At 41.0% G+C, this 72,089-nt stretch overlaps 1 protein-coding gene and 1 long non-coding RNA gene across 7 annotated transcripts; one reads left to right on the top strand and one right to left on the bottom strand.

Annotated features, from left to right (window-relative positions):
• Positions 1-15,661: 15,661 nt before the first annotated feature.
• Slc35b3 (solute carrier family 35 member B3) lies at positions 15,662-37,987 on the bottom strand. 5 transcript variants are annotated; one of them, XM_045136812.1, is made up of 10 exons: positions 37,564-37,987; positions 34,695-34,987; positions 32,392-32,513; positions 27,146-27,300; positions 25,479-25,586; positions 22,277-22,374; positions 19,395-19,487; positions 18,917-19,028; positions 17,414-17,483; positions 15,662-16,274 (listed from the first exon to the last, which is right to left on the bottom strand). In XM_045136812.1, the coding sequence occupies exons 2-10, from the start codon at positions 34,893-34,895 to the stop codon at positions 16,124-16,126; spliced, it is 1,110 nt and encodes a 369-aa protein (XP_044992747.1). In that variant the 5' UTR covers positions 34,896-34,987; positions 37,564-37,987; the 3' UTR covers positions 15,662-16,123. The 5 variants fall into 5 exon arrangements, with proteins under 5 accessions (XP_044992747.1, XP_044992749.1, XP_004666206.1 ...); XM_045136814.1 differs by having other exon boundaries at positions 37,569-37,987; XM_004666149.2 differs by having other exon boundaries at positions 37,735-37,987.
• A 361-nt stretch (positions 37,988-38,348) lies between these two features.
• On the top strand, positions 38,349-41,443 carry LOC123455564. 2 transcript variants are annotated; one of them, XR_006633986.1, is made up of 3 exons: positions 38,349-38,463; positions 39,459-39,542; positions 40,297-41,443. It is a non-coding gene; the product is annotated as an uncharacterized LOC123455564 (long non-coding RNA). The 2 variants fall into 2 exon arrangements; XR_006633985.1 differs by having other exon boundaries at positions 39,953-41,443.
• The last annotated feature ends 30,646 nt before the right edge of the window (positions 41,444-72,089 follow it).

Raw genomic sequence — 72,089 nt, 5'->3', positions numbered from 1 at the left:
ATCACTTTTTTTTTGCAGCACTTTAACAAGTTTTAGGTGTCCCCCACAGTCAGTCACCTGAAGAGAAACTTTTTGGGCTGGAAAGATGCCTTAGTCGCTAAGCACTTGCCTGCAAAGCCAAAGGACCCAGGTTCAATTCCCCAGAACCCACATAAGCCAGATGCACAAGGGGGCACATGCATCTGGAATTCATTTGCAGTGGCTGGTGGCAATGGTGCGTCCATTCTCTCTCTCTCTCTCTCTCTCTGCCTTTTTGTCTCTCTGTCGCTTTCAAATAACATAAATAAAAATAAACAAAAATTGTTCTTTTTAAAAAAAGAGAAACTTCTATAACCAAATGTGAGAGTCATGCTAACATATAGGCATAAACATAAGTATTGAGAGGGAAATTAGCTGGGCATAATATGCTATGTAGCCAACGACTTTTCCAGCCATGGGCTTTTGGCTAGATTTTCAGTATAAGGCATGAATTACCTCCATGGAGTGGGCCTCAAGTCCAATTAAAGGGCAGTTATGGTCACCTCCATAACAGACGTGTCGCTTCTGCATGGGTGGCTGCGTCATTCCTTGGTGGCCGGGTGCGTAGCTTGTCGGGTCCACTGTTGGTTAAGACCGTGGGCGACTCTCCCCACAGCAGGCACTTCCTAGCACTAGGAAAGAGGCTTTCAGCTCAGCTCCAGCTTGGTGCCTCAGGATCCTGCGACCAAAGCATGTGGTTTCTTCAGCAATAGGATCTTACTATCTAGTTCCTGTGGGCAACAAGAGCCTTGACAAAATGCTCTGTGTTGTTTTTGGGCCTCCCTAACCACTCCATGTGCCTAAAACTATCTCTTTTATATCTTAAATATTTTTTTAGATTAGCTAACAATCAACCCATTATTACTGACCACAGTTCACAATTTACATTTGGCCTCTCTAACCAAAAGTGAGAGTGACACTGACATATAGGCATAAAGCCAACGTTTGTGCTATGCAGTCTGTGGGTTTTGACAAATGCATGAGGACCGGCATCTACTGTCAGGGCCACACAGGACAGCCTCATCTCTGCTGCGTTTATGCAGCCTTCACTGCCTTTCTCCCCCAGCCCTTAGCAACCACTGATTTTTTAACCGATTTTATAGTTTTTCTCCAACATTCTATTTTGAACCAGTTTTCACCTTTTCAGGCAAACCTCTTTTTGTTATCTGAAGATGAAGAAAGTCTTCATGAACTTTGAGTTACTTTGCACAATCTGGAGATGTTCATAGGTGAAATTCATTTTCAGTTAGAAGTAGTTTTCTCCCAAGGTCTAGTTTGCATTCTCAGCTTGTATGAACTAAATGCCTTTTGATCAAGTAAAGCTTTAGGAGGAAAAACGAGATTGAGGCAGTGAGGGTTCTAATAGACCCAGAGATTCATGGGAAGGATTGACTTTTTCTTGTCTATTACCAATGGCAAACAGTACCAGTGTTGACATTATGATTAAGAGCTTACTTGTTAGTTTCCTACGTAAGACATTCTGATAGACAATCTAGGCAAATGATGTGGTCAGCACAACATTTTCTGCATTTTGCCACTGGGCCTGCTCTAATGTTTCACTGTAGATCCTAGAATAACTCATTTTCACATAGACAACCTAGTTGCTTTTTATATCACTCCATTTAAACTTGAGAGCACTGACACCAAGAAGTCAGTGGCTTATCAGTACTTATTTTGGAATCCAGATTTTTTAAAACATCTTCTGAGGCAAGCTCAACGGACTGTCCTTTTTATGACAGGGAGAGAGAGAGAGAGAGAGATAGAGACAGAAATAAAGATGTAGCTTGCCAGGGCCTACAGCCACTGCAAGTGGACTTGTGCATCACCTTGTGTTCATATGTGACCTTGTGCACTTGAATCATCATGTATGTCTGGCTGACATTGGACCTGGAGAGTTGAATATGAGTCCTTAGGCTTCGCGGGCAAGTGCCTTAACTGCTAAACCATCTCCAACCCACAATCTAGATTTAATAAGTGTTCAGTGGATGACTCAGGGTGTTACCATGTCTCAACTCAGAGGCAAGAAGCAGAGACAGATTGGAGTCTTTTAATGGAATAAAATTTTAAGAGGACATAAAAGGACTGAGGGTCCACTTGGAAATATGTTCTAAGTAAAAAGAGAAATTTCACTTAAACTGATGAAAGTAAGATATGTTGGTCATTTTACTTTGATAGGAAACGAAACAGGGAACTGTTGGTCTTAGAGGCAGAGTGGATGGTGCTATAGATGGTAGGTGGGGTGGGATCAGACCAAAGCTCTTCAGACATTAATGCTCTCATAGTGCTTGGTTTTCTAAGTGTTTGTCCCTTATTTTCATATACATTATCCTCATTAGACGTTATTAATGTGTGTTAAAGTTTCAGACATCTGCTGCTGAGTGCAACAGGTTACAGTGGTGACCAGAAACGGTCCTGTGGTGGAAGTTTGATGGTTTCCACTCACACTGCAGCTGTCCTCTAGCTTTGCTACAGTCACACGCTTGAGGGCTCTTCTTACTCGGAGCCGAAAGTAGGATTTGCAATTCTAAAACCATTTCAGTTTCAGTAGAGATGGGGCTTACACATGCATTTATCTATAACTAAGGCGGGTACACATTAGGCTAGGAAGTAAAGTACACGATTCATAATATAAGATTGCTGCCTTTTAAACCACTTCCTCCCATAATACTGGCCACTTCATTAGAGTGGTAATTAGAAAAGGAACAACAGAAATGGCCATTTGAGGGGAAATTAGTGCTTAATTTCCAGGGCTGTTTTCTTTCAATGAATGCAACTCTGTCAAGATTTTATACTTAAATTGCAAATCTAAGAATGATGAGCATTTTAGATCTGTCTTCTAAATGGACTTAATGCAGAATGTGATAAAAACTGATCTGATTACTGAATATATCCCTTAGCATTTGATACACTGTTTGAAAGAGGGATTTTACATGTTTCCACGTAGCCATATGAGGTGCGAATCTTATCCATGCCATCAGCCACTGCCATCGTTAATCAAAGAACTGTGGTTTTAGCACACACCTTGACTTGCTAAAGACACTTGCTAAGACTAAAAGAAAGCATGGTTAAAATAAAATGTCATATTTTATTAAAATATCTAATCCAAATGTAAGGAACAGGTGTTTTCTTAGGAGAGGAAAATGGACAAGATAAAGAAATACTATAGATTGATATAAGGCTCTCCACTTTAAAATTATTTATTTATTTGTGTGTGTGTGTGTGTGTGTGTGTGTGTGTGTGAGAGAGAGAGAGAGAGAGAGAGAGAGGGAGAGAGAGAGAGAAAGAGAGAGAGAGAGAGAGAGAGAGAGAGATACAGAGAGAGAGAGAGAGAATAAGCACACCAGAGCCTTCTTCCACTCTCTTTCTCGTGTCGTGCGCACACAGTAGAGCATAGTAGGAACCCTTGGTGGACATGTCTGCTTACTTCATGGTGGCCTGGAAGAAAGAGAACGGGGCTGGGAACAAGGGCATGCTTCCAACCTCTTAACTATCTTGTATGTGGTTCTAGCCTTTCCAAGTTCCACCACCTTCATTGCCAGAGGCTGGGAAGCAAGCCTTCCACACATTGGCTTTTGGGGACAAGTCATAGTCTGCCTGTATTGTGTATCCAAGGTAAATAAACAATGCAACCACTAATTTTAATGGGCATCCTGGTGTAAGCACATGCAGTGAGAGGCCTGTGTGCATGCTACATGGGCTCCCTGGAGACGCCACGCTGTTGCTTTTCCTTTTGCCTCCTCAAAATACAACTCTCTTTTATATTACTTCTTTGCTTTTCTTGATAGTTTTACCCTTAAACAGGGATCCCTACACATTAGAGTTTCGCTTTGCCCTCTCTCCTGTTTTCTTTTAAGATTTTATATTGTTTTGTTACTCTGCTTTTATTTTAATATATTTAAAATTTTTCATTTATTTATTTGAAAGAGCATGACAGAGAGTCAAACAGACAGAAAGAGAGAGAGAGAGAGAGCCACTGCAAACAAACTCCGGACCCATGCGCCACCTTGTGCATCGGGCTTATGTGGGTCCTGGAGAACTGAACTGAGGTCCTTTGGCTTTGCAGGCAAGCACCTTAACTGTTAAGCCATCCAGTCCTTATTTCAATATCTTAATTTTTTCATTTTTTTTTCTTGAGGCATGACTCACTGTAGCCCAGGCTAACCTGGAACTCACTCTGTAACCCCAGGCTGGCCTCCAACTCACAGAAACCCTCCTACCTGAGCCTCCCAAGCGCTGGAGCTAGAGAAGCGCACCGCCATGCCTGCTTGTGACTTTGCTCTTTCATGTAACAATGCACACGGAATCTATTATTGTTACGAATAATTCTGTAAACTTCCCCTTCCCTCTTTCTCTCTTTTCTCTCACATTCTTTCATTCTGCTGACTGTGACTACTATATTCAGGTGGCTTCCTTACATTTCTGTCAATAGCTGGTAGTTGAAGCTGCAGTATTCTTAGTTTTAGCCTTTCTGGTGAGGTGGTTGTGGTGGTTCGAATTTCAAATGTCACCCATGGCCTCACGTGTCTTGAACACTTGGTTCTCAGCTGGTGGCACAGCAGCAGGATTGTCCACAAACCCTTGGAAAAGGGTCTTCCCAGGAAAAGGGGGCCAGAGAAGGAAGCCATGTCAAGTCACTGGGAACAAAGCGTCTGAGGAAATGCCCTTTCTAACCTGGGGTGTTGCTCAGGGGAGGGGCTCCAGGATGGAGGCATCAGACAGGAATTAATGTCCAGGCTCAAAGAAATAGATTCAGGTCTCTCTGTCATTTACTGTATGTGAACATTCGATATATTGTTTGTCTTCTCTGAGGCCTGTTATGATGTCTGCAAAGTACAATGATTTCCCCATGGCCTGCCTCACTAGACTTTGTTCCCTTGGAGTTCACTAGACAACAATAAAACTGGACCTCTCATAAGGCATATGATTCATGTCATCTCAAATAATCAAAGCTTCATGGCAAAGGAAAGTTCTCTACCCTCTAACAATTATGCATATGTATTTACATAATAGGGACATTAGTTTCTGATTATTATTAGGAGTGAAAATTTTATATTTCCATCACTTTTTTTCTTACATCAAATTCATATTTAAATTGTAAAACATTACAAATTTTACTGCATAAATTTGAGTTCTACCACATTACATTGGTAAATGGACAATATTTCTAAAATAATTTTAATCAAAGATTCAACTGTGGCTGGACTGCTTGCCTGCAAAGTTTGAGAACCCAGGTTTAATTCCCCAGTAGCCATGAAAGCCAGATGCCCAAGGTACTAGGGAATTAAACCTGGGTTCTCAGACTTTGCAGGCAAGAAGTCCAGCCACTTACATGTTATTTTCTTTTTTGGTTATTGTTGTTTGTTTGTTTTTGTTAGTTTAAGTGGAAGTATCTGAAGAATCATTCTTTTCTTTCCTGTCCTACCCTAGAAACCAGAGTAAGAACTGCATAGGATATTGTGTTGTCCCTGTGATAAATGTTTGCAAACATGGATTTAAAATGTTCTAAAAAAATTGCATTCCCATAAAAAAACCCACAACAAACCAAACCTTGATAGGGTAGGAGACACGAGGAGAAAGTAAGAGGAGGAGGAGGAAGGGAGAGAAGAAACATGAAATAGGAGAGAGAAATAAGACAGAGGGGCAGGGAGGAAGGGAGTGGGGAAGAGAAGCCAACTGGGAGGGAAGGAGGAGGGAGGGACGGAAGAGGGAAGGAGGAGCAAAGTTCAGAGAGCTAGATGCGTGGATGTGGACAGGCCAAAACAATTCCAAAGTGAAGTGTTCTGGGGAAACCAGGACAGATTTCTGCATGCTGCAGAAGGCACTAAGAAAGGTTGGAGGGAAGCTGCAAATGGTTATAATAAGGTATATATAATTACATCTGCCTTCTGAAACAGAATGATTAGAAGAGAGTGTCCAGGAATTTCAAATAATCAGAAACACAGAAATATATGGAAACATAGTAGTAACGTAGAGCAAAACCACGAAATCTACACAAATTCCAGCTGGGAACACGATGTCTGAATATGCAATAACCTGATGCATCAGCAGCACCACCAGGATGGCGGGCGCACAGAGCAGCCTGGGCAGATGAACAGTAAAGAAGGCGCTGAACTGGCCAAGGAATCACAAAGGAGCGGCAGAGCTGGGGACAGAGATGGGGACTCGGAGGGAAATATCACGCACAGTGATGTGGATCCTGAGTGAGCAATCAGGAGCAGAGATGGAGATCCTGAGGGAGAGATCAGGGACAGAGATTGGTATCCTGAGGGAAAGATCACTAGCTGAGACTGGGAATCTGAGGGAGATCATGAGCAGATGACAACCCTGAGGAAGAGCCCAGGACCAAGAGAGCTTTTTCTCCTGAGTTACAGTGCAAGAACAGTTAAAGAGATAAATGCCATCGTGCATAGTGGTTGCAGAAATGGAGAGAGAGGAAAAAAAAAAAAGGCAGTACTTGAGCAGTGTGCTATTCCTTGAAATTTTGTGGACGGACAACTCTTCAGAGTTACAAACACACCAAAACTCATTTGCTAATGATAATGTTTTCCCTGGTTTGTAAGTTGCCTCGAAATGAAGTCTGAGTTTTAAAGCATGACTTTTAGCCCGAGACTCACCACCCAGACTAGTACTGGACCTTAGGCCTGGCCAGGACAGACGGGCAGCTATGGTGAGTGGAGCACACTTTTCTGAGTCCCCCATCGCTCCTACTTGATTAAATAGAGGCAAGTACAGGGCTCCACCTGGCTGTGGTTGGCGTGTATTTTACAGTACAGACTCTTTGCTCTCCCCTTTAGAGCCTTCTTCAGAGCAGGCATTTTTGCTGTCTCCTGTGGTTCTATGGTCAATGTCCAAATGTCCTTGTGGTCTTGAAATCTTATGGTTTTGCATTGCTTAGCATACACATTGCAGACCAAAATCTAAAGCATAATGAGAAGTCAATGATTACTAGCTCTGATTTCCTGACTATACACACGAAAGTAACATCCCCAGTTAAATTCAGATATATATATATTGATGAACTTTTTCAGAATGTATGAAAATATTCATTTTCAAGGAAATATACACTTAAATTCCCAAATGCTTATATACTGTGGAGTCAGAAATAAAACAATGTCTATCAAATTGATCTATTTCTTTCTTACATTGTAACTGGTATTATGTGAATAAGAGATGTAGAGTGAATGATCTAGAATAAACTCAAGTTTTTTTTTCACTTTATTTGCAGAGAGAGAGAGAGAGAGAGGGAGGGAGGGAGAAAAGAAAGAGAAAAGAAAGAGATAGGGAGAGAATGGGCATGCCAGGGCCTCCAGCTGCTACAAACCCCAGATGCATGTGCCACTTTGTGCATCAGGCTTTGTGTGGGTACTGAGGAATCGAACCTGGGTCACTAGGCTTTGCAGGCAAGCACATTAACCGCTGAGCCATCTCCCAGCTAGGACTAAATTTTATTGATATCACTATCTACTGTGATTATCTGTATTACTTATCTATTTAAATCTTGTCAACTGTTAAAATGATCTAATAAGTTGAGAAATTTGGGTATATCATAGGACAGAGAAGTTTAATGTAATAAAGTCAGAATTTTCTCTAGTGTCAAGACCGCTTTCCTTAACCCCTGTACACAGTTCACTCACACACAGAAATCTGCTTACGCGAACGTTTCACTACAAAGTACCATAAACTATTTCACTATGCCCATGAAATTAAAGCAACATCCCATGACTAGGAAGGAACTGGGCTTATCCTCCTTGTAAAGATTAGAAAAAGGGTATCATTTATGGGGAAAGTAATGAATATTAAATCTTTCAAACATCTACTATGATGAAAGAACTTTTTACTTATGCAGGCTACTCTAACATAAAATTTATCTTTAGTTTTAATAAAGTCTCTGAGAGAAGTTATATAGGGTCAGGCTATGCAAAGACAAAAAATCAGGTGAAAACTATGCAATTAAGATGTCATCATACTCGAAGACATCTGAAGGCTTGGTGCCCTGTAAAATACGGTCCATGGGCAAGCACCATCAATAATACCTGGGGGCTTGTTGACCTAGATGCTCAGGCCTAAACTCAGTTCTACTGACTTGAAATTATCCTTATTAACAAGATCCTCAGGAAGGGTCTGGTGTCAAGAGGATTATAAGTACAAGGCCTGCTTGGGTTACAAAGCAAATTCAAGGCCAGTCTGGACCTAGAAAACAAGCAGGGGTTGCTATCCTAATATCTGACAAGGTAGACTTCAGTCCAACATTAGTCAAGAAAGATAAGGAAGGTCACTTTATATTGATTAAGGGCACACTCCAACAGGAGGATGTTACAATCCTAAACATATATGCACCTAACATGGGGGCTCCCAAATTCATCAAACAAACACTATTAGAACAAAGGTCACAGATAACACCAAACACAGTGGTAGTAGGTGACTTCTACACCCACTCTCATCAATTGACAGGTCATCCCAGCAAAAAATAAAGAGAGAAGCATCTGGATTAAATGAGGTCATAGAACAAATGGACTTAACAGATATATACAGGACATTTCATCCAAATGCTGCAGAATGTACATTCTTTTCAGCAGCACATGGAACATTCTCTAAAATAGACCATATATTAGGGCACAAAGCAAATCTTAACAAGTCCAGGAAAATTGAAATATTTCCTTGCATTCTCTCTGACCACAGTGGAATCAAATTACAAATCAATAGCAAGAACAGCTACAGATGATTGGGCTTCTGCATGAGTAGGAAGAAAACTCAGTAGCAAAGGCCAGTAAGGTAGAAAAGAGATATAAAGGGAAGAGAAAGGAAGGGAGGGGGATACATAATAGGATGGTATTGTATATTTGTAAATAAAAGAACAGATTAGTGGGGGTGAAAATGACCAAGTGAGATCAGAGGAAGATTTTGAGTAAAGGTGGAGGGAGGGCTAATCAAAATCTAAGAGGATATAAATAAATCATATGGAAACCTACTTTTTTGGACAATGGAATGCTCAGAAGCCATAGACTGTTACTAGAAAATTTTCAGTGCCAGGAATGAGATACCTTCCAATGAGTTGTTGGCCAGGGAGGTCCCCAATGCCCCCAAAACTTTACAGGCCATTGTTGAGGCCCTTGGATTCCCACCAGGAATAGATGGTAAGAACCTATTGCTGAAGATTCCACATACTTGGGCTGCAAGACCACTGAAAAATCCTGCTGGAGCTGAGCTGATAACCTCCTCCATGTAGACCAGCTGACAGAAAGCTGGAAGAAGCCATTCTGCATGCAGCTCAATGGGAGAAAATCACCAGTGAAGATACTCAATAGTGGACATTGTAAGCCTTATATTTTGCCAGCCAGGCCAAATGAGCCAATGGGGGCCATAGTGGCATGTCTGACATGGTGGAAAAAAACTGCCCTCTAATTGGACTGGAGGCCTGATCCCTGGGAGGGAATACATCCCTGATACTGAATACCTAACTCAGGGGTAGTCTTGAGCCCTAAGGGTGTAAACATCAGGTTGTTGTCTGGCTAAATGTATATACCATGCTTATCAAACTGCCCAGTAAGCACTTCTCTTAATATTCATACCTATATATTAACGCTACTCTCACTTTTGATAGAGAACCTTCTCTTTTAAGATGGCAGTGACCTTGGGATGACTCAGAAGGCATATCATGGTGCTGGGAAGAAGTGACAGAGGAGTGCTCAGCACTGCAATCTCTCTATCACACCTTCCAAGGCTCAGGGTCCATTGTGGAAGAGGTGGCGGAAAGAAAGTAAGAGCCAAAGGAAGGGTAGGACTCCTTACAACGTGCTCCTCCAGATACAAAATGGCCTGGATATCCATGACCTCACAGCACCTGACACTACCTACACAAGACCATCATAACAGGAGGAAAAGGTCATGAGATCAACATAAAAGAGAGACTGACTGAGAGGGGGAGGGATATGATGGAGAATGGAGTTTCAAAGGGGAAAGTGGGTAGAGTGAGGGCATTACCATGGGATACTGTTTACAATCATGGAAGTTATTAATAAAAAAAAAAGAGTGGGAGGTAGAAAGAAAAAAAAAGAAAAAGAAAAGAAAAGAGGGCTGGGGGATAGCTTAGCAGTTAAGGCACTGGTCTGCAAAGCCAAAGGACTTCGGTTCCATTTCCCAGTACCTACATAAGCCAGATGCACAAAGTGGTGCATGCTTCTGGAGTTTGCAGTGGCTCAAAGCCCTGGCGTGCCCATTCTCTCTCTCACTCAAACTACCTCTTTCCCTCTCTCAAATAAATAAATAAAAATAAAATATTAAGAAAATAGATAAAATTAAACAGAATTCACCTGGAAAGAATAGAGCAGTATTTTCTGTCCTATAATAGAACTGCACTTGCTATATGAGTTGTTATCCAAGGCGAACACAGTAGGCTTGGTGGGTAAGTACAGACATTCAACAAGGACTCATAAAAAGCAGGGTTCTTTGTTCTCATATATAACAGGGAAAGCTTTTAATGGCTTACTTAAGAAGGAAGCACAGTGCTGTTAGGCAGAGAACAGAGAGAACAGTCTCCATGCAGATGGTGGTAGACACTGAGGAAACTTAGAATGAAACATAGCTGAAAATAAGAGGCTGTTGAGAGTTCAACAGTAGATTTCTACCTCACCATCCGAAGCTCAAAGAACACTCAGAAGTGGGGTGCAAAGAATGTAAGAAGTGTGTAGGCATTTGGCGGGGTGTTTCCCTACTGACATGAACCAACTGGAACATTCATGACCCCACAGGAGCAGGACAGCTGTGAGCCCATCAGCGTTCTGACATGGAGGACAGAGGAGAGCAAAAGGAGCAGAACAAAAACAAAAACAAAACAAACAAACAAACAAACAAAAAAGACAGAGGAAAGACTACTGAGAAAGAGGAAGGTCCTCAGAGGATGGGTGACAAGGAACAAAAAAATAAGGCTAAAAGGACAGCAACATGATGAAATTACTCATGTTTACATATTAAATTTCTTAATGAAATACTTCTAAATGTAAAATAAGGAGCAAATGGCAAAGGTTTTATTTTTAAAAATATTTTATATATTTGTTAGAGAGAGAGAGAGATAGAGAGATGGGTGCACCAGGGCCTTCAGCCACTGCAAATGAAGTCCAGATGCCTGCTCCACCTTGTGCATCTGGCTTACATGGGTCCTGGGGAATCAAACCTGGGTCCTTAGCTTTTGCAGGCAAGTGCATTAACCATTGGGCAACCTCTTCAACCCTTTTATTTTTGACATTCATAGCTGTATATGATATGGTCTCACATGCGTATCATGCATTCCCATATGCTTATTGTGTTTTCATACAGATAATGTACTTTGATCTTATTCACCACCTGTGTACTCTGTCTTTCCTACTGAAACCTTTCTTCTTCCCAGAGAACCCCATTCCTATTTTCATGTCTGCATGTGTAACTCACTGATGTGATGATTGTGGTCTGCTCCTGCCATGCTTTTCCAGTCAGAAACTGCCCCTCAAAACTCTCAGCCTTTTCCTTCTCTAAGTTGCCTCTGGTCAGGTGTTCTGTCCAGCAATGAGAAGGTTTAGTGCTACAGAAAACTGGTATTGAGAAGTGGGGCCACCGCTGTGATAAGCCTGACCACGTGTGTTTTTAAATCTTTTGGAACTGGTTGGTGGGAGAACTATGGAAGGATTTGGAACTTTGGGACTAGAGAAGGTAACTGCTACACTTGGACACTTCAATTTTCCTCGCTGCACTCAGCCACTTGTTGGGAACCTCCTCTGCATCTCATTTTACAACACTCCATTCCAAACCATGAAACAGGTTTCTTCTTCCCTTGACACCATTCTTTGTGACCAGCTTCTAGTCAAGGACGCTAGTACATATACCTAGGATCAGAACAGCTGGCATCCATTCAGTCTGGACTGGTTTTGAGTACATGAACAGTAAGGCAAACTATGCCCACTAAATGAACTTGCAGGGAGAATTCCCCTATTCTCTCATGCCTATGCAGGCAATATTATAAAAATTATATTATTAATTATATTATAATAAAAATATATTATGAAAATCAGATGTATCATGGGGAGAACATGCACAGTACAGAAAATTTATATAACCCAAATCTGTCAATCAAACCAGAGCATTATCCAAATGATGCCCCTAAGACCTGACCCCTCCTTCTTATGAACTCCTTAAACCCAGACCCGTGAGTACTCTTCCACCCAGAGGGCCCACTGGCCCCACTGGCAACGTTATTTCAATCCTTTACCATTGCTTTGATCTGCAGTTTCTTGCTACTTCACTACTTGTGTGCACCATTCTTCAATTCTGAGTAAGGTACCACGTACTGTATTAGCTGGAAAGATTATTCTGTTGTTATACTGTCATTTTTTTCTATATATAATAAGCCAAAAACATGGTCTAATGCTATTGTTCTTTGTAGGACACACACATATTTACTGACTACCCTACTGTAAGACACTGGTGAGCACAACTGGGTATCTCAAGTCGACACACTGCCTAAAACAAATACATCCACGTTTGAATGTCCAATCAAATGACCTATGACCATGCACGCGCTGCATGAACTTTTTACTTAACACTGTATCATGTGATGTCTTGGGCTGCTGTAACAAACCATCATTGACCCAATGTCTTCACATTTTCCTGACAGTTCTGGATGCTGAAGCCCATGCCCACAGAGCTGGCATAGCAGGGTTCTTGCTTGGCCTCTTCTGGGTTTCAGATTGCTGACTTCCTACTTCATTACTGTGTTGTGAAAGCAATACCTTTCTAGGCTCCTATATGGGTCCTAATCCCGTTCTAGAGAGTTCTGTCTTCAAAATTTTATCATCTTCCAAAGGCCCTGCTTCCTAAAATCCCTTTGGGAGGTCAGGATATTGACCCATGAACATCGTAGCAGATGCAACTTCACACCAGAGTACTCACGTGAACTGTGGAAACCAATGTGCTTAAATGTTAAGAGTGGGGCTCAAGGGACAGAAAATATGCCTTCAAGTGTGGACAGAACTGGATTGGAAACCCGTTCATGTCACAGTAGTAGTGTGACTGGAAACTCAACACTACATCTGGTCCTCAATCTTGTGGCTAACCTGAGGAAGAGCAAACACACCTAGTTGGGGGTCTGTGACCAGACTGCTTGACAGGCAGCTCAAACACCAGCTACATGGGCTGGGGACCACCAAGGCCTCTGGCATGGCTTCCTGTCAAGTACAGATGATGATGATTACTCTAAGAGATGTTGAGAGATCAAACAAGTTACCAGACAGTACAACAGTGCTTGGCCAAATATATGTAAATGTTCCCAATTGTAACTCATTTTTTTAGTATTACTTTTTATATTAATTTTATTTATTTTTATTTATTTATTTGAGAGAGAGAGAGAGAGAGAGAGAGAGAGAGAGAGAGAGAGAGAGAGAGAATGGGGGTGTCAGGGCCTCCAGCCACTGCAAACAAACTCCAGATGTATGCACCACCTTGTGCATTTGGCATGTGGTCTTGGGGAATCAAGCCTCAATCTGGGGTCCTTAGGCTTCACAGGCAAGCACTTAGCCACTAAGCCATCTCTCCAGCCCGTGTTGTATTTTTTTTAATGAAGGGGGAGGGGTTTTGGTATGCCAGGACTCCAGCCATTGCTACTGAACTCAAGATGCATCACCCTGTGCGCTTGCCTTACAGGGGACCTGAGAGTCGAACATAGGTCCTCAGGCTATAGCATGATGAGTTCAAAACCAACCTGGACTATAGTGAGCCAATGAAGTGTGAAGATTCCTCAGAAACCTGAAAATAGACGTACCATGTGACCGAGCTATGCCACTCCTGGGAAAGAATATATACCCTAAGCATCACCACAGGGACACTTGCGCAGCCATGTTTGCTGCTATTCACAACAGCTTGGGAACAGAAGTCAGCCAAAATACCCATCAGCTGATGGGCAGTGAAGATGTGGTACACGTACGTACAAGAGGAAGTTTTATTCAGCTGCAAAGAAAAATGAAATCATGAACGCGACAAACACTACATGATCTCTCATACGCAGATCCCAGAATTGAACTTTTTTTGCTGTTGTTTTTGAGGTAGGGTCTTAACTCTAGTTCAGGCTGACCTGGAATTCACTATGTAGTCTCAGGGTGTCCTCAAAATCATGGCGATCTTCCGATCTCTGCCTCCCCAGTGCTGGGATTAAAGGCGTGTGCCACCACACCCGGCTTGAGCTTTTAAATATGCATGTAAGACAGGGTACTTGAGGCCTTGGTTAGAAAGGGGCCATGAGGAGGAGAGCTTAAGGAGAGTGGAATAATGGGAGGGGGTACAAGGAACAGAATGGAAGAAAGATGGGGTGGGGAGTTTTAAGTAAAACTTAAAAACATATGAATAAGCCCTATGGATAGCTACTTGTTAGATAAGTAAAAATAAATTCTAAGCTGTAGATTATTACAGGACAATCCCAGCTCTTGGGTGGGACACCTCCCAGCCGACTGTTCATCAGGTAAACCCACGAGGCTCCTAAAACACAGGCTATAATAAAGGCTGTTGCTGACGCTCTTGGTTCCCCACCAGAACTAGAATGTAAGGCACTACTGATGAAGACTTCATACACACTGATTGTCAGATGCTAAGAAATCGAGCTTGTTCTGAGCTGGAAGCTTCCTCCCTTCTGGTTAGTTGCCACAGTGCTGGCCATTTCGGGAGAAAAGTCATAAGCACTGTTAACCAGCAGTGAACCCTACAAACGACACGATCAGCTAGCTAAGAAAGACGAACCCACAACGGTGGTGTGACTACTATGGAGCAACCAAACTAACTGGATTCAGGGCCTGCTCCACGGAGGGAACTCAGGCCTGGTACTGAAAACCTAGTCAAAAGCCTATGATTGGGAAGGTCATAGGCACTGGTGGGGAAGTGCGTATATACTGGTGCTGACCTCACTTCTGACCTGAGCCCCTTCTTTCTGCAGATGGCTGTGGCAACTGGGGACATTCAAGCTCATCAAAGTGCTAAGAAGCATTAAGAGTTAAGTGCTCAGCATTAAGTGAAGCATCTCTGTCACACCCACCGATATTCAGGAACATTGCAGGAGAGGTGGCAAAAAGAATGTACAAGCCAGGGATGGAGAAGCGTGCTCTGGAAGGCTGACTTCGCGACCTCACAGTGGGTGTCGCATTCCCCGCACAACACGGGGCCTATCACAGTGATAAAGAAAGGCCAAAGTAAAGCGGTATCAAAATAGTTGAGGGACTGGTTAGAGGGTGGAAGGGGTTCAGTGAAAGGGGCATGGAGAGTGGGGGGGGGTAAGAGTGATGAGAGGGGAATATGACCAAAATACATTTTTCCATATAAAGTAACTGTCAATAAATAAATAAATAAACAAACCCAACAAAACCAAACCCAACAAGAAAACAAAAACCAAGCCAACATGCAAATAACATCATCTCTGGCATCATCACTCTTCAGACACCTCTGGGGAGGAGCAAGCTCCCGTGTGAGGTGGGGGGGGTCTTCCTTCACGAGCCAGTCTGTGCTCTTCATAACCCTTCAGACATGGTTTCCATGCAGAAGGCTTCCGCACTGAGAGAGAAGACCATGTTGAAGGTGCACGGTCAGCCGGACTCCTCTCTCCACTGCTCTACGTAAAAATACCGCTAACATGCTCTTAAAAAAATTACAGCATGGCTTTATTTATAATGAATGTTATTCTCTCTAAACGTTAAATCATCAGTTTACTCTTATAACAGAGAATCAACTTAAATAACACCATTAAACAGAATGAAGACAGAACAAAGTGCTGCCTCCACACAGCGTCTGATATATCACAAGGATGTGCAATCAGTCTTGTCACAGGGCCCACTGCCAGTGAGATTCTGGACACTGCTAGCAAGCGCAGTCCTTACACTGACAATTCACTGCCAGGTGTCCAGGCTGAGGGTCTTGACTGTCTCAGAAGGAAGCGAGGCTCTGAAGAAAGACCGGCACCCGGGAACCACGTCCCACGGAACCACCACACCCAGCAGCACTTCTTCAGATCTGATGCTTTTATTACGTTCCTTTCAGAGAGGAATTTAATTCATTGATGACTGTTCCCTTAAAATTCCATTTTAAATAGGATAATCAGTGCCTATACAGTTTGTGCTAATGTCCTTGACCTTTTTCCTTCCACAGATTTGTTCAGAAGGTCATATAATGAAGGTAGTCTGACTTTATCCATGTTTTTACTGTAAACATTAAGAAATATTCCCAGAACCACTAACAAACCAGACCATACATACCTAAAGGAAAGAAATACAGGAAAAAAAATATATTAACAGTTACAAAATAACAATTTACTAGTAATACATTTTTATACTCAGTTCATAATTCTTCAATCAAATAAATATCTGCTATTAGAGGCCTAAAATAATAGCATTAAAGTTCCAAATCTTTTATGATGAGTACATACAGAGAAATATTACAGAAAATGAGAGTAATTTAAACTTCAGAGATAATAGGGGATTATAGGATATAAGAAATTGACTTCATAAATCTACCCCAAGCCATGTTTTGAATTCAACTCACACTCTAACTAGTTGCCTCTGCAGATACAACACAGAAGGATAAGAGATGGGATTATTAAATTATAGAATGCATACTTATCATACGCAGAAAGAAAAGTAATAGAGAAACAACAAATAACATGTAATGTACAATTATGAAAATTCATAGCTATCTTTATAATTATGCATTGGTAAGTTTTAGGTTTGCAATTCTACAGTAACAGACCAACATAAGTTGCACTAACACTAACTGTATTCTAATGATTTAGTTTGTGGCTTTTTGTGAAAGCATTCCCTGATCTTTATACTGTCTAGGATCCTAGACAGTATAAAGATCAGGGAATGCTTTCACAAAAAGCCACAAACGCGCCCACCTCCAGTCACACTGGGACGTCCACACTCACCTCCAGTCACACTGGGACACACACGCCCACCTCCAGTCACACTGGGACATCCACACTCACCTCCAGTCACACTGGGACACACACGCTCACCTCCAGTCACACTGGGACACACACGCCCACCTCCAGTCACACTGAAACAAACACTCCACTCACATTCAGATGGACTGTGGCATACACACCACTCACATCCAGTTGTAATGGAAACAAAACCACATTTTTTATTGGGCTGTGGTGAGAGGCAATTTAAATACATAAATTGATAAATTAAAAACAAGAAATTCTAAACATTTTTGCAATAGCACACAGCAGTAGGTTAAGAAGTCAAGAGGAAAGGGATTCTTTGCAGGGTTCACTAGGAAAAACACATCAAAATTAAAATGAACACACCACAAAAAGTGAATGAAAACTTGGAAATGAAGGTGTTTAGAAGTCAGACACTAGAGATCCTTTGTTGGGCTCACAGGTACTTACTGACATGTGAATGGCTTAGCAAAGAATATAAACGAGAGCACAATGGTCATGGCTTTTCTTCCTGTTGTCACTGTAGGTAGAAAAAAGGTTCAGAACGTGCCTTCAGCCTTGGTTCTCTTTGTTACAGTCCTGCAAAGGCAGAATCTGTGGAAGATGCAGGAACAATGCAACCACCCACAGAAACAAGCTATTTAGGGAGGATGCAGAGAACCACACTGACTACTAATACCAAGTGTTGAGTTCAAATGTGATAGTTACTTAGCAGAGGCCACAGTATGATGGAGGCCCATCAACCCTCAGGGTTGGCGTAATTGGCAGAATGAAAGCTTTTCGGATCCACGGATGTATGATTACACTGGGCAGGGCCCATGATTTTCATGCTCCTTTTATCCGCTGCCTAGCAGGACGGTGATGGCAAGCAGGCAAGCATCCTGGGTTACTGAGGACCAAGGAGGCACCCACCATGTAAACTGAGGAGGGAGTGAGGCAATTGGGGACTAGCCTTTGGCTGGGACCTTGACTCTGACTACTGCACAACTCACTTAGCCTTTCATGCTTTTATGTGTAAAATAGAAAAACAATGGCACCTAGTTTTAGCAAGCATCATATCTAGAATATGTCTGGTGCTGGCTGACCTCCGGCATGACAGTAAAACACCCTGTCTATGCAGTCACGCTCAGGGCAGTGGTTACGGTGATTAGCCACTGGCTCCCTCACTGTCCTGCACTCAGCTCGCGAGCAGAGTAAGCACAACGCTCCTGCCTAGAATGCCATTCCTGGCACACAGCAGTCAGTGGGCACTCACTAACAGTGGAGACAGGAGCTGACCTGGGCTTATAAAACACACACACAAAGGGCTTAAACACTTGGCTTAAAATGCACTTGCTATATTTTAAGTGTAAGAAAACTGGAAATTTTAGTAATAATTAAAAAATATAAAAAGATAATATATTTTTTAAATTGTTCATCAAACATATTATACAGCAAGTTCTTCTAATATATTTGAGGATTACTATTTGGGAAAACATATTACTTGACATTAAAATTAATGACAGGGATGGGGATGTGGCCCAGTGGTAGAGCAACTGCTTAGCATGCAGGAATCCCAGGGTGCCATCCCCACCGCTGCAAAAAAGAAAAACCCAAACAAAAACTTGAAACTGCAAAGTAAGAAATTAAGATCAAACATATTTTTTAAATTTTACCAACTACCATAAAGCAAGAACGAGCTAGAGGACTAAGGTACTCTGAGGACTACTCGCCTTTTTTTTTTTTTTTTGGTTTTTTGAGGTAGGGTCTCACTCTAGCCCAGGCTGATCTGTGACCTGGACCTCACTTTGTAGTCTCAGGGTGGCCTTGAACTCACAGAGATCCACCTACCTCTGCCTCCCAAGTGCTGGGATTAAAGGCGTGCACCACCACGTCCGGCTTCCCACTTGACCTTCTGAAAAGGAGAATCCGAAAATATGTGAATGTAATTTCACATCTAAGCCAGGCACCTACCTGTCACGGCAAGAAGGGCACCAAAAATTTTAATCAAAGCCAGGACAAAGGAGATCCCAAAGTATCCGGTGAGGGAGAACAGGAACGCGTAACCGTATGTCCGGACTGGATTCTGCAATGAGTAAAAACACCCTTCAGAAAAGTGCAAACCCAACTCTGGGGTTGTACAAGTGAAATAAAACCAAAGGTTTTAATTAACTTCTTGAGCAATGATAGCTCATCCAACAATGCAGTCAAGCAAGGAGCAGTTCTGATTTAATGTGAAAATAAGAGACGAAATTAAAAATTCTCAATTTTCTGAATGACAGGGCACAGCAAGGTTAAAACATTAAATACTGACCCTCTTGTGCCTGAGATAATTTCTTATCTGAAATACTGGAGGAGTTATCAAATATCCACAGTGAGCTGTTCTGAACCAGGAAACGAGGAATACTGAGGAAGCCACCGGGAGACGCTTATTTTCATGTGATCAACTTACCTCTGAGCAAAACGCCATGGCAGGGCCCAGTCCACTAGTGCACATCAGTCCCAACAAGATGTACACAAACCCAATTGAATAGGAATACAAGACCTAGAATGGGCAGAGGAGGGAAAGGCTCTATGTTATATCAAACATGGAGTAGTGAGGGGTTTAATATATTACACAATTAACCTACTTGTTTGTAAAGCAATACACACACACACACACACACACACACACACACACACACATTTTAAAACCAGGTGTGGTGGTGCATGCCTTTAATCCCAGCACTCAAAAGAGGCAGAGGCAGGAGGATCGCTGACAGTCTGAGCCTCTCTGAGACTACATAGTGAATTCTAGGTCAGCCTGAGCTATACTGAGACCCTACCTGGAAAAACAAACAAAATAATAGTGGTTTTTTTTTTTTTTTTTTTTTTTTTTTTTTCCGAGGTAGGGTCTTGCTCTAGCCCAGGCTGACCTGGAATTCACTCTGTACTCTCAGGGTGGCCTCGAACTAATGGCGATCCTCCTACCTCTGCCTCCTGAGTGCTGGGATTAAAGGCATGTGCCACCATGCCTGGCTTAATAGTGATTAAAAAAATATTTACTTATTGGAGAGAGACAGAAAGGCAGATAGAGAGGGAGGGAAAAAATGGGCGCCCCAGGACCTCCAGCCACTGCAAACAAACTCTAGACGCATGTGCCACCTAATATATCTGGTTTACATGGGTCCTAGTGAATCAAACCTGAGTCCTTAGGCTTTGCAGACAAATGCCATAAGTGCTAAGCCATGTCTCCAGTGCAAGCAAAATATTTTTAAAGTAACATTACTATTTCCCTCACTTTTTGCAAACTAGGTTGACTGCAGTGGCTGAGTGAGTCTGTTCTGTTCTTCCTACTTCCTACCCTTCCCAACATTCCCATGACAGAGATCTCCACAGGTGTTATACTATCACTTGTTTCTTGTCTGGTTTAATTACTGAACTCAAATCAGATTTTAATTTTATCATTCTAAAAGTATATATAGCATAGGAAAATTCTTAAAGTTACATACAAAACAAAAAAACTTTGAACATTAAGTTTTAAAAGATATTAAAATATAATAAAAATAAACTATGATTTATCTATTGCTGAATTTCCCCATTTTCCTACCAATTAAAAAAAATGTTTATGTATTTATTTGAGAGAGAGGGAGAGAGAAATGGGTGTCTGCGCCAGGGTCTCTAGCCACTGCAAAGGAACTCCAGATGCATGTGCCACCTTATGCAGCCAGCTTTATGTGGATGGATACTGCGGAATTGAATGTGGGTCCTTTAGCTTTGCTGGCAATCCCCTTAAAGCTAAGCCACTTCTCCAGCCTCTACCAACTTTTTCATCCAGTCTGTTCCTGTCCTCACGAACAGTACCAGAACTGGATCCTCACTCAAACCCCCACTGTTTGTCTGGGCTGGGCTCCTGCTACATGTGGGTCACCCCTGATGTCTCAACACCTAACCATGAGTCAGCTTCTGAATGAGGTGCTTATTACCTACTTTTCACATGAAGAAATTAAAGCTTGAAGTTCCAAGTAAATTTCCCCAAAGGAGAATGAGTGCAGCTGGTGTGTAAGCTGAGGCCATGTCTTACTTCAAAGCCACAACTGCAACTGCTTATACTAGAAGTTTCCATATGACCAAAAATTGCATAATTCCCTCGGAAGCTCATCCTTAGCGTACCCCCAAATAGCAGTGATAATGATAATGTAGTGGAACGTTAGTTAAGATGTCCCACTCTGCGCTATGAAAGTAACAGGAAAGAACATTTCTTTACATCCTCAATACAGTATATTTATGTGATCAGTGAAGTGGTTGGTTATAGAAATTTTCACATACATGTTTCAACATATAAATAAAACCAAATAGAAGATATGTGAAGAAAATTGTTTCTAGCAGCAACAACAAAAGGAAGAAACAATGACTTTAAATAGAAACATGATGGACTTATTAAGAAAACTTTTAGTTAGAGTGGACATTAAAATGAACATTTGAATAGAAGGAAAGTCATAACTTAATCTGGGACTGAAAGAACTAAGTATATAGGTGCCATTCTCCCTAAACTAATTTATAACCCAATGCCATACCAGTCAGAGTAGCAATGGGATTCTAGTTTATTTGGGTCTGTGAACACCCCAGAGTAGGACTGGTAGTGACACTGCGAAACGGAAGAGGAGGCAGGTGGCAATCCCAGCGGTGACGAGCACATGACTCAGAAATGAGTGTCCAAGTTCAACTCTGAGTCCATGTCAGGACGACGAAGGCACCAATACAAATGACTCAGAGCATATTCCCAGGACAAATGCGGAGCTATAGAAGGAATCTTTTGAGTTGGACGAGGACTGATACAATTCCAAAATAAAGAGCAAATACAGCAAAGGAAGAAAATGATGTATCAAACAATTTTTTTGTAACATTTTTGTAATTTTTTAAAAAAAATTTCATTTTTATTTATTTATTTGAGAGTGACAGACAAAGAGGCAGAGGCGGGAGGGGGGGGGGAATGGGCGCACCAGGGCTTCCAGCCTCTGCAAACAAACTCCAGACGCGTGCGCCCCCTTGTGCATCTGGCTAACGTGGGTCCTGGGGAATCGAGCCTTGAACCGGGGTCCTTACGCTTCACAGGCAAGTGCTTAACCACTAAGCCATCTCTCCAACCCAACATTTTTGTAATTTTTAAAAAACTATAGAAATCAATGAGAAATAAACTGAACAAGGACGGAAGGTTTGTGTCCAACCTTACTATAATATCCGAATGTGTTATTAAGAAGGAGACAGCACCGACTGGTACTATGACTAGTCCTAAAATTAGGTTCATCGTTTTCCAGCCTGTCAGGTGTCAAGAAAAAGGGCTGAGGCATTTACCATTTCAGAGTTAGAAGCATTATGCAATTTCATCGCTTTCTCTTGAACATTTCCGATGACAGCATCTGCACACAGGGCCAGGGAAATGAGCATCACACCTGCAGGGACAAAGAGACCACCCCTTCTTCACACGTGGGACCACAAGCCAGCTCTTCCGAAGCTGATGAAGGCTCCAAACAGACACAGATCTTCACTCCCACTCACTCCGTAATGCTGAATTGAGTATTTGTGTCCACAGCTTGTGGCAGTGAGCACACAGGTTGATGGTATTAACACAGAAAAAGTCACGAGCACTGATAAGCTGAGTAATGTCATCATCAATACTGTGTTTTAGCACCGCATAAAATGAAGTCCTACTTTTACTTTAGACTATGATTGAAGGAAAGATTGCATTAAACAAGTACAGAAGAAACTTGGAAGATCAAGTTTGTATGGTAGTTAGCCAGCTATTTGAAAAAGGAAGATGAAAAGGAAATCAAAAAGAAATCTCTATTACTGAAAGGCCTAGTTGAAACATGAACATGAAGGCATCCCCCAGAGTCATTTCTTTGGGTATTGCTCCTGACTGGAACTGTTCACTTTCTCCTTTAACCAGCTGTACTTATAGTTACTATACTTCCCAACTTGGGTTTGGGGTACAAATACTCCTAAAATTTAGCTTTGTGGAAACAACTGGAAGAGTTTTCCCAATTTTCAGTTGTTTCAACTGGAAATTTGGTGGACTTGTTAACCAAAGTGTTTCAGTTAACTTAGTTTTCACAGAAACAATTCTATCATTTTATACTCATTTTTTTAAAAAAATATTTTTTTTTTTATTTGAGAGAGAGAAAGAAATAGATATAGAAATAGGTAGGTAGAGAGAGAGAATGGGCATGCCAGGGCCCCCAGCCTTGTAACGAACTCCAGATACATGTGTCCCCTTGTGCATCTGGTTTACATGGGTTCTCGGGAATCAAACCAAGGTGCTTTGGCTTTGTAGGCAAGAGCCTTAACTGCTAAGCCATCTCTCCAGCCCTTATATTCATTTCTGACAACATATTACTACAAAATTTTCCAATAGGCACAACTGGCATTAACAATGCCAGGGACCCCCATGTTGCTTACTCCTGGGAACAGTGCGCACGTGTGCAGGACGTACAGGCCTATGGTCATAGTCTCAGCATCTCAGGAAGTGGAAAGGGCGGTGAGTCTGATGGTTAAGGTTACATGCTTTCTTTATTACTGCACACACATGTGCACCTCAGCTGATTATGAACTGTCTAGCTTTCATAGTTATTTTTTCAGCTTGCCTTTTTATCAATTACCTCAAGTGGGCGAAGCGTGCACGTGCTCACGGCTTCTCAGCCTCACGTGGGTGGAGCGTGCATGCACTGCCCACGTGAGGCTGAGAAGCGCTGACTGAAGGGGGAGAACTGACTGCGATGACAACCATTAGCTCAGGCTAGTTAAACTAGGTTTGTAAGAATGACAAGTGGTGAGAAGTGTGATACTCGGGAATAGACAATCCACTGTAAATAATTTTATTATATGAATCTTTTTCTCAGAAGTAATTACACTTTGTACTGGTGGATAGTTTGGCACGTTTGATCCCCCTCCCCCTCCACCTACCCCTTTGCTGTGATTCTTTCAGGACCTAGAATTTCTAAATGCTCCTGTCAGGGTAAGGTTGGGAGCTAGGATGACAGTACTTAATCTTCTCTGTAATTTTTTTTCAGCAACTTAAAGAAAATACTGGTTATAGTAAACACAAAAGTACCCCCAAACAATTCTCTGAACAGTTAGTAAAATAAAAAGAATTCTAATATTTATATCTTAGTTGTAGTTTTCAACATACTATATGACCTATTCTGCTTTTAAAAATATAAATCTAGCTGTAGCAATTTATTATTATTATTATTATTTTTAGTTTTTCAAGGTAGGGTCTCACTCTAGCCCAGGCTGACCTGAAATTCACTATAGAGTCTCAGGGTGGCCTTGAACTCATGGCAATCCTACTACCTCTGCTGAGATTAAAGGCATGCACCACTATGCCTGGTTATTTATTTATTTTTTACATGAAGTTAATTTTGGTTGACTGTCCTCCCCAGGTCCCTCCCCCCATCTTGTTTTCAAAACCTTCTTCCCCTAGCAGCATTCCCCCTTTTGATTTTCCACTCACTTAAGATCTGCTGTCCTTTCTACCCTTACCCTCTGAAGCCTCTTTGTTGTTTTTCCCTCTCATGAGCTCCTTTCTAGTGTCCTGTCATCTACTCATGCTCCCCACATGTGTGAGGATCCTCAGCTATGATCCACAATACGCCACGTTTACTTTTCTGCGTCTGTGTTACTTCACTCAATACAATCTTTCCAGTTCATTCAGTGAAAAACCCAACTGACTAAATTTAGCATAGCAAAATATGTAGGAAACTTATGGTAGAAACTTTAAGCATCACGTCAGAAAAAAACTCTATTAATATTATAGAGCTTAATGTTAAAGAGCAGCATGCTTTTCATTAGCTAAAACAATGGCAAGTTTGTCCATAAGAGTGTTTTCTTTCTGTGTATAGTATGTGGATGTATAGCTTGTCAATATGTGTGTCGATGTGCAAGCCCTGTACACCCACGTAGAGGCCAGAGAGGAATGTCGGTGTCCTCTTCTGTTGCTCTTCCTGCTCAAGACAGGTTCTCTCACTTAACCTGGAGCTGCTGTTAGTCAGGCTGGCTGAACAGTGAGTCCGAGCAGTTCTCCCGTCTCTGCTCCCCACAGGACTGGGATTACAGGTGTGTGGCCATGACCAGCTTTTCACATGGGTGGTAGGGATCAAACTCAGTGGTCACAAACTCTCTTACCCACTGAACTATATGCTAGTTTCAAAGAGTGTTTTGCTTTTTAATAAAAATAAAATTGGTTACTAATGCAATTCCCCTATAACTTATGTGTATACTTACAATTGAATTTACAAAATATTAACCTATCATGCGTTTGATAGCTGAAGGTTTGACTGAGCCACCTCCTGGGATATCAAAATGTAAATGTAATAAAAATGATTACTTTTAGAGCTGTGACATTTTCTTATAATTTATATGGACAGTTGGAAAGCCTTGTTTGAGAGGAGAACCACAGATGTCACAACATCACTTAAACCCCTTAACAAGAAATTTAAAACTTCTTAGCCAAACTAAAATGCCTGCACAGCCTAGGAAATACCAGTCAATTGTTTACCTGTCAGATTGAAGTTTGGTGCAACTGTGCTGTCAGCCAGTGTAAACCAGATCAGGCCAAGGCTCATACACACAGCAGCAGACACATCTGCAACATTGTATCGCTTTCCTACAGAAAACAAAGAGACCTCCTCATTATGCAAATATCTACTCAGGCTAGTGACATAGTTGTGTGTCCTACCAAGCAGAGAGAGATTTTTGTCTCAATCTAATGATAGAAATGTGTACCCCACTGGGCAGAGACACACAGAAAGAGACAGAAAGAGAGAGACCTGTGGCCTAAGCCTAATGATAGGGCTGCCCCACCAAGCAGGGAGAGACCTGTGGTCTAAGACTAATGACAGAGCTGGGTGCCCCACCAACCAGAGAGGTCTGTGGCCTAAGTCTGATGGCCAAAAGAAAAAGAACATTTACATCAAGCAGGAGAGAGAACCAGAAGGGCTTATGATGGGATTATCAGGCATCAGCAGGTCCTTGAAGATAGGAGTGAGACCCTATTTTATCTAAGAAAGTTCTTTAGGTGATTTCACTGCTGTGTGACATCTCTGAGGATAGTCAAGACTATGACCGTCCTCACGGCACAGGGAGTGCCACCTTACGAAGCCATCTCCATCTCCACGGTCCTCTACTGACTGGAACTTCACTATGTACAGTGTGACCATATTTTGGTAAAATAAAACCCACAAAAGTGAAGTATATCTGAAAAACCTTTAACAATTTACAGAAATTAGTATCTCTTTCATGTATAAAGAAAAGACTATCAATTTTTAAAAGATTTTTTAAGCTTCCCAAGGAATCAGATTAATGATTCTGGCTACACTGCATACTGTTTACATTTGTAAATACTATGACAAGCAAACTTCTAGGCAGAGGAGAATTAACTCATTTTACAAAGTCCCTATTTAAAGATGAAGTCTAGTGTATCTTTTTGTAAGGCTTATAAGAAAGACAAGTGCCCATCCTGGATTTTTAACAGGGAGTGAGAGGGGTATTTCTTCGAACATGCACTATTATCCTGAAATGGTAAGTGTGAGGCTATTGACACCTTTTCCCTTTACAACAATCTACTCCACAAAATGGTATCAGGCTGCATAAGAACTTATCAAAACATGAATATCCTCCAGACAGGTGGCAGGAAGGACAATATGTTCCACACACTGTCCTGTAACAGCCTTCCCCTTCCCTCATGTTTTTACATAGCTTATAAACTGGCTGGGCTCTAAGACATGAGTGAGTCAGTGGACTCAGGAACGAAGTTGTCCACTCAGACCACACTTCATTTCTGGTAGAGGTGCCCACTGCACAGCGCTGGAATGCAGGTTCCAAAGCCTGGAGGAATGACTGCACACAGAGAGGGAGGTTCTGGGTATTTCTGAATTAGGACTTCAAAATACAAATGCAGCATTGCTGGAATATAAAATAAAATACTGTACCATAAAATGTTATCTTTTCCCTTCCTTTCCAAGTCCAAATCATGGATCTCAGATATTGAGGTACATCTAAGAAATATCAGTATTTTTATAATACCCTATTTTCACAAGATATTGTATTGTTACAATATCTAGGATGCCCCTTAAAAACCCTAGGCCTTCAATGTTTTTCCTAATGCTAGATGTCATAATATACTTGTCTGCTTCAAAGAGTATGGAAAGTAGATCATTACTATACCTTGGATAAAAACTCCTCCTAGCATAACAGGAATCAGTTTGCAGCACTTGAAGATGACTTGGGTGGGATAATTCAGGTAGCCCAAGGAAGTGTTTGATAACCCCATAGTACCCACAGTTAGAAAAGCTATTATCATGTAGGTTTTTCCTGGTATTCTGTAAAAGACAATTTTTGAAATCTTCATTTGGGATCCAATTCATTGCACTTTAAGATGATGTGCTTACTATGAGCTTTTCTAACTTCTGGTCAATATTTCTCATAAAGAAAATCATTATTTAACTTGCAACACTGTTCATTTGTAATATTGATAAAAAGCACAACAGAATTCTACTTATCAATCATAGCTGAGGAATTGCAACTATGCATTCTAATAGAGGAACTGTGACTGTGTCTCCTAATAGAGGAGCTGCAACTGTGTATTCTAATAAAGGAATTGCAACTAAGGACTCTAAGAGAGGAACTACAACTGTTTATTCTAACAGAGGAATTACAATTATGCATTCTGTTAGAATATCTGCAACTATATATTCTAATAGAGGCACTGTGATTATTTTCTAACAGAGGAATTGCAACTGCTTATTCTAATAGAAGAATACAACTATGTATTCTAATGGAGTTACTGAGATTCTACATGAAGGTAGAAGTGTTGATTAAAGATTTTTTCTTAACTGCAGAAAAAACTATCTTGATTTAATTTAGACAAAAGAGCAATCATTTAAAAAACAGGCTTCTACAATGGTAAAACTTATCTATATCCCACATTTTAAAGAAGTTTTACCTTCTACACTATTGTTCTGTTTCTCAATGTTTTCATCTAGCATTAGGAAAAGATAACCTACTCACTGTGTTAGAATAACCTGAACAGAATTCTGTAGAAGTTTGTGATCTTTAAAACTTCACATGACTTTTTTTTTTTTTTTTTTTTGAGGTAGGGTCTCACTCTAGATCAGGCTGACCTGGAATTCAGTATGTTGTCTCAGGGTGGCTTTGAACTCATGGTGATCCTCCTATCTCTGCCTCCTAAGTGCTGGGATTAAAGGCATGCACCACCAGGCCTGGCCTGACTACAATTTTTAAACTATCTCTATTTTCTCTGAATATTATATTAATCAACCTTAATATGAAATAGTTGGTTCTCTCATCATAATCTCAAATATTTTGACTTGGGATTTAATAATTTGGCATCTTTAAATTTTTAAGTCCTTATTGTGGGCATATGCTTACTTCAACTAGAGATTTAACGGTTTAAAACAATAAACTCATCTAGTGTGATGATATGCCAACAATGTACTTAGATGAGATGCAAGGCACTTAGATCTAATTTGCATCTGGAGGCATGGCATTGGTGTTTCTGAAGGACTCATGAACCAGAGGGACGCCATGACAGGCTTCAGAGTCACCAGTAAGCCTAAGTTTCTGTTTCCTGGAAAGGTTTAAATAAGAATTTAACAGTTACTGAAAAAAGATCACAAACTGCTTATGCCATACATTTCTATAGTCATAAGACAAGTTGCTTAAGCTCCTCAAACACACATAGCCAATCACAATGAAGGTTACCTAACCTGCTTGGAATCCCCCTAGCCCCCTGTCCACCAGCTCTGCCCCCAGCATCCTAAGCCTATCAGAAAAATACAAGTGCAGTTACTACCTAAATCTACCAATCATGTAACCATTCCCCTACTTCTTTGTTCAAATCCCTATAAAAAACCTGCCCCCCTGCTGCTCAGCGCTCTTGTGCGGATCCACTGCCTTGGTGAAGACAAGAGTCCGAGCTTAAACCCAAAATAAAGCTCCTTGCCTTTGCATACGTGTTTGGTTCTCCTTGGTGGTCACTGGGGGCGCCGAGAACTGGGCATAACAGCAACAAAATTACTTGACATCTTTATGTGGGCAGATAAATGTGGCTGGTTGGAAAAGTTCAAATGCAGTTCATCTTTGCTTCTCAACTCTGAGTGAGACCTTTCCAACTAAAGTACTCATACGGCATCGACATTTATGACCACCTGGACAGAATCTGGAATGCCCATGTGCCGGGTATGCTTCGGGAGACTATAATCACATCTCTGCGCTGTCCCTGTGACTGACCCTTCACTGTTCTTCCACAACAGTGAAGGGGACAGCACCACACTCCCAACTAAGGATATAAATCACCATAGGCACATCTCATCCCAGATAAATCACAGACTTATCCAGAACGTCTATTCAAGTCAGCAATCTCACAGGAACAACAGACTAGAAAGCAGCAAGGAAGAGAGAGAAAACCATGCTGGAGTTCAGGGACACAGGTCAAAAGGTTCCGCCTCACAGCAGCAGTAGCTGCATGTGGCCATGAACACTTCAGCCCTCAAGATCTTTCCTCACTGGTCAATGAGAAAATTGGAGGCATTTTTTCAGCTTGTGTCCACAAGTCTTAGTGCTTCTATCTAACACGTCTGTTGCTACTTCATTAGCAATGGTGGAAAAGCTGCAGTAAAATAAGCCCTTCTCCTTTGAAAAATTAAGTCAGGCTGCAGAGATGGCTCACTGGTTAAGAGCACTTCCTGCCCAAGCATGAGGGCTCCAGGAGGCCTTAAAGCCCAAGTTCAATCTTCAGATGCCACATAAACAGCTGGGTGTGGCTACTGGCTCCTGCTATGCCAGTCACATGAAGAGGAACAGAGATAAGGGCATTGTCCAGGTGAGAAGCACCAAGCTCCAGTAACTCTGGCTCAAGTAAGAATGCGTGGAAGAGCTACAGGATAAACCGCCTCATGTTCCATTCACAACAGATTAGCATGCCCGGCTGCAGGCACGCACATGGGGTGCCATGAAAACACATACACATGTAACATACCACACACACACACACACACACACGAGCCGGCATAGTGGTAGTGGCACACTCCTTTAATGCCAGCACTTGGGAGGCAGAGGTAGGGGGATCACTGTGAGGGTTAAAGGCCAGCATGAGACTACATAGTGTATTCCAAGTCATCCTGGGGTAGACTGCAACCCTCACAAAACAACCTCACAAAAACAAAACAGTAATAAAAATATTAAGGTATGATTTGGCTGATGTACTTGAGCACACATGACTATACTGGGTTGTCATCAGCCATCCAGACAGTTAAGAAGCAGTGTCTGAACCCAAATCATGTTTCTGACCGCAAGCCCTGTTCTCCTCACAGGCCACAAAACTAGTCTTAATAAATCTAAGAGAATCAAAATAATTTCTTCTATCTTATCAGATCATAGTGGAAATAAAACTAGATACCAAAAAAAGATAAACTATAAAATATGCCAAGAGATAATATACTCGTGAATGAGCAGTGGGTAATTGTAGACATTGGAAGGAAATAAATACTACACTGAAATGAAAATGAAAGCACAATTTACCAGAGCCCCTGGGATAGAGCCACAGAAGTTCTAGGACAATAGCTTATAAGAGCCAAGCAAGACCGTGCATGCCTTTAATCCAGCTGGCAATGGCCACACATGCCTCTCACCCCAGAGCTTCCATCCAGAACTGAGGGGTAGGGGAAGGAGGGCTGCTGGGGCTTGTTGGTCGGCCAGTCTAAACCCAAAATGGTGCTGGCTCCACGTTCAGTGAGAACTGTCTCAAGGAAATAAGGCTGAAGAGCACAGGAAAGACCCTGCACACTGACAAGTGGGATCACATGAATTAAAAAGCTTCTGCACAGCAAAGAACACCATCACTGGAGTAAACACAAAGCCTGCAGAATGTGAAAACAAAGCTTGGTCAATCACACATCAGATGGAGCTTAATATCTGGAATATAGAGAGAACCCGAAATGTAAACACACACACACACACACACACACACACACACACACACACAAAATCCTGCAATCAATAAGTGGGCTTTTGAATGGAATCAACAGTTCTCAAGACGAAATAAAAATAGCAGTAAATACATGAGTGTCCAACATCTCCTTAGCCATTAGGGAAATGCAAATTAAGTATGCTTAGCTGAGATTCCATCTCAACCCAGTAAGAATGAATATCCTTAAGGGCTGGGCAGATGGCTTAGTGGTTAAGATGCTTGCCTGAGAAGGCTAAGGACTCAGGTTTGAGTCTCTAGGTCCCATGGAAACCAGATGCACAAGGTGGCACCATGCTCTGGAGTTGGTTTTGTTGGCAGTGGCCGGAGGCCTTGCATGCCCATTCTCTCTCTTTCTTTGTCTCAAATAAAAAAATAATAATAATTAAAAAATTCTTTTTAAGTTAAATGCACTGCTGGTAGACAGAAACTGGTGCTGCTGGTATGGAAGTCACTGTATAGTTCTCTCACAAAACTACAAACACAACACTCCTGGTTATCCACTCAAGGTACACACCTGAAGGACAACACAGCACCGGAATACTTGTTGTTTTACTGTTCCAACCAGCTAGCACATGGAACCAGCCCAGACGATAAAGAAATGTAGTGTATGAAAAAGAAATGTAGTAGATACACAATACAATTTTATCCAGCTGTAAAGATAAGTGAAATGACGGCATTTCCAAGAAAATGCATGCAGTGAAAATCAGTATTTTAAGCAAAGTACGGGAGAACTGGAAAGATGACGACGTATGTTCTCTCACATATGAAATGTTTAAATTTATATACATGTGAAAATATATACACATGCATACATATACACATCACATATGGGGTGTAGGTAATTAAATCAGAAAGAGGACAAGGAGAAGGGAGGAAGTGAACTGGGGAGGAAGGAAAAGAATAAGGAAAGGGGCCAGCAAGTGGGCTAGATAAGACAGGCTGGCATGGAGGAGAGACTGTCATGTACGGCGATGCCACAGTGAAACCCACTACTCTGAATGACTGCTAACTTCAACAAATGACGATGATCAAAAAGTGCAAATGTTAACTACTGGATATTTCATGAAAAAGTTTAGTAAATCCCATAAGACATTAGCTTCACATTTTAAAAACTCCTATAAAGCTAATGATTATTTCACCTCATCCTTCTGATTTTGTGTACATTTCAAATCTTAATAATCACGCCTATTTCAGTGAACTTTATAAAAGCATATACAGCTGAATACTTTTTCATATTTTAAGGAGTGTTTTTACCCTGAATTGAGCCTAAGCTTGCTAACTTAAGTTAAGTGCATAAAGGACACAGGCTTATCATCTTTGTAAGTTGTTAGTAAGATTCATGATTAGATGCCAACAAGAAATTCAAAGTTCATGCATGCGTAACATGGCAATCCTTGGCTTCAAGAACAAGCAAGGCACATACCTCCTCTTTTTGTCCTGAGTGAGCTGAAGCTCTATGAGGCCAAACATGGAGTAGAGTGCGAATTGCACCAAGGTGAGGTACCAGCCGTATGGCTTGAAACCCTCCACTGAGAAGATCAGTTCCTATTAGGAACACAGGCACACTGGTCAGTTCAAGGGGGCAGACTGGCTTTCTCTGCTAGTTGTTATAAGCACAGCTTAAAACAAACTAAGGTATATTCTGCTCCCTCCCCCAGCACCCCCCAAAAAAATCCAAAACCACAGGCTTTTTGAAGGTGTAAGTCCTTCTATAAAATGTACACTACCCACCCAAGCATGCAAATCAACAGAAAAGGGAGTAAAACACACCTCCACAAGCTTCTTCACTAAAGAAAAAGACCAAAATCAGGTTTCCCAGAACAACAAAGTAGCTGATTTAAGAAGAACTCACATAAAAATCTTAACAAAGTCTGACATCTAAGACCTGTTTTGCTCTAGGAATGTAGTTAATATATTACCTTCTACATCCTTGTGTGAGATTCTATAAAACATTTTATTTAGGGGATGTTTCATCTGTCTAAAAATAGCATTATGTTATGAAAAGCATGTGCACCAATTACTGTCATTTGAACAAGTTGGTAAATATTCCAAACATTATCAAGTTTAAGTGAAACTGAGTAAATCAACCTCCTACTTTATGTGCCTGATGGGAACTGTATATAATACATTAGCAAATCCCAGGTAGTGTCCTTGGATTACTCTGACATATATTCAAGTGAGATTTGGTAGCAATGTGAGTTCTCACAGGGCAAAGCTAAGAGCTTTGTAGTGGTCTGTGCAACTTACAGGCTTGCAAAGTACAGACTCTGATAATTATTCAAAGGGAAAGGGTAGCTAATGAAACTTAAGGTTTCATCTTTCCTAATTTACTTTCCTTTGCAATGGATACCTGTGGTCTGAAGCTATGTGTAATAGTGGTATTCTGAAGGAAAGAAATGTTTCTGAACAAGAAATTCCGACCCCTATTTCTAACTGTGATGCACTGTATCTCATGTTTTTTTTAAAAAAATCATTTTCTAGCAGGAAATCAGCAATATCTTTTTCCCCCCACATTCTTGTGAGCTAGCCAAAAAGTCACAATTCTGCATTATTTACACTTAGCTCTATAATTCACCTTTCTAAAAAATGAAATAGAGAAAGACATTTAAGGTTACCCCAACTTACTAGTATTTCCAATGACTATTAGAAATATTACCAGTACGAAGAGCATGCATCACTTCCCTTCTCCTAAATTACAAAAGCTCCCTTATGTGACTTAATTGCATTATAGTTTAAATTACAAATGTTCACTAATCAAGTTGGTGAATAATGTTATTCCTTTCAAACATGCCTACTGACATTAGCCTGAATTCTCACCCAACTAGCCATGTTTCTGAAGATTAGGAATTTGCTGTTGATGAAGTTACACAACTATTTTGAACTACAAAGAAAATATGAGAGAAACCATTGTACTGTGAAAAATGTGTATGAACAAAAAAAAAAATCACAGAAAATTAAGATCATGGCTAATACAGATTAGAGAAGGAAACCAACAAGATTCCGAAGACAGCAGGTTCCTCAAGGGAAGAATATGTCAGTTCTTGTCACTCTTCTTGTCATACTGGGTGTGTTATACAGACTGGGTGTGGCAGCGAATGCCCATAATCCCAGCACTGGGAGGCTGAAGCAGAATTGCATGAGGCTAGTGTGCACATCCTGAAAAAACAAAGCACCCTTTTAAAGATGGACCTGAACAGTCAAAGGGAGTTGGTGCTGTCATTTAATTTTACTGGAAAATTTTGCTTCCAGATGCCAACCAATACTTGAACCATTCTCTTTTAAAATTAACACATGGTCACAATTATCTACATTTTGTTAAGGATTTAAAATTTTACTTTCATAACTTTGTTTTCAAGATGGTCAGTCCTCCCAATGTAAAAAACCTAAATCTTAAAATCTTGACATTTACTTTCAGCTATATATATGTGTATTGGTTTTTCGAGGTAGGGTTTCACTATAGCTCAGGCTGACGTGGAGTTCACTATGTAGTCTCAGGGTGGCTTCAAACTCACAGCATTTCTCCTACCCCTGCCTCCCGAGTGCTGGGATTAAAGGTGTGTACCATTATGCCAGGCCAGTAGTGCATTTTAAAAGCCTTTTCCTACTGTCCTACAAACTTAAATTTATGAATTGTCAATCTGTAAGTAAAAATATCATGGGGAAAACAATTAATACTGATAATGACATCAACTGCAACAATTAACATTATAAACAGCTACATTTTACCTGCAAATATCCATAAATTAGATAAAATATAAAAACTCCAGCAACACAAATGAAAAATTGAGCAAGTTTGCTAAATTTGCTGAGATTTATGCCAAGAACAACAATGTCATCGATTGACTTGATGTGTGGAGACATTGTTTGGGTTTTGGATGGCACAGTAATGGAGACGAATTTCCTGGAGCTGTTGAACTTGAGATCCATTGTGCATATATTGCCACATTCAGGGATTGTAAAGTGATCTTGCCGGTTTCCTCTTTGGGGTTCAGTCTTTCTTTTGTCTGCTGTGTCAAGTCCTAGAGAAGGAAATAAGCAATTACACAAACCATATGACCACAACGAAGTGTGCCACAAGTTATCATGCAAGTGTGAGCGTGCTGTAAATGCCCAGGTGAGCGTGCGCGTGCTGTGAGCACACAGGCGAGTGTGAGTGCAGCGTGCTAAGTACACAGGCAAGCGTAACTGTGCTATAAGAACACGGGTGAGTGTAAGGGTGTTTTAGGAACACAGGCAAATGTGTGTGTGTGTTAAAAGAGAACAGGTGAGTGTAAGTGTACTGTAAGAACAGAGGCAAGTGTAGGTGTGCTCTTAAGCACACAGGCTGTTAGCACTCCCTCTCCCCCTTGCTTCTTTCTAGTTTAAAAATGAACTGAGGTGGTGTTTGCAAACTTTGCCAGCAAAACTGAAAACTTAAAGAGAAAACAAAGGCAGGGAGATTAGTATAAACAATGATGATGTATTTACAAACACCACAAATACTTTAAAAAAAAATCTCTTGCATGCTTTTACTGGTATGAAAAATACTTCTCCAGAAGACAAGAAATTCCCCACAACACCTTCTAGTGATATGTTTATGACTTAGCAAACTGCCAAGCCCACTGCATAGGCTGTACGGAACTGTAACCAACAGTACACGTAAGCTGTATGCACGATGTCCCCAGTATTCTGGAATTTCAGATCTGGATTCAGGAGCTCGCTTTGATGTTCATTACCTGTGGAATGATGGGGAAATGAGTCTCTGAGCTTCAAACTGTGCATACTTCAAACTGTGGATTCTTGTGGGGAACATAGGAAGTAAACTTTTACAAAATTTTGCAGGGGTGGTCTGTCTGGGGTGCTGAAGCTGATTCACCCCTGCACCCCCCTGACATGTGAATGGAAAGAATGGAACTGATCTCCAACCCAGACTTCCCTACAAATGTTTCTTCAATTATCTTTCCTATGTTACAGCTTGTGATGAAAAGAAAAAAAACAAACATACAAACATTAAATGAAAGACTGTCCTGTGCTTCAGTAAACACCATGTACTCAACACCCTGTTGCTTCCCAACACTTTACAACTCCTCACACACCACACCCTCAGCAACTTCACAAGCTGTGGATCTAGGCACATGTTCAAGGTTCAACTCCTCCAGCAGTACCATTTCTAAACATGTGTGCCACACGACTGCTCTCTCCTGCACTTCTCACAAGGCATTTACAATGAGCAGGACAACATATTCATTTCCACTGCTGCTTGATGCAGCAGCGCCACAAACCCACCCTATGAAGTTTTGCATGCAGAGCGTTCTATGTGGTCTCTGTAACAATGGTCACAAAGCACGACTGCTGAAGGCTCCCCACATTCCAAGACTCTGAACCCTGATTTCAAACATTTCCTGTTTCAAACATTAATGATATACTAACTGTCATTTTTACAGAAATTGAACCAAAGTATTTGTGGCGCAGTGAGGAGGTGGATAAGAGACAAGCATGGGCCCACGGTGGCAACCCACGCCTGGGACGGCAGCGCTTGAGGCAGGAGGATTGCTGTTTGAGGTCAGCATGCGCTACATGGACAGCTCCATGACACCCAAAGCTACAGAGTTAACACCATCTCTCAAAAACAAAACAAAAACACCTGAAACTAAAATTTGTCTTCAAGTTAACTGATCCAACATTTCTTTTTGCTTTTGAAGTTAACAATAACCCTTGAAACTGAAATAGAAATAAATCACAGGTGGTTCACTGCCTGGAGTCTTGATAAATAGCCTTAGCCCTTGAGGTATAAATAACAGTTATGCTGAAATTAAGACAGTATTTCCAGCACATACTGCACATTCCAAAATCTTAAGCAGTGATAATGCTGACTTAAGAGTGACCTACTGAAAGAAGCATTATTTCAACTTGTTCCTTAAATTGGCTTTTTCCAACATGAAAAACAAAATGGTTTCCACTAGAACCAGACTATGAGGAAAATATATTTATGAATAACCTGAAAAAAAAAAGATTTCATCCATAATTTTTCCACACTCATGTGACAAATAAAAGGGTCTTGTCATTGTGCCTTAACTGTACTCTGGACACAAATCTTGGCCTACAGAGTATGATTATGAAATAAAGTTCTGATTTCTTTCCAAACACTTTGTTACAGGGGGGGAAAAAAAAGTCATCTTTAAAACTTACTCTTCTCCCAACCCAAGGGGGGAAGGCTAGAGAATTAGGATTGAATCAATACATTAAGTATAAATATGCTATCTAAATTATATTTACATGTTGGCTTTATCTTTCTCTAAAGTCTCAAAGTATCTCAATTCACTTAACAAAGTTTAATTAAAATTCAGATGTCTGATAACCTGCAGATGTCCAATATTAAAATAAATAAACTCTGGGGCCGGAGGAATGGTTGTGTGGCTAAAGACACTTGCTTGCAAAGCCTGATGGCCCGGGGTTTGATTCCCTAGTACCCACTTAAAGCCAGATGCACAAAAGAGGTGCATGCGCTTGGGAGCTCCTTTTCAGGGAAAGAGACCCTGGGGCACCCACTCATTCTTTCTCTATCAAGATTAAAGAATGAAATACAACTCCCTTAGTACACTAAATCAATTCATACTCTACTTTCATGGATCCTTTGAAGAGGAAAAAAAAAAAGACGAGAGGTAGAGTTTTGTTGCAAAGCGTGGGGAACTTCCGGCCAGACAAGATCAAGTCTCACGGCAAAGCGCCAGGTGTGAGGGTGCCCAGCGGTGCCCGGATGAACGCAGACCCGGAAGTGGCTCTTAACTGCAAATGTAGTCCTGCGGAACCTGGAGACTTGAGTTCTCCAAGAGCCCGGAAAACGGCCTAAAAGAGCCCTGGTGGTGGTGTCATCCCAGAGGGGCCGCGGACGGGACGAGGCCGCTTCCTGGACACCGTGCCAGCAGGATCCTTGGCTGAGGGCGGAGGTCCCCGGCGCAGGCTCCGGGGACAAGCGCGCCGGGCTCGCGGGCACCGCCGAGCGGGCTCGTCACCTGTGATGGTGACCCACCAACCCGCACGGCGCCTCAAACGCTCGGAGCGGCTGCCCTGCCCGGCGCCATCACTTCCTCTTCCTCCTCCGCCGAGCGCGCGCGGCCCGACACCGCCTCCACCTCCCCGGAAGGGGTTCGCATCGCCGGCTCCCGCGCGCCGCTTCCGCCTACAGAGCTCCGCGCGCGTGCGCAGGCGCCAGGCCACGCCCCCCACCTGCCTGGGAGCGGGCCTGCGTGTACGTCCTGCCCTCGCGCATGCTCCGCGTGCCCACACTCGGGCTGGCCTCGCCCCTGCCCTCTGGCCCCGCCCCCGCCCTCTTGGCCCCGCCCCCTCCGCGATCGGCTCCGCCCCTGCCCGAGTGGCCCCGATTGCGCGTGCTCCGTGCGCTGAGCGTGAGCTGGCGGGGCGCGCCCGCCGGGGGCCGGTCCTTCGCTCCCGGTCACCGAGGAGCCGTCTGAGGTCCCGCCTTTCCGCGGCGTCCTGGCCCTCCGCGTTCTCTCAGGTCTGTGCCGCCTCTTCCCCGGTCCTGGGGACCTTGTGACGCTACCGTTCTGCTTCTGGGAGGGGGCCTTGCAGGGCGCCAGAGAGGGAGCCAGACGGCGTCACTGTGCGCTGGAGCAAACATTGCACAACTTGGTGGACACGCCATCGAGCGCACATTTGACCCACGTGGAGGGTCAAATTGCTAAATTTTCCCAAAACTTAACAAAATCAAGTCCCATGGCAAGTAATTTTTAGGTAATAATGTCTAAGGAAAAGATTACCACAGTGATGATGCGTGCTTTAGAGCCTGTGTTGATAAGTCAACAGATGCCTAGGATTAATTGTTGATGTACAATTTCTTAAATCTCAGTGGAATTATGCAGAAAGCGTGCCATTCATATAACGAATTCAGTGCCCCTCAACAAGATGATTTTATAGGTAATTCGTGTGTATCCAGAAGTTGTGGCTTGTGGCCCACAACAGCATCTTCAGCAATACTCTCTGGTGTATCTTTCCCCCAGTTTACTCCATTGCTTGTTAGTAGTAATATTTTACAAATGATTTGTATTCATGTAGATAGGTTATGCTTAGAGGGTAGAAATCTAAAAGGACTGATTTAAGAAGAAAGCTTGAGAGTGAAGACAATCAGAATTCTGCTACAGAACTTGAATTCTGTTGCTGGCCAATAGGGTGGTTGGAAGCCCTTGGTGTGTAGTGCACTCACGGTGACTAAGGCACTTCTTACCTATGGTCCATTGTGGATGAAAGTGAAGCATCAGCAGAGGCCTCCGGGGAAGCAGGGATGGCATTGATGCTGGGATTCCAGAACAGCAGCTGCTCAGCAGGCTTATAGCCAACAGAAGCAAAGTGGATACAGTTACCATGGCTCTCAGCAAAGCAGGAGTGGAAACCTGGTTGCTATGGCCTAAGGACTCTTATTTAAAATGTATCTTCTTAATGCTTCCTGCCTTTATCAAGGGTTGGGATAACTTTCCTGCTGATTTACCCCTACAGGAGTCTTGAGTATGATGAAGTTCTGTGGGTTACCTTGTTACCTTGTTCTATAGTCTTGACATGCTAGCTGGATATAGAAAGGAGGTAAGTACTTCCTTAGGAAGATTGTGTGTGTGTGTGTGTGTGTGTGTGTGTGTGTGTGTGTGTGTGTTAGGATGGGTGATAAAACCTGTCATGATTCAGAGTGCCACAGTTAGGAAACATGTTATTTTGGGAGGGCTTGTGAAACATTCTTCATTTGGGTTCTTCTTAACTAGGCATTTGAGATTAGAAGTTTTGTGTAGGAATCAGAATGTAGAAAATGTAGCAGGAGACAAAGAAGAAAAGCAATATTAAAACTCATGGAAGTTGTTGTCTTGTGAAATGGATGTAATTACATCGGGACGGAAAGGGTACTAGCTTGTTCTTAAAGAATTGACACCTCACTTGAAATGAGTTTGCTTTGCCCCCATGATTATCTAATAGACTTACAGAAATGATTTTCTGACATATAGCCACTGAATAAGGAAAATACTTCATGGCAAAGGAGGTGGCATAATGGGCATTTGACCAAGGGATCCTAGTGGTCCTACCAGCTATTGCAGCATCCGAAGCAGTTGGCCCCAACAGAGCATTGTCTAATGACCATCAGCAGCGTTCCTCCACAAAAGAACAAAACTCCAACCGGATTGACATACTATTGTTCAGGATACTTATGTGCAGAGGGACAAGAGCTTGTACACTCTCATAGCCAGAATACAGAAGTTTGGGACCCAAGAAATAAAAATAGTATTGATTCTTCTTGACAGTGCCTCCCAGTAACTCAATGGCACAAGTTTTGCTTCCTGTTTCTCTGCAGGATTAGAAGTTCTAGGCTCCCTGGAAGAACTTTTCTACCAAGAAGTGAAATAGGGAGGAGCCATACAAACTGAAACCATGATTACAGCCTGGTCATTCAGGTGCCCTGTGTTAGTGGGCAGGCTGGTAAAGAAGACACCCAAATTTTTCCTTTAAACATTGTGATTAGAGCAACTTCCAGCTGAGAAGCTGTGACTGAGCAAGTGATCATTTCTTCTTAGAGGAACAAAAGGAACAGGAGCATCGTCCTGCTTGGCCAGCTGCTCCTCCATCTCCATGGTCCACTTACCCTAGTGAACTTCTCCCACAAGTGGGCCTCTTCTCCCTCCCCTGCCTTCCCTCCATCACCATTGGCAGACCTTCCCCAACAGCCACTACAGGGAATTTCCCTCAGAGCAGTGGCCCATCAGCGAGTGCCATCCCTGGGACTGCCATTGGTGTCCCAACTGTGGACAAGGAAATAGTGCTCCCAGAGCAATACATAATCTCCTAAGAACGATCCAGCCACCATAAAGAAACAGCTGCCTATCCAAACAAATCACAGTTCCAACAGCTGGGTTGTTTGTTTCAGCCACCCCCAGCTTCCAGAATCAATTATCTCCATGAGTGAACTTCACACAGAAGTGGATCTGGAGACCTCAAAGGGAAGTCCTTGACTCGTGGAAACACAGCATCATCCAAAACAGGGCTCAGAGGGAAGAGGAGTACAGAAGAACTACGGCAACAAGTCAAATCCTAATTTCAGAGCACTTCTACCCCTCTTTGTCTTCTGTTCTTTCCGCCACTGTCCACCTCTTCCACCATGGCCTCTGATCCTCGGAGGCTGTGACAGACAGCTCTCAATACCGAACACTCCACTGTCACTTCTTCTAAGTATTTTAATAAATTTTGAGTCTCCCCAGTAGTGACTGCCATCTGAAAAGAGAGACTTCATAATCAAAAGTGAGAGGAGCATTTTCCTGCAGGCACAAAGTGGCCATTGCATTCATGACTTCACGGTGGCTGATGCTGTCTATCCAAGGCCTGTATAATGAGTGCAAAAAAAAAAAAAAAAAAAGGAGATAATTTCAAAATATAAAAGGGACTAATTGAAGGAGTTCAATGGAGGGGGACAAAAGAAGGTAGTGGGATGGGATTATGTTTAAGGATAATTGTGTATATATATGTATGATGATTGTCAATAAACAGTTTTAAGAAATCCAAATTCAGACCAACTGGTTTTAATATCCCATGTGTTTTAATGTCCCACTGCACTCGTCCTCCCTATAGCTATTGTTTCTTTGTAGAATAACCAGGGTCAATTTAGAAGGCCATTTTTATTCCCCACTTTTCTCTCTCTCACACAACCACATACATATGTGTATGTATATGCACATGTATATATATATTTTACCTTCCTCTCCTTTCTTCTCTCCCTTCTCTATCTCCTTCTCTTTTTCTTTTTGTTTTGCTTTGTGCTCTTTTATCTTTATTTTTTTTTATTTTTTGGCAAGAGAGAAAGAGAGACAGAGAGACTGGGCATGCCATGACCTTTAGCTGCTTCAAACAAACTCCAGGTGGATGCACCGCCTTGTGCATCAAGCTTTATGTGTATACTGGGAATAGAACAAAAACTGTTAGGTTTTGCAGGCCAGCACCTTTAACTGCTGAGCCGTCACTCCAGCTCTGCTCTATATTTATCCTCTCCCAAAGAACACAGGCTGGCTTAGCATGCAGACTCAAATTCTTGAGCGATAAGACTTCTACTGTTCTGTGTTATCTGATTACAACCTTTCCCTTCTTTTTCTCTTTATTTATTTGAGAGAGAGAACGGGAATGGTAGGGCTTCCAGCCACTGCTAAACAATTCCAAATGCATGTGTCACCTGCATCTGGCTTGTGTGGGTCCTGGAATAAAACACAGGTCCTTTGTCTTTGCAGGAAATTTCCTTAAATGCTAAGCCATCTCTCCAGCCCTCCACTTCTTTTCTTAGTTAAAATTTAATCAGAACTTCTATATCCTCACCCTATTTTTTCTCCCTTTTGTCTAGGCTCCCCTCCTCTACTTACCCATCAGTTTGATACTTGACGCTAGTTACTTCATCTCTTTTTTTTTGCCTTTTGTTTTCCACATTTACTCACAATTACTAACATTGGAGCCTAAGGAGTGGCATTTTGTAATCAAATGCTGCTCTCTTTTCATAGTGAGTTTATCTCTGGAGAATGTAATTGCAGACAGCACTCAACTCTTAGGAAGGGTAGGAAATAGACCCTTGTGTCCCAAACTATAAAAGGCCTGCCGTCAGTGACACACTGTTTTAAGGAGGCTTCATGTCATGAAGGCTTCTGCAGCTGGACACTAAGTAGGGCTCCATATCAAACACTTGAGGCTATGGGGAGATTTCACATTCAAACTACCACATTCTGCCCTGGCTCCCCATAGGCTAATGGCTAGCTCATGATGCAAAATACATTCAATCCAACTTTGAAAGTCCACATAATCTTTTCCTAGACTATTTCAAAAGTCGAAAGTCCAAAGTCCCATCTGAGATTCAAGACGGTCTTTTAACTGTGCCATGTAAAACCAAAACACAAGTTACAGACTTTCAACACACAATGGGACAGTACACACATTCTCATTCAAAAGAGAGGATGGGGAATAGCAAGGAAATATTGGGCCAATAGCAAGATTGAAAACTAGTAGGTGTACATCAAATCCTTTAGCTTTCTTAGGAGAACCTGGGACTCAGGATGTAATCTTCTGGACTCCATAGGTTTGGGAGAGCTCTGCCCCTCCATCTATGCTGCTTGCTTCCTGTATGGAATCCACCTGAGTGAGCCAGACGTTTTCCTTGGAGGGCCTCTCATAGTCTTGAAATCTGCAATATCCTGGGGTGTCCACTGCAACCAATGGTTTCACAGCTCCATGCCATGGTCCCCATGGCCTCTTTGTGGGGCCTATGATCCTGCATCACATTGCTGAACCTCATTGGCTACCTTGAGAAAAGCATGTTTCAATACAGTGACCTGGTATTTCTGCATTAAAAAGCAATATTTTTATTTATTTATAGTTTTGGTGGGGGAGAGAAAATAGGTGCACCAGAGCCTCTAACCACTGCATATGAACTCCAGATACATGTGCCACCTTATGCATCTGGCTTACATGGGGAATCTAACTTGGTGCTTAGGCTTTACAGGTAAGCTGCTTAACTGCTAAGCCATCTCTACAACCCTCCCTGCATTTTTCATACTTTCAAACCTAATACTGGGCAGGCAACACTGCCAAATGTTTAAATCCTGGGTGAGGGCGCAACTTTCAGGAACAGGAAATTCCTTCAGCATTTTTCCTTCAGGCTGCCTTCTTTTGAAACGATCAGCATTCTTCCTATTGCCCCAGTACAGAGCATCTGGCTCACCCTCAGAGGTGGCCATCAGTTAAACAATTGCAGCTGAAGCAGCATCTGCAGGCTCTGACTGGGGACTTGAACATGTTCACATTTTTGTGTGTCAATCTTTACACCTTTCACCTACTTGTTCTCTACACTTCCCTCCACCAAATGCAATAGCCCATTACTTCTAAATTCAACTTTGACCAAGTCCTCAGAGCATGGCTAGAATGCAGCCAGAATATTACACAAACTGCCTTAGCCCAGTTCCCAATAAAGTTCTTTCTTTCCTCGCTGAAACCAAATAAGCCATGCTTTCACAGTCAACATTTCTCTCTGCATTTAGGTCTTTCAAACTCACATGATAATGGTCCATTAAGCTCTGCATACAGCACTGCAAGCCTTCTCTAATCCAAAGTTCCACATATTTCCATACTTTCCCCTCAAATTAGTTCCAAAAGATCAAAAACCCACATGGTCTGGCTTGTTGCCATAACAGCCCTACTTCTTGGTACCAGTTTTCTGTAGCAATTACTTTCTTGTTGTTAGAAAAAACTTACCTGATCAGAAGTAGCTTATGGAAGGCCAAGGTTTACTTCAGCTTACAGTGTCAAGGAGAGGTCTCATCATGTGGGGAAACCATGGTAGAACAGAGAATTGGGCATCATGTCAGCTGAGAGGAGCAGCAAGTGTGTGCTACTTCATACTGGCAATTGTGCTAGACTGTAAGAACTGAAGGCTTGCCCCCAGTGATGTATCTCCTCTAGAGAGGTTCCAACTCTTAAAGGCCCCACCAGCTAGGTGTTAAGTTTGAGGCTTAACCACAAAACCTTGAGGCTCTGGGGCCCATTTCACATTCAAACTACTACAACCACTGAAAGAATAAATTTGACTTGAATTAAAAATAATCTGTCAGGCTGGAGAGATGACTTAGCAGTTAAGGCACTTGCCTGTGAAGCCAAAAGACCCAGGTTTAATTCCCTAGGACCCACATAGGCCAGATGCACAAGGTTGAGTATGCATCTGGAGTTTCTTTGTAGAGGCTGAAGGCCCTGGCATGCCCATTCTCTCTCTCTTTCTCTACATGCCCCACCCTCTCAAATAAAATAAATACAAATAAAAAAATAAACTAAAACATATTTAAAAAAATCTATTAATGATTTCCAGATGTACAAGTCAAACACAAACACCAAGTAAAATGAAAACATGTTTCCTCCCAAAGTGACCGATTCCATAGTAATCACCTCCAATGAGACTTAAACAAAATTCCACACAAATTACAAACATGTACAAAGAAGTCAAAGAAGACACAATCTTCTTTGATGAATTCAATGAATATAAAAACTGCTGAATCAATTCTAAAAAATACAATCACATCTAAATGAAACAAAGGAAATTAATTGAAGATATTAAAATAGATTCATTAAAGAGATGAGGATACTGAAGCAAAACCAAGCTTGGTGAAGTTGGACATGAAACATTTAAGTCAAATAACACTCACTGGAAAGACTCACAAATACAATGAGTCATGTGAAGGATGGAATATCAGGGCTTGAAAAAAGGTACCATAACTGGGTCATTAACTGAAGATAATGACAACTGTGTAAAGCAATGGAGCAAAACATCTGAAATCTTTCAGATACTACCCAAAGAACAAACCTATGAATTATGGACATAGATCAAGGAGAATTATATACCAAAGGAATAGAAAACATTTTCAGCAAATAATAAGAATATTTACAAAATCTAAGGAAAACAATGTCCATACAGTTACAAGAAGCATGCAGAACACCAAATATATAGTACCAAAAAAAAGTCCTTGCATCCTATTATAGTTAGAACACTAGGTATACCAAACAAAGAAAGTATATTGAAAACGGAAAGAGAGAAAAAGTCATATTGGAAGGAGAAGCCATCAGAATAACAGCTGAGTTTTTCAATGGAAACTTTAAAAACCAGAAGGACTTGGAGTGATGTTTTCCATACTGGTAACTAGCTAATATACCTGTTACAGCTATCTGTCTTAATTGAAAGAGAAAGAAAAACTTTCATGATAAAATTAGGCTAAAGGAATCTGTGAGCACTAAGCCAACTATGGAGATTACTGAATGGAAGACTTTGGCCTGATCAAAAGGATGAACACATTCAATAGGCTATAGGGGGAAAAAAGAAGTGATGCTGAGTCAGGCGTTAAGGAAGTGATTACTAAGAAAACACAAAGTACTACAAAATCAACAAAATGATGGGAATTGATACATACTTTTCAGTAGTAACTCTGAATATTAGTGGTCTCAATTCCTATTCAAAAGACATTCTTGGGCTGGAGAGACGGCTTAGTGGTTAAGTGGTTGCCTGTGAAGCCTAAGGACCCTGGTTCAAAGCTTGATTCTCCAGGACCCACGTTAGCCAGATGCACAAGGGGGCGCATGCGTCTGGAGTTTGAAGTGGCTGGAGGCCATGGTGCACCCATTCTCTCTCTCTCTATCTGCCTCTTTGTTTCTGTCTGTCACTCTCAAATAAATAAATAAAAATAAAAATTAAAAGAAAGACATTCTTATGCCAGTATCACTTTTGTAAAATTACTTTCATTTACTTTAAAAAGCCTAACTCTGAAATACTGCCTGTAAGTAAACTCTTGAATAAAATCACAATGTAAGTGTAAAAAAAAAAAAAAAAAAAAGGCAAGACTCACAGATTGGGTTATAAAATATCATTCATCATTTTGCTGTCTCTAAGAAACATTTCACCTTCAAAGACAGACAGTTCCTTTGGATAAAAGGATAAGAAAAGATATTTCAAGAAAATGGAACATGGCTATATTGAATGAAAAAAGCATATATTGCTACTCTAACATCTGATAACATACACTTCACACTAAAAATAATTAGAAGAAATAAAGACAATCATACTGAGTAAAGGAAAAATCTATCAGAAAGATTACATGTGTAAACAAACATGCCCCAAATTCAGGTGAACCCAATTCCATAAAACAAATACCAGTAGATACAAAGTCACATATTAATCACAACATAAAATTAGAAGGTGACTTCAGTATACTACTTTTACCAACAGATTACTGGGACAAAAAGTAAAAACACCAAGAAACATGGAAGTTAAATGATGTCATAGGTCAAATACATTTGATAGACATTTATAAAACATTATGCCCAAACATTACAGAATCCCCATTCTTCACAGTAGTTCATTAGGATAAAAAACAATATAGAAAAATATACAATATACAATAGAAGAACAATATTGAAAAATACAAAAAAAATAAAAAAAATAGAAAAACTTTTATTCTATAAGATCACAATGGAATTAAGCTGGAAATCAATAGCAAAAGAAATTGCAAAACATACACAAATTCATGGAAATTACACAACAAAACTTTAATAAAGAATGGACTTCCAGTTAAGATGGAGATGTAGGTACCACACCAAAGCCGCCTGGGGGGGGGGGGGGGGGGGGGAAGACAAAAAAAAAAACCTCAGCAAAATACACACTTTTACTAAAAAGTGAGGTGTATAGGACATTGAAGCAGCAGCGGAGAAGTAGAAGAGATCCAGAGCATCCAGAGCCTGCACAGGCTGGCAAAAACAGTCCCAGCATCTCTGCCAACCGCGGCAGCACTTCAGAAATCTGCCAGACTTGGCTCCAGCCACAGGAAAAGCCAGATGTGGGGATTTTCCACTCACACTGATGCTCTCTGCAGCTCAAGAAACGTGAAGGGAGAGTGGCAATGAGCAAAGGAAGAGCAGACCACGATGTAGAAGAACATGTGGAACAGGCGTGAGAATTAGAGCAGCTGCGGCTCCCTCCCCTCCCCCACCACCTGAGCCCAGCTCCAGCGAACAGAGCAGCAGAACCTGGACCCAGCCACGCCAACTTGAGCTGACAGTGGGACCCAAGCAGGAGCAGAGTACGGCAGCAACATCAGTGGCTCTGGCACCAGTAACAGTGGCCCCAGCAGCAGCAGATCCAGTAGCGGCAGCAGTGGAAGACCCAGCAGTAGCAGCTTCAGAGGCAGCAGCAGCAGATCCAGCAGCAGCAGCTTCAGAGGCAGCAGCAGCAGATCCAGCAGAAGCAGCCTCAGTGGCAGCAGTGGCAGTGGACCCAGCAGCAGCAGCTTCAGCAGCAGCAGTGGCTCCAGCAGTGGCAGCTACAGCAGCAGCAGAGGCAGCAGCAGTGGTGGGCCTAGCAGCAGCTTCAGCAGCAGTGGCGACAGACCCAGCAGAGGCAGCTTTAGCAGCAGCAGTTCCAGCAGGGGGGTGCTGATCTGCAGGGTCACAGTTGCCAGGCTCAGTTTGCCCCGCAGGAAAATCCAGTGCCCAGCTCCAGAAATCAGAACAGCAGCCCGATGACCAGGCAGCAACTTTGCTGAGACCAAAATCATCCAAGGTAACTGGGATTGCACCAGGGAAGGGTCTCACTTGGTCACAAGCTGACTTGGGTCCCTCAACAGACCAGAAATCTTAACCTCTATGTTGATAGAGGATTTGGTTGTTATAATAACTACTCTGGCATACATACTTGGGGCTGTTTTTGATTGAATGGGTACAGTGTTTAGTTAACTTTTAGAATCTACCTGTATTTTATTCCACTCAGCCTACTTTAATACTCCCATAGCAGGGAAACTCAACCCCTAGGAGAACTTTTGTAGATACTCCGAGAGTCTTTAGAGCCACACCTAACACCTTAAGCTCCTACCCTGAAAATATATAACATCAAATCAATTGATACAGCTAAGAATACCCAGCTAGCTAGAAAATCAAGCATTAACTTAATCCAAGATGCAAAAATATATACATTATAACACAAGAAACACTAAAAAGCAAGACGATATAAATCCACCTAAAAGTATTAATGCATCAGAAATGACCTCCAGTGAGAACGAGTTAGATTTCAAAAGAATGATTGTAAATATGTTCAAAGAAGTCAGAGAACAAATCAAAGGAGTCAAAGAGGAAATAAAAGGAATCAAAGAAGACGCAGGACACCAATTTCATGAAATAAAGAAGGCAATACAAGGCATAATTAAGGAAATAGAAATAATAAAGAAAACCCAGTCAGAATTACTAGCAATGAAGAACACAGTTAATGAAATAAAAAACTCTGTAGAAAATCTCACCAGTAGAATGGATGAAGGAGAGGACAGAATATCTAAGCTAGAAGACCAGGTGGCAGATCTAATACAGTCCAACAAAGAGAAAGACAAACTTAGAGAAAAGTATGAGTGGGAATTTCAAGATATTCGGGATACTATAAAAAGATCCAATATAAGAATTCAGGGCATAGTAGAAGGAGAAGAATTCCACTCAAAAGGCATAGTAGGCATCTTCAACAAAATCATAGAAGAAAACTTCCCCCAAATTGGGAAAGAGGTGCCAATGCAGATACAGGATGCCTTTAGAACCCCAGCCAGACAAAACCTGGAAAGAACCTCTCCTCACCATATTATAATCAAACTTCCAAACACAGAAATCAAAGAAAAAATATTGAAAGCAGTTAGAGAGAAAAATCAAGTTACCTAGAAAAGCAAACCCATCAAGATTACAGCAGAGTATTTAACACAAATTTTTAAACCCAGAAGGGGTTGGAGTGATATATTCCAAGTTCTGAAAGATAACAACTGTCAATCAAGGTTACTTTATCCTGCAAAGCTATGCATTCAAATACACGGAGAAATAAGGACATTCCATGACAAAAGCAGGTTAAAGGAGTATAATACCTGATAGGATCCTCCATGCTGAAGGAAAGGAAAAACACAAATATGAGGAACCTAGAAAAAACAAGCAATACTCAAAAGTAGTTAACACAAGAGAACACAGGTAGAACCGGAATCGCACACACAAAAAAATGGCAAACATAAATACACACCTTTCAATAATATCTCTTAATATCAACGGCCTCAATGCCCCAACAAAAAGACATAGTTTTGCAGACTGGGTTAAAAAGCAGGATCCTACAATTTGTTGTCTCCAAGAAACTCACCTTTCTACAATGGATAGACATTATCTTAGGGTGAAAGGTTGGAAGATGGTGTCTCCAGCAAATGGGCCTAGAAAACAAGCAGGGGTTGCTATCCTAATATCTGACAAGGTAGACTTTAGTCCAACGTTAGTCAAGAAAGATAAGGCAGGTCACTTTATATTGATTAAGGGCACACTCCAACAGGAGGACATTATAATCCTAAACATATATGCACCTAACATGGGGGCTCCCATATTCATCAAACAAACACTATTAGAACTAAGGTCACAGATAACACAAACACAATGGTGGTGGGTGACTTTAACACCCCACTCTCATCAATTGACAGGTCATCCCGGGAAAAATAAACAGACAGGCATCTGGACTAAATGAGGTCATGGAAGGAATGGACCTAACAGATATATACAGGACATTTCATCCAAAGGCTGCAGAATATACATTCTTTTCAGCAGCACATGGAACATTCTCTAAAATAGACCATATATTAGGACACAAAGCCAATCTTAACAAATTCAGGAAAATTGAAATAATTCCTTGCATTCTATCTGACCACAATGGCATTAAACTACAAATCAGTAGCAAGAAAGGCTATAGAGCATACACAAAACCATGGAAACTCAACAATACACTACTAAATAATGAATAGGTTAATGAAGAAATCAAGAAGGAAATAAAAAAATTTATAGAGTCAAATGATAATGAGAACACAATATATCAAAATCTCTGGGACACAATGAAGGAAGGTCTAAGAGGTAAATTTATAGCCTTAAGTGCCTATATTAAGAAATTAGAAAGGTCACAAGTAAACGACCTAATGCTTCACCCTAAAGCCTTGGAAAAAGAAGAACAAGACAAACCAAAAATCAGTAGGCGGGAAGAAATAATAAAGATTAGTGCAGAAATTAATGAAATAGAAACAACAACAACAAAAAACAATCCAAAGAATTAATGAAACAAAGAGCTGGTTCTTTGAAAGGATAAACAAGATTGATAAACCCTTAGCAAATCTGACCAAAAGAAAGAGAGAAGAGACACAAATTAATAAATTAGAGATGAACAAGGTAACATCACAATAGATCCCAGAGAAATTCAAAAAATCATAGGGACATACTATAAAAGCATATACTCTACAAAATATGAAAATCTGAAAGAAATGGATGATTTCCTTGATTTATATGACCTACCTAAATTAAATCAAAATGAGATTAATCACTTAAATAGACCTATAACAAACATGGAGATCCGAACAGTTATCAATAATCTCCCAACTAAAAAGAGCCCAGGCCCAGATGGATTCACTGCTGAATTTTACCAGACCTTTAAGCAAGAGCTAACACCATTGCTTCTTAAGCTATTCCAGGAAATAGAAAAAGAAGGAATTCTGCCAAACTCTTCCTATGAATCCAGCATCACCCTGATACCAAAACCAGGCAAAGATAGAACAAAAAAAGAAAATTACAGACCAATCTCCCTCATGAACATAGATGCAAAAATTCTCAACAAAATATTGGCAAACAGAATACAAGAGTATATCAAAAAGATCATTCACCATGACCAAGTAGGCTTTATCCCAGAGATGCAGGGATGGTTCAATATATGCAAATCTATAAATGTAATACAATATATAAACAGGTTGAAGGGCAAAAATCACATGATCATCTCATTGGACGCAGAGAAAGCATTTGACAAAATCCAACATCCCTCCATGATAAAAGTCCTACAGAGACTGGGAATAGAAGGAACATATCTCAATATAATAAAAGCTATTTATGACAAGCCTACAGCCAACATATTACTAAATGGGGAAAAACTGGAAGCTTTTCCACTAAAATCAGGAACAAGACAAGGGTTTCCACTGTCCCCACTTTTATTTAATATAGTTCTGGAAGTCTTAGCCATAGCAATAAGGCAAGAGACACACATAAAAGGGATACAAATGGGAAAGGAAGAGATCAAGTTATCATTATTTGCAGATGACATGATTCTATACATAAAGGAGCCTAAAAACTCTACTAGCAAGCTGTTAGAGCTGATAAAAACCTACAGCCATGTAGCAGGATACAAAATAAATACACGGAAATCAGTAGCCTTCATATATGCTAACAACAAACACACAGAGGATGAAATCAGAGAATCACTCCCATTCACAATTGCATCAAATAAATAAAGTACCTTGGAATAAACCTAACCAAGGAAGTAAATAATCTCTAGGGCTGGAGAGATGGCTTAGCGGTTAAGCGCTTGCCTGTGAAGCCTAAGGACCCCAGTTCGAGGCTCGGTTCCCCAGGTCCCACGCGTCTGCAGTTCGTTTGCAGAAGCTGGAAGCCCTGGCGTGCCAATTCTCTCTCTCTCCCTCTATCTGTCTTTCTCTCTGTGTCTGTCTCTCTCAAATAAATAAATAAATAAATATTAAAAAAAAAGTTAAAAAATATTTTAAAAAAAGAATCTCTACAATGAGAACTTTAAAACATTGCAAGACATTGCAGAAGACACCAGAAAGTGGAGAAACACCCCCTGTTCCTGGCTTGGAAGAATCAATATTGTGAAAATGGCAATCTTACCAAAAGCAATCTATACATTTAATGCAATCCCTATCAAACTTCCAAAAGCATTCTTCATGGAAATAGAAAAAACAATCCAAAAATTCATTTGGAATCACAAAAACCCTTGAATATGTAAAATAATACTGAGCAACAAAAATAAGGGTGGTGTTATCACCATACCTGATTTTAACCTATACTACAGAGCCATAGTAACAAAAACAGCATGGTACTGGCACAAAAACAGATATGTAGATCAGTGGAACAGAATAGAGGACCCAGATGTAAGCCCAAGTAGCTATAGCCACCTGATATTCAATAAAAAATGCCAAAAATACTCATTGGAGAAGAGACAGCCTCTTCAGCAAATGGTGTTTTGAAAACTGGATATATATCTGCAGAAGGATGAAAATAGATTCTTCTCTCTTGCCATGCACAAGAATTAAGTCCAAATGGATTAAAGACCTTAACATCAGACTTGAAACACTGAAACTGCTAGAGGAAAAAGTAGGGGAAACTCTTCAACATATTGTTCTTGGCAAAGACTTTCTGAATACAACCCCAATTGCTCAGGCAATAAAATCACAGGTTAATCACTGGGACCTCATGAAATTACAATGATTTTGCACTGCAAAGGACACAGTGAAAAAAGCAAAGAGGCAACCTACAGAATGGGAAAAAATCTTCTCCAGCTATATATCTGATAGAGGATTAATATCTAGGATATACAAAGAACTCAAAAAGTTAAATAATAAGGAATCCAACAAGCCAATCAAAAAATGGGCTATGGAGCTAAATAGAGCATTCTCAAAGGAAGAAATACGAATGGCATATAAGCATCTAAAAAAATGTTCCACGTCACTAGCCATCAGGGAAATGCAGATTAAAACTACATTGAGATACCATCTCACTCCTGTCAGATTGGCCACTATCATGAAAACAAATGATCATAAATGTTGGCAGGGATGTGGAAAAACAGGAACCCTTCTGCACTGCTGGTGGGAATGCAATCTGGTCCAGCCATTGTGGAAATCAGTGTGGAGGTTCCTAAAACAGCTAAAGATTGATCTACCATATGACCCAGCTATAGCACTCCTAGGCATATATCTGAAGGACTCATCTCATTTCCTTAGAAGTACGTGCTTAATCATGTTTATTGCTGCTCAATTTATAATAGCTGCGAAATGGAACCAGCCTAGATGTCCCTCAACTGATGAGTGGATAATGAAGATGTGGCACATTTATACAATGGAGTTCTACTCAGCGGTAAAGAAAAATGAAGTTAAGAAATTTGCAGAAAAATGGATGGACCTGGAAAGGATTATACTAAGTGAGGTAACCCAGGCCCAGAAAGCCAAGTGCCACATGTTCTCTCTCATATGTGGATCCTAGCTACAGATGATTGGGCTTCTGCGTGAGAATGAAAATACTTAGTAGCATAGGCCAGTAAGGTAAAAAGGAGACATAAAGGGTAGAGAATGGAAGGGAGGAGGATACTTAATAGGTTGGTATTGTGTATATGTAATTACAATGATTGTAATGGGGAGGTAATATGATGGAGAATGGAATTTCAAATGGGAAAGTGTGGGGGTGGGGAGGTAGGGAATTACCATGGGATATTTTTTTATAATCATGGAAAATACTAATAAAAATTAAAAATAAATAAATAAATAAACTAAAAAAAAGAATGGATCAATGACGAAATCAAAGTGAAAATTTAAAAATTCCTCGAATTGAATGGAAGTGAAAATACAATTTACCAAAAACAGTGGGACATAATTGTATGAGGAAAGCTTATATCTCTAATTGCCTAACAAATTAAAGAAAACTCAAATTATTGACCTTAAAGTCTCTTAAAAGCAAGAGTAAGCGAAATCCCAATATACTACATGAGAAGATATACTTAAGATTGGTGCATAAATTAATGATATAGAAACAAAAATACAAAAAACTTAAACAAAGATATGTTCTTTTAAAAGACAAACCTGGTTGACAACTTTAGCCAAATTAACCAAAAGACAGAAAAGACATGAATTAATAACTTGAAAGATGAAAATGGAGACATCATAACCAATATTAGATCATAAGAACATATCTTAAAGACCTATATTCCACTAAATTAAAAAAGATCAAAGAAATGAATTTCTAGGTTCATTTGACCAACTAAACTTTTCAAAAGGAGATAATTTAAACAGAATAATAATAAGCTGTACAATTGAAGTAGTAATAAAAGTCACCCAACTAAAATAAAGCTCAGATCCAGGTGGATATATATGTGCACAACTCTAACAGGTTTTTAAAGAAGAGTTAAAACAACAGCTTCTCAAAGTATTTTGTAAGATAAAAAAGAATTTTTCCAAATTCATTTTATGGAACCAATATTTCTTTAATACCAAAACCAAGTAAAGATACAATGGCATCCCAAAAGATATATATAAACCAAGGTTTCTGATCATATATGTAATAAACACAATGAAATATCTCCCACCGAATTTGAGATGACCTTAAAAATATCAGTCACCCTCCTCATGTTGGCTTCATTCTAGAGATGCGGGGCTAGTCCACATAAGTACAACAGCCAATATAACATATCACATAGATTAAAGGGCAGAAATTACATATATCATCTCAATAAGTGCCGAGAAGACCTGTGACCAAGTCCAACATCCATCAAGTATAAAAGCCCCGGAGAGGCTAGGGTTGGAGGGAACATATCTCAACATAATAATTGTTGTGTATAGCATATCTATAGCCAGCATCAATTATCGATTGAAAATGGATAAAACAATCAATGTGTTTCCACTAAGATCAACAACAACACAAAAATGTCTACTCTCTCCATCCCTATTCAATATGGTGCTTGAATTATTACCTAGGGCATGAAGACAAGAGAGGCAATAAAAGGGACATAAATATGAAAGCAAGAGATTAAAATATCATTTGCAGATGATATGAGTCTATACACAAAACCTGTGAAATTCCTAGAATTGATTAAACACTCAGCAAAGTGGCAGTACACAAAGTTAATACACAAGAATCACTGGTTTTCTTATATACCAGTAAGAAACACTGAGAAAGACATCAGGAAATTAATCCCATTTGCAATACTCTTTTTTTTTTTTTTTTTTTTTGGTTTTTCGAGGTAGGGTCTCACTCTAGCCCAGGCTGACCTGGAATTCACTATGGTGTCTCAGGGTGGCCTCGAACTCATGGCGGTCCTCCTACCTCTGCCTCCCGAGTGCTGGGATTAAAGGCGTGCGCCACCGCGCCCGGCTCCATTTGCAGTACTCTTAAACAATACTCTGGAATATACTTAACCAAGGAAGGAAAAGACCCCTACAATGAAAATTTTAAAATACTGAGGAAAGAAATCTAGAATGACTTCCTGTGCACATAAGCTGGGTGAATTAATATTGTGAATTGATCACACTATGAAAAGCAATCTACAGATCCAATGCAATCCCAATCAATATTTTCAAACCCATTTTTTATGAAAACAGAAAAGACAATCTTTTATTTCATATGGGAGTACAAAGCACCTTGGATAGCCATAGCCTAACCCTGAGCAAACAGAATAATGCTGGAAGTATTACCAGCATTTCAACATTTGCTACAGAAATATAGTAATAAAAACAGCATGGTACTGGCATAAAAACTGACAAGTAGATCAATGGAACAGAATAGAAAACCCTGATATAAATACACATTAAAACATCTTTTTCTTACACAACCTTTGTTCTCAGATGCTTGGTGTGAATTGTATTTTCTTTGATCATGAATCCTATCTCTGGTTGCTACTCTGACTTTTCCATATCATAAACATTTAAAAAATTAGTATGTTTGGCTGGAGAGATGGCTTAGCTGTTAAGCGCTTGCCTGTGAAGCCTAAGGACCCCGGTTCGAGGCTCGGTTCCCCAGGTCCCACGTTAGCCAGATGCACAAGGGGGCGCACGCGTCTGGATTTTGTTTGCAGAGGCTGGAAGCCCTGGCGCGCCCATTCTCTCTCTCTCCCTCTATCTGTCTTTCTCTCTGTGTCTGTCACTCTCAAATAAAAAAAAAAATTAAAAAAAATTAGTATGTTATCTCTGTTTTTTTGGTATGGTATTATTCGTTTTGAAGGCATAATCATGTTCCTAAATTGCTTACAGGTCTATTGAACTTAAAAACATTAGCTAAGCTCTCTTTTTAAGTAAATCTTTTAATAATACCTACCCCTCCTCTGGCATTCCTCAAATCAGTACCACAATGAAGCAAGATGTGGTGGTGGTTCAGCTGGCTTAGTCTGATCTCATCACAGGCTTTCAGAGTATGCTTTTTGTATGACTATGTATGTATGTGTTGTAATGTGGTATGGTTTGTGCATGCGTGCGTATGTGTATGTATGTATTTTGTTTTCCTCTTTACATCTAGCATTTTGTGTCTGGATCTTTCACCCCTTCCCTTCTTCCTTTCCTCTTTCTCCTCCCTTCCTTCTCTCTCTCCCTTCCCTTCTGCTCCCTTTTTCCTTTCCTTTCCTTTCCTTTCCTTTCCTTTCCTTTCCTTTCCTTTCCTTTCCTTTCCTTTCCTTTCCTTTCCTTTCCTTTCCTTTCCTTTCCTTTCCTTTCCTTTCCTTTCCTTTCCTTTCCTTTCCTTTCCTTTCCTTTCCTTTCCTTTTTCCTTTCCTTTCCTTTCCTTTCCTTTCCTTTCCTTTCCTTTCCTTTCCTTTCCTTTCCTTTCCTTTCCTTTCCTTTCCTTTCCTCTTTCCTTTCCTTTCCCCTTTCCTTTCCTTTCCTTTCCTTTCCTTTCCTTTCCTTTCCTTTCCTTTCCTTTCCTTTCCTTTCCTTTCCTTTCCTTTCCTCTTTTCCTTTCCTTTCCTTTCCTTTCCTTTCCTTTCCTTTCCTTTCCTTTCCTTTCCTTTCCTTTCCTTTCCTTTCCTTTCCTTTCCTTTCCTTTCCTTTCCTTTCCTTTCCTTTCCTTTCCTTTCCTTTCCTTTCCTTTCCTTTTTCCTTTCCTTTCCTTTCCTTTCCTTTCCTTTCCTTTCCTTTCCTTTCCTTTCCTTTCCTTTCCTTTCCTTTCCTTTCCTTTCCTTTCCTTTCCTTTCCTTTCCTTTTTCCTTTCCTTTCCTTTCCTTTCCTTTCCTTTCCTTTCCTTTCCTTTCCTTTCCTTTCCTTTCCTTTCCTTTCCTTTCCTTTCCTTTCCTTTCCTTTCCTTTCCTTTCCTTTCCTTTCCTTTCCTTTCCTCTTTCCTCTTTCTTTCCTCTTTCCTCTTTCCTCTTTCCTCTTTCCTCTTTCCTCTTTCCTCTTTCCTCTTTCCTCTTTCCTCTTTCTTTCCTCTTTCCTCTTTCCTCTTTCCTCTTTCCTCTTTCCTCTTTCCTCTTTCCTCTTTCCTCTTTCCTCTTTCCTCTTTCCTCTTTCCTCTTTCCTCTCCCCTCCCCTCCCCTCCCCTCCCCTCCCCTCCCCTCCCCTCCCCTCCCCTCCCCTCCCCTCCCCTCCCCTCCCCTCCCCTCCCCTCCCCTCCCCTCCCCTCCCCTCCCCTCTCCTCTCCTCTCCTCTCCTTTCCTTTCCTTCTCTTTTTACTTCCATTCGCTTCTCTTTTATTTCCCCTTCCTTTCCCTTCTTTTCCTTTCTTTTCCCTTCTTTTCCTTTCCTTTCCCTTCCCTTCTCTTTTATTTCCCCTTCTCTTTCTTTCCCTTCCCTCTCTACCTCTTTTCCTCCCTTACATGGTGCTAGAAATTGAACCTAAAGCTTTGTGCATGCTAGACAAGCACTCTGCTGCTGAGCTACTTTCTCAGCCCTCTATTTTTTGCTTTGAGGCAGGGTCTCACTGAATTGCAACAGGCTGGCCTTGAGCTTGTAATCTGTACTCCTGTCTCAGTCTCCAAAGTAGCTGGGGTGCTATAAGGGTAGACCTCTAGGACTGGTTTCATTTCTTCCTCATCTTTATCACTGTGTAATATTCCAGGGCATAGATGTCCCATCATTTTTTCCCACCTATCAAAGCATATTTCTGCTTTTTAAAATAATACTTAATCTCTCAGTCAATTTAAAAAGATTGATTAAGCAGGTAGAAATTAAAATTAACAGTCTATTTTCCCAGAAATGATAATACTAAAGCAATTGATTAAAGACTCATTGGCCTCAAGTTCAATGAGTACATTATTTCAACATATGAGAATATTTAGATTTTAAAATAAATATACTTACTTTTAAAGGCAGATGTTTTCTAAAGTTTTCATTTTCTGCAATACGAAGGTCTCAAAGTAGGAATATATTGAAAGAATTATTTTCTTATGGATTTTAGTTTTCTTTTATTATATCCCACTAATTATTACAATTTCTAAACCTAAATTTCATTGAGGCTTTATATAGAGTCTTAGAATGTAGAAAGGAGTCTGGGGTCACTTGATCCACTTCGTCTTTGGTGTTGAATTTCTTTCTGATGGTCCAGGCAGGTTGTCTTTACTTTAAGTGTTTCAGATGACTGGAAGATTGCTTCCTAAGTGGACTGCTTTGACTTTTAAAATATAACTCTCATCACTAGAAAGGTCTTCCTTTGATTCAACTAAAATTCTGTTTTCTCATAATTTTTACTCATTCATTTTAATTCAGCTCCATGAATTATAAAGAATAAAGTTAATCTTTTTCCTCATGATAGTCTTTTAAATATTTTAAAGAGAGCTATAATGTCACTTTTCACATTAAGCTTATTAACTACCTTATCATTTTAGACATTTCCCTGTGAATGGCTTTGAAGTTCTTTAAAAACATTTTGTGAACACATTCCTAGGTATTGTTATTCATTCAGTAACTAGGTTTTTGAGTACCCAGTGCCTACCAGACACTGTTAGGAATAGGTATGTGGTGGTTAACCAGCCACAGCAGGTCCTTCATGTGAAACATACAGAGGTAATGAACGAGACTGACGGGGGAGGGGAGGCCACCTTAGAAAGATGTTCAGGGACAGTCAGCTGGTGGAGGTCCCCTCCAGAAAGGTGTTGCTCATAAGAGGACACGGACGTAGAAAAGTGCTTAGCAGGTTTCAGGATATGGAAGATCATTGGGGACAGAGATTAGTGAGAAAAGCTGTACATTGTGCTTTAAAAATGTCTACAGATGCTTACCTCAGCCAGAGCCCAGTGCCCTCCTAAGTCTGGGTTTGAGTTAGAGATTCCCTCTGTGAGCAGAATGTGGCAGAAGTGTAAGTTCCGAGGTGGGGTCACAAAGGAATCAGGTTCCGTCTTCCTGATGGATGATTCAAGCTGGGCATGGTCCAGTCCCCTGCCCTGGAATAGGCGTCTTGGTAGCCCTGGGAGAATCCCACGGCCAAGGCTGCGAACAGCAGATAGCCAAGCTGTATGTATAAGTCAACCAAACAACCTGTTCTGAAAGGCATCCCTGACCCCAGACCAGCCTTTGTTTCACTCTTGCTTGGTCCACAGCATGCCCACAACCTCCCAGACCAGGACCCAGCCAAGCCAGATGTATATGCGTGTGTGTGTGTGTGTGTGTGTGTATGTGTATGTGTGTGTATTTAGCAAACCTTGTGATCAAACCCAGGGCAAGACAAATACTCTATTCCCAAGTTGCATTACATCCACTCCTATTTAGACTATTAGTGTTTTTATTACATTTTTTTGAAAGCAATGTTGGTGGTTGAATTTAGAACCTCATGCATGCTAAGCAAGTCCTCTATCACTGAGCCACTCTCCCACTGTTCTCAATTCCTGACTTGATGGAACTGTAAAAGGCATCAAATTTGTTGTTGGTTTAACCAGCTGTGGTGGTTTGATTTAGGTGTCTTCCATAAAGTTAGGTGTTATGAATACTAGGTTCCTAGCTGATGGAGATTTGGGAATTAACGCCTGCTGGAGGCAGTGTATTGTTGGGGGCGGGCTTATGGGTATTATAGCCAGTGTCCCCTTGACAGTGTTTGGCACACTCTTCTGATTCTGTTGTCCACCTGATGTTGGACAGGGGTGATGTCCACCCTCTGCTCATGCTGTTGTTTTCCCTTCCATGATGGAGCTTCCCCCTAGAGTGTGTAAGCCAAAATAAACCTTTTTTATTTTTTCCCACAAGCTGCTCTTGATTGGGTGATTTCTGCCAGCAATGTGAGCCTGACTGCAATGCCAGCTAACTTTTGAAATAATTCGTTATGCAAATAACTGGTAAAGAGGTAATGTTATGGGCTGGAGAGGTGGCTTAGCGGTTAAGCACTTGCCTGTGACACTGAAGGACCCTGGTTCAAGGCTGAATTCCCCAGGACCCACATTAGCCAGATGCACAAGGGGGCGCATGTGTCTGGAGTTCGTTTGCAGTGGCTGGAAGCCTTGGTGCACCCATTCTCCTCTCTCTCTCTCTATGCCTCTTTGTCTCTGTTGCTCTCAAATAAATAAATAAAAATAAACAAAAAATTAAAAAAAGAGGTAATGTTATCAGTTAAAAGATGTTTAGCTTCAAATGACAGATTAGCCAATTGAAATATTTAAAACCATGAACATTCTGCTAAAACACTTGATAATGAATTCAGAGGAAGGATAGCTTCAGGGTTCATCAAGCCTGTGCCCCAGTCACTTATTAGGTGCATGAACCTCGGTGAATGCTATCTTTCTGTTCGGTTGTCCTTACCAGGTCAGCTACATTTCCTCAAAGAACCAGAGACCTATCGCCAATTGTAGTCACCTCTTACACCAAAGAGGTATTTCTTCCTGTGTGTCTTTTATAGATAAGGCATAGACGGCAAGAGCTAGGTGAAATTTCTGTCCTCCCGCCAGTCTCTAGCAGATGAGATGGACAGAGCAGATGCTTTGGACTTGTGCTGATGGATGGGTGCTGGAGCATGAGAAAGAGAGAGGGCAGTAAAAGAGGACCTTGACTTTGGGACCAAGCAAGTGGGTGGATGGTGGCTGGATGGACGTAGTTTGCTGGTGTTGGTGTTGTTTTAATTTGTATGTGTGTGTGTGCGCGCATGCGTGCACGTGTGTATGTGTAAGAGACTAGCAGTCGTATGGAGAAGTGAGTCCCACTTTGGATTGTTCAATTTAAGAGTCCTATAAGACATCTAAAGTGATATCACGGGGACAAGTATGGCATTTATCTATGGACTGGGAAGAGGAGGCGCAGATGTAAGCATGGTCAGTAAAACATGATGTATGAACCCATGTCATTGACGACTGGACTGTAGGGAGTGGATGAGATGCCGAAGGTGGGCGGAGGAGAACTTCGGCACCTGACACGGGGGGAGGAGGAGTCAGAAGAAAACAGTGAGGCAGGAGGCAGGAGGAATGAAGGAGGGAGCCGTGGGAAGTCTCTCGTAAGCAGGGAGAGGATAATTGTGTCCTCTTTGCCAAAGGTTGAACACAATGAAGTCATAAAAGTGACCTTTGGATTTAGCCCAGCAGTTCCTGGGGAGTGAGTGGAAGATATAGGGTTGTAAGAAGTTGTCAAAGTTAAACCAGGGGAGTTTATTTCCAGGGGATTTGGTGGCTGAAAGGAGAGAGAGCATCAGATCAGAGGGTAGGCTAGTGGAAACGCTCTTCAACAGACAGAATGATTGATCACGTGGAAGAACAAGGGGCAGTGAAAGAAATTTAGTTCCTGAGAACAACACGTATGGTGTATGCATCGTCCTATACAATTCAACGATTATGAAGTACACATATAATATTCATTGTTTTGGAGGAGTAACTTAAGTTCTATGTTAGAGGCATCAACTATCTTTTCATGAGCATTTCTTCAGTGGCCAAGAACCCAGACTCCTAGAAACACATCTTTAAGGGTTTAAATTAGCTGTGTGGCTTGACACATTACTTAGTGTCTCTATGCTCTAATTTCTTAATAAATAAGTAAGCACCTACCTCATAGGGTTATCATGTATGTGAACTGAGTTAATCTATGCGACATGTTCAAAGTATGTGATAGGTGTTTTGTGCTGGACACACATTTGTTAGTAATTGCTGTGTTTGATTCCCCTTAGCAACTCAGCCTAAAGATTGTGTCTCCAGCAAAACATAATTGAGTTACTTTATTCATATTTCTATATTCTCTTGTGTTGTTATGAGTAATATAAAAAATTTGAGTAAAACTAAAAAATTTCATACATTGAGGTCTAACCTCAAGAGAGAAAATACAATTTACATTTTAAACGATAGTTACCTGAGCATTAATAGTAAACGAGGGTTATTATTTGTTATTTATTATTTTCTGCCTATTGGAACTCTTTGCTTTGAACAATAAAATTACCATAGCTAGGCATTCATCAAAAAACATCCAAGTATGTGGTCAGTCAGGCCAGGTGTGATGTGGGAAACATGTCTATGTTCTTGTATCACAAATGCAGCATTTTCTTCCTCTCTCACTAGATGTTTGCTCCCCCACCTCATATAGTCCTGCTGTTTCAAGAGTCTGCAATAGAGCATTTATAGGAATTAATGCTCTGTGGGTATATGACACGAAGAGCCTGAAGAAGTAGGAAAGTGTGAATACATGTATTCCGATTATGGGTGCATACAGGTAATGGGTTTAGTGTACTTAGAGGGCAGGATGGGTTCTCTGACAGCCTGCAGACCCGAGGGGCCCCTGCGGCTCTCCTGCAGTGTCGGCATTATGGAGTGATTTTTACTTTACTGCCTTTCCATCAGATCATCCCCTCCCTTTCACACACAAGGTTAATTCACTTCTTGATCACATTATTTCCTCGCTGCTCTTTGACAATATAAAAATTCTGAGTGGACAGCTCAATCCCTCTTCCATCTCAGATTTGATTGTTATGGTATTGCCTGGCGTCCCTCAGAGGCCTCCAGCAGCCTTTGCTGCACTTTATGACACTTAAATGGCTCGGCTACAATTTCTCCATCTATTCACGAAATGCTGTTAATAACTCATTTCCAAAGAGGCCCTTCTTTATGTCTTGGCATTAAAGGAATTTTTATTAGGTGCCAGGATAGGTGACACACAGCCCCAGTAACCAAAGAGTTAATTAATCTGTTGAAATTTATTGCCTTTTATACTGCACTCAGTGTGACAGTCCCAAAGAGAAACAGATACTATATTTACAGCCAGGGTTGAAATATTCAGTAATATAGTCTGCATACTGACCTCCTCCATCAGCGTGTGCCTTCTGCTAGAAGACCCATTCATCATACGAGATGAATTCGTGTAATCCGTCTTCTTTCTTATTCTGCGATTCCAATAAATATTGAAATAATAATAATTTATTGATTACCTTGCAATATAAATGTATAGTAAAAGCACCCAAGACATTTGCATGGTATTGCATGTTGAAAGTTCTTGGCTTTTGATGGGAATGTAAGGAAACACCGAGAGGGGAGTGCCATGGAATACTCTGTGGCTGGAATGCCACCACACTAGCTGTTTATTGTGTGGAGGGAAATGTAGACGTGGGTTTTGAGTTATCACAAGCCCAAACCTCAGACATGATCATGACTCCCAGGAAAATGTGGCTGTGAGCATCACATTAGCACCTCACATTATGCATTCATTATGTCTGGAATACCTTACATCACAGATGATGTTCTTGTACCAGAATTTTATTTGCAAAGCCACTTCTTCCTGCTTGGATTTAACATGCGCACAGTCAGCAAGTGCATAAGCCTGTCACGGGTGGTCATCATACAACACCAGTGAAACCCGCTACAGCCGTTGAATACATTCTCGAGGCCAAAATGCATGTCTCCTAGACCCGTATTTTGCAGAGTGCTTCTGGCCTGAATCTAAATCCAGTGGCATGGTTTTCATGAGTTCTCATCATGATACATGAGTGTGTTAGCCATGTCACAGTTGTGGGGTTGGAATCATGTTTGTTTGCATCAAATCTGAATCGATCCAAAGTATCCAGAGAGGAGTGTGAGATGCTTTAGAGTGGGGAGCCCTGCGGACTCAGTGTACACATCTTCCAGAACTCTAACTGAGTTTGTTCCTAGGCGTTCCTACGTTGTTGCTGATGCTGCGGGTCACGGTGAGTCCAGTGACCTGTCTGGTCTGCGCTTGCTCTGCTGTCCCCAGCCGTCCTTACTCGGGCTTGTTGCCCATTCTGCTCTTCCAGTTGAATCCAATCATGCACACATAATGTGGCCCATTCTGGCCTCCGTAATAATTTATCTCAGTTTTGTGCCAGTTTTTATGGCCAGGATAGCCCTGCAGAAGGATGAAATTCTAACGTGCGGGATTGGTTTTCTAGTGCTTTCCTGATAAGGTTAACCAGATGGTGAGATATAATGGCTTGGAAGATCTAGTTTTGATATACTACAGTAGATCATCTCCTGAATGATAATGAAAAACCAAAATGAAAGAGCTTTTTACATTCTCTTCTCAGTCATTAAAGCGAAAATATACTTTTTTACAGAATAGAAAAATATCTGTCACAATTCTCTTGACATTTAAAATTTAAACTGCATGGATGTCTATTTTTAAAAGAAGACCAACTCTTTTAAAAATATTGCCATAAATTTTTATACAGACTAGTTTGTTTATATTACCTGTTTTTAAATAATAAAAAGATGAAAATATTCATATCACCTGGAAGTGTTTATGATGCCGATTTCAAAAGAAATTATATTTTCTTCAGTTTTGCAGCAGCGACTGGCACCAGTTGGCTCATACATTTCTTCCAGGACACTTTATTTTGATAAAGTTCAGGTCAGTGTCTGTGAACGCACCACGGAATGAAGCAGCTTCGAGATTTCTGCTGCTCTAACTCTTCAGTGTAGATCTGATTTCTTGATGGGAATAAAATGTAGTTTCATTTCTTCTGGGTGTTCTGGACTGGGATTATTTCCATTTTGGGCAGAGTCATTAAGTGCCTCTCAAATGACGACACAGGTGTGTGCTCTGGACTACTGGTATTCCCCGGAGATTAGTTCTGCTCTGACACAACGTGTTGCTGCCTTTCTTCCTTTCCGGTCCTTAGTCTTAGGAAGTACTAATGGGCACTCCTTGCTCTGCTCGCATAAAGTTACCTTCTGATTTAGGTTCTCCCTGGAGTTGTGCTAATTGGACTATTCACTTAAAGTATACCATGCTTTATTACTTTATCTTCCATGGTATTTTACATTTCGGAATGACTGATTTTAATTCCTCTCCCATGGTAGCATAACCTTGGGAATCCATTAAACTTGGCCTTTAAAAGACTGCGTTGTATTTTTTTTCCCCACACAGTAGTAAAAAGCTGTGGCATTTCCCAACACCCACATTGACTCTTTCTTGTTTTATAGTAATGCTGCCTTCTCTTCTTTTCCTACTTCACATCAATGCAGCACAGTATCTGTTATGAATTCATCATGTAGCAAGTTTTACACCTGCTTCTGAATTTGTGATGTCAGAGAGACTGGGTTATGTCTCTCAAGCTGTTCAAAGTCAGTTTGTCACTTGAGAGAAAAGTAACAAGCTGTGATTTTTCATAACCTTTTCTCCTAATCAAATTAAGCACTTAACTTGGCAAACTTGAAACTAAGTAAGTTTGGAAGCTGTACACTTATGGAGAGTTCCAAGTGCAGGTACCTTTTTAGACAATTAAAAGGAATTACAGTCTTCCCATGATATACATAGGGCATTGGATACAAGAGCCCTTTTGAATAGCAAAATCCACAGGTGTTTAGGTTCTTTACAGATAATGGCATAATATTTGCATAAAACCTGTACATATCCTCTTGCAATGTGAAATCATGTCTAGATGACTTACGATAACCAATACACTGGATAGTCCCTGTTATATTATTTAAAGAGTAATGGCAGGAAAAATGAACCTGTACATGTTCACTACAGACATAATTTTATTTCCACCCTCTCTTGTTCGAATATGCACACACAGAAGGCTGCCTATGTTATTTAATCTTCACAAGGCTGTGAGGCAAATTGACCATCCTTGTTTTAGTGATGAGAGAAGTGAGTTACAAAAACACCAGGAGACCTGCCCAGGCCTTCTCTCTTAGGACCTAGAAGCTAGAAATGCAGCCACCCAAATGCTCTTCACGAAGTCACGGAAATCACTCTGAGTAAGAATCTCTTTCTTGTGCAAGACCACGAACAGAATCGTTCCCCGTACTGGTGGGCCGCACCACACTTGGTGCGGGGCTGTGTCCGTGCTCGGCGCCTAGGCCCCTCGCACTTGACTTCACAGCGCGTCTTCTGCCGGCTCCCGCTGGTCTCATTACAGGGCTGTGAGCGCAGCCGCACCCCAGGAAAGTCACCCAGACCTTGTCGTGTAACGGATGCTTCAGGCGCGCAGGTTGCATTGCATGGATCTGAATTCAGAAGGGAAGGGAAACGTGAAGAATCAGGATGGTGTTGGGAAATGCCATTTTCCACATACGTGTCCACAAACCCTATTGCCTTTTATTCAAAGTGTCTCTTCTGCTTGACCACCCCCATTTGGTTTAATTCTTACTGTGAAATTTATTATGTACATAAAAGAATACATAAAAGTTCACATTCAGTGTAAAGAGTCATAACTTTAAAAAGCCTGCACAAATATATTACCCGGTCAACATAAAATATTGCCTTAGTATTATTCCTATTAGGATAAGCCTTGGATTGGCATTCCTCCTGAAGAGCTACCTCCTTGTAACAGTTGATGGTGATAGAACTATGGTTCTGTGTTTGCATTTGTCTTGGGTTTTTTTTTGTACTTTTCTGATTTATAAATATAATATATGACTTAGTTTTACCTGCTAATAACATTTACCTTATGAAAAAGCACAGTATAAATTTTCCTAACAAGTTATTCTACTCAGTGTTATGTTTTGGAGATTCATTTATGTTTATATAATTAGATAAAGTTAATTTATTTAAACTGCTGTGTAATGTTCCATAATAAAAAGTTAACTCATTATTTTTCCTATTGTACTATCAACTTATATTGCACTCATTTCAGAATGGTATTTAAAAAAAATTTATTTTAACAATTTTATAATGTACAGAATAGATTTTGGTATTATTCACCCCAACATTGCTCTTTCTTATCCCCCATCCATTCAACTCCTTTTCATTTAAACTCATGACCTTCCTGCTTTTATGATACAGCCCATTTCAGAACTTTCAGTTTTGAGCAAGGCTGCTACACCATGCTCGTACACACAGCCTGATGTTCATGCACCGGAGTTTCCCCAGCTCTCACTTACAGGGTAGGCACGTGTTTGATTTATTAGGGAATGCCACAGTACCTTCTAAAGTGGTTGGACCAGTTTGTACAATCAGGAAGAACATCTGGGAGTTTTTGTTGCTCTACATATTCCAACACGGTTAGTCTGAATTTCAATGCTCTTGCTAAGATATGAGTATCAAACAATATTGCATTATGGGCAATTTTTACTTCACTGATTACTAATGATGCAAGGAAGTGATTAAAGCAGTCCAGCCTACTTGGGAAATGCCAGATCAATGAGAAACCTTGTCTCAAAAGAAAGGGAAAATGCCTGGGGAATGATACCTGAGACTTTCCTGTAGCTGCATGAGCCACCTTGTACATCTGGATTTACGTGGGCACTGGAGAATCACACCTGGGTCTTTAGGCTTTGCAGGCAAGTGCCTCAACCACTGAAACATCTATGTCTCCAGCTCTATAAGTCAACTTAAGACTCCCCCAACTTGGTGTCTACTTGAGGGTTTTTGATCTTGAAACTAAATTGTGAAATCAGCTTGTAATTTCAGCAGTTAAGACAACAGAAAGTCATTTTGGATTTGGACTGCATTCTTTATGCACTGATTTAGGGAGAACACGCATATTAATGATATTGTTTCTATTCAAGAAGATTGTGGAGCTGGAGAGATGGCTTACTGGTTAAGGCTATTTGGGAGAACTGAGTATGCCTCTCAATCTTGTCTGAAAAAAAAAACAAAAAACCCACAGGAAATAGTTTGAATTTCCTACTGGGGACTAATGAAGGAATTCCAAGGCTTTCTCATTCATCTTGTCCTTATGCAAAGCAAAATGGGAAGAGGGAACAGTGAGGCTAAAAAATATCACTAATTATATATAAAAATATGGAGCCAGGGGCTGAGGATGCAGCTCATGGGTAGAGTGTTGCTGCTCAGAGATTTGTGAGGCAGTGCTAGGTCTCCAGCACTTCCGCCCCAGAGAGAGAGGTCAAGAAGGAGGAGGAGGAGGAAAAGGAGGAAGAAGAGGAAGAGGAAGAGGGGAGGAGAGGAGAGAACAATCATACCCCTTACTGTAGATATAATATGAAATGTCTGAAATATATATAATTTAATTTCAGAGTGAATAGGAGACATAGGATAATATAATGTGGCAGAAATAATGGGCAAATTATGGCTGAAAATGAACAAATTTACTGAAATACCTAAATATTTATACTTAAGACAGTGTTAAATCAGCAAGATGAACACAAAGAAAATCACAGGTAGTTGAACCTAAAGTAAGAGGAGTGTCTAGAGAGCAGCCAAGGAAAACATCCACCACCCACTTAGTGGAACAACTTATTTGGAGTCTGTGGCTGGCTACACAGTGTCTGCTTCAGCCAGACACCAGACAGGAGAAGAAAACCTTGCAGTCAGTTAAGAGGGAAGACATACTAGGAGATATCATTAACTTTCAAAAAATATTAAGTTCATGTATTTAAAAGGGAGAGAGGAAGAGAAAGAGAGAGAAATAGTTATGCCAGGGTCTCCTGCTACTGCAAGTGAAATCCAGAATGTATGCACCACTTTGTATATCTACCTTTAGGTGGTTACTGGGGAATCAAAACCAGGTCATCAAGCTTTGCAAGGAAGTTCCTTTATGTGCTGAGCCATCTCTCTAGCTTGCACCATTAACTTAAAATTTTTTTTACTTTTATTTATTTGAGAGAAAGAGGGTAAGAGAGAAAGAAAGACAGAGAGGGAGAGAGAGAGGGAGGGAGAAAATGGGTGTGCCAGGGCTTCCAGCCACTGTAAAGGAACTCCAGACACATGTGCTTCTTGGCTAATGTGGGTCCTGGGGAATCCGATCGAGGTCCTTTGGCTTTGTAGTCAAACACCTTATCCACCAAGCCAACTCTCCAGCCCCCCATTAACTTAAAAAATATTTTGTTTATTTATTTGTATGAAGGGAGACAGAGAAGGGGGATTTGGCACCCCAGGCCTCCAGCCACTACAAAGGAACTGCAGGTGCCACTTAAGAAACTAACTACATTGCCTCTGAAGGACTGCTACAAGCTCTCCTTGGGCTGAGGACGAATGAGGGATGCTGAAGCTGGAAGGAACCCTTTGCTGGAAACTGGTCTTTGCAGCATCCTGGGTGGCAGACAATTGCTGGGTTGTTTTGGCCAGAGCGGATCCAGGTTCCAGCATATCTGGGAACAAATCTCTTGACACACCTCTGAGCTGAAGCTGAGGAGTCGCACTGTGGGGGACAGGGTGGCCACTGTGGACATGGCAGCGTCCAGATCCGCGCTTAGTGTTGGGGACCACCGCAGTGCAGTCACTGGGGCCAAGGAGCAGTAAAGGGGCCTCCAGCTGGGCGTTTTCTAAGTAGTCATTTGTGTACACTTTTTTCTTCATTTTAGTGCATTATTGTTTATCACAATAAATATTTGTTCATCTTTTGCTACATCTACTTTGTTAGAATGAGTTTAAGAAACGCTTGTTTTCTTTTAAATATTGTAAAAAATAAAAACACCCTCAGTAACAATTTTTAAAAATGCCTTTTCTTATTTTTTGCTCCTTTCTTCTGGTTCTCTATCCAATATATGCTGGATTTTGTCATTTCCTGAGTTTCAAACTTTTTGTTTTCCTCACACGCTTTTACATACATTTTTAAAAATCTATCACTGCATTTGTGATTATGATTTCACATTTAGTTCACTATTTTCTTTTGATTTAAAAAAATATTTAATTTTTATTTATTTCGACAGAGAGAGAGAGAGAGAGAGAGAGAGAGAGAGAGAGAGAGAGAGAGAGGGGGGGGGGGGGAGAATGAGAATGGGCATGTGGGCACGCCAGGGCCTCTAGCCACTGCAAATGAACTCCAGTTGTGTGTGCTCCCTTGTACATCTGGCTAATGTAGGTCCTGGGGAATTGAACCTGGGTCCTTTGGCTTTGTAGGCAAACGCCTTAAGTGCTAAGCCATTCCTCCAGCCCTTCTTTTGACTTTTTTGAGACAGGGTCTCCTGTAGCCTTGGCTGGCATCAATCTCACTGAGCAGCTGAAGCTGGCCTTGGACTACTGGTCCTTCTTCCACCCCCCAGTGCTGCGGCTATGTGATTATGGGCGTGTGCCACCAGGACCAGCCTTAGTTGCTTGTACTCTGCTTGCCAACTCAGAAATTAGTTTACAATTTTAGAAACTATCTTTGAAATGTATTAGTGAGCTTTCTATTGCGGTGATGGAAATCCTTAAGATATCTAACTTGAAAAGAGGAAAATAAGTGTTTTGGTTTACAGTTATTAAGGTCTTAGGTCAAGGACTGCTGGTAACCCTATTGCTTTTTGATTTGTAATGAGGCAGCCAATCATAGTGGGGTGTGCACTGTGGAACAAAACTGCCCACCTCTGGGCATTGAAGAAGTGAGCAGAGGAATAGGAAGAAACCAGTATCCCACAATCCTCTTTAATGACACACCTTCAATGATCTAACTTCTTTCCATTTAAAAGCTCTTCCACCTTTTAGTAGTACCACAGGCCTTTGAGGGCCATTTAATTATTTAATAATTATTTAATAATTTATTGACAGTTTCATATATGTACCTAATATATTTAGGTCACCCCTCCCATTACCTTTTTTGGCCCCCATCCCCATACCTTTTTCTACGGAACCCCTTCTTTCCAACTAGTCTCCTTTCTTGTCTTCTGTCCTTTTCCATCATCCATGATGAAATGTTGATGGTCCCAGTCTTGTGCAGGTCATGAATGCAATGGGTACTTCATGTCAGATAGCTTGTTCCAAAGCATTCATCTTTATCCTCTGGACCATACATTCTTTTTGCCCCCTCTTCTGCAGTGTTCCCTGAACCATAGAGGACACAGTAAAGATGTCTCATTTAGAGCAGAACACTCAGTTCTCACTTATTCTCAACACTCTGGTCACCTCCATCTGCAAATGGGAGCTTCTCTGACCAAAGATGAGGGCAACACTAATCTATAGGCATAGACATAAATATATAGAGGGAAAACTGAGGGTCACAACATATCTGTTTAGCCAAACAACAGCAGTAGATTCCTTGGGAGGCATTTAAAAATCCAACCAATAGTGTAGAAGTTGTATTTATTTACTCAAATTGTGTCTTCTTTTTCATAATTCCCAGTTATGATTATTTTAACAATTTCCTTGATTTGATCCTAGTACTTCTTTTATATCTTTATTTTTTTATTTTAAATTATTTATTTATTTATTTGAGAGAGACAGACACAGAGAGAAAGACAGATAGAGGGAGAGAGAGAGAATGGGCGCGCCAGGGCTTCCAGCCTCTGCAAACGAACTCCAGACGCGTGCGCCCCCTTGTGCATGTGGCTAACATGGGACCTGGGGAACTGAGCCTCGAACTGGGGTCCTTAGGCTTCACAGGCAAGCGCTTAACCACTAAGCCATCTCTCCAGCCCTTCTTTTATATCTTTATTCACTTAAAGCTCTGTTTCAGAGAAGCCTCTGTGACTTATTAAATGAGGTTGTGAGGCCAGCTTTAGTGTGAATTCTTTGTTCTGCACAGCACCATGTACCGATCTATGTACGCCTTCAGAGCAGCTTCTAATATACCCTTTGGAGCATGTAGTTTAGTGGGGCTGCTGGGTAATTACTTTAGTTTAAATTTATTGTCTATTTCTCTATAACTTCCTGCTCTTAGCTTGTCACAATACATTAAAAAATAGTTGGATTGTTTTATATTTTATTTATTTATTTGCAAGCAGAGAGGAGAGAGAGAGAGAGAGAGAGAGAGAGAGAGAGAGAGAGAGAGAGAGAGGGAATGGAC

The sequence above is a fragment of the Jaculus jaculus genome, chromosome 17, assembly GCF_020740685.1.
Source record: "Jaculus jaculus isolate mJacJac1 chromosome 17, mJacJac1.mat.Y.cur, whole genome shotgun sequence".
In the NCBI taxonomy this organism is placed as follows: domain Eukaryota; kingdom Metazoa; phylum Chordata; class Mammalia; order Rodentia; family Dipodidae; genus Jaculus; species Jaculus jaculus.
The sequence above is the reverse complement of the archived record's forward strand: the minus strand, read 5'-3'. Positions and strand labels throughout refer to the sequence as shown.

What these genes read in the sequence shown, in the direction of transcription:
- Slc35b3 (XM_045136811.1), bottom strand. Translation starts at nt 35,729, where the DNA reads ATGCACAGTTTGAAGCTCAGAGACTCATTTCCCCATCATTCCACAG. An exon ending in TGCCCTTCTTGCCGTGACAG is followed by an intron (nt 17,484 to 18,916) that starts GTAGGTGCCTGG and finishes TTCTACCTACAG; the next exon opens with TGACAACAGGAAGAAAAGCC. An exon ending in GCTAAGCCATTCACATGTCA is followed by an intron (nt 16,275 to 17,413) that starts GTAAGTACCTGT and finishes TCTTTCCTTTAG; the next exon opens with GTATGTATGGTCTGGTTTGT.